This window comes from Ascaphus truei, unplaced genomic scaffold, assembly GCF_040206685.1.
Source record: "Ascaphus truei isolate aAscTru1 unplaced genomic scaffold, aAscTru1.hap1 HAP1_SCAFFOLD_475, whole genome shotgun sequence".
Lineage (NCBI taxonomy): Eukaryota > Metazoa > Chordata > Amphibia > Anura > Ascaphidae > Ascaphus > Ascaphus truei.
In genome coordinates, this window is record NW_027456806.1 from 134181 (window position 1) to 206269 (window position 72089).

Here is a 72089-nt window from a genome sequence, read left to right on the forward strand (position 1 = left end):
CAAACACCTTCATTACTGGTTTATTTGCTGTAATATTCAGTGTGTGCAGAAGTACAAACACCTTCATTTCTGGTTTATTTGTTGTAATATTCAGTGTGTGCAGAAGTATAAACACCATTACTGGTTTATTTGTTGTAATATTCAGCGTGTGCAGAAGTATAAACACCTTCATTACTGGTTTATTTGTTGTAATATTCAGTGTGTGCAGAAGTACAAACACCTTCATTACTGGTTTATTTGCTGTAATATTCAGTGTGTGCAGAAGTACAAACACCTTCATTTCTGGTTTATTTGTTGTAATATTCAGTGTGTGCAGAAGTATAAACACCATTACTGGTTTATTTGTTGTAATATTCAGCGTGTGCAGAAGTACAAACACCTTCATTACAGGTTTATTTGCTGTAATATTCAGTGTGTGCAGAAGTACAAACACCTTCATTTCTGGTTTATATGTTGTAATATTCAGTGTGTGCAGAAGTACAAACACCTTCATTACTGGTTTATATGTTGTAATATTCAGTGTGTGCAGAAGTACAAACACCTTCATTACTGGTTTATTTGCTGTAATATTCAGTGTGTGCAGAAGTATAAACACCATTACTGATTTATTTGCTGTAATATTCAGCGTGTGCAGAAGTATAAACATCTTCATTACTGGTTTATATGTTGTAATATTCAGTGTGTGCAGAAGTACAAACACCTTCATTACTGGTTTATTTGTTGTAATATTCAGTGTGTGCAGAAGTACAAACACCTTCATTTCTGGTTTATATGTTGTAATATTCAGTGTGTGCAGAAGTACAAACACCTTCATTACTGGTTTATTTGTTGTAATATTCAGTGTGTGCAGAAGTACAAACACCTTCATTACTGGTTTATTTGTTGTAATATTCAGTGTGTGCAGAAGTACAAACACCTTCATTACTGGTTTATTTGTTGTAATATTCAGTGTGTGCAGAAGTACAAACACCTTCATTACTGGTTTATTTGTTGTAATATTCAGTGTGTGCAGAAGTACAAACACCTTCATTACTGGTTTATTTGCTGTAATATTCAGTGTGTGCAGAAGTATAAACACCATTACTGATTTATTTGCTGTAATATTCAGTGTGTGCAGAAGTACAAACACCTTCATTTCTGGTTTATATGTTGTAATATTCAGTGTGTGCAGAAGTACAAACACCTTCATTACTGGTTTATATGTTGTAATATTCAGTGTGTGCAGAAGTACAAACACCTTCATTACTGGTTTATTTGTTGTAATATTCAGTGTGTGCAGAAGTACTAAAACCTTCATTACTGGTTTATTTGTTGTAATATTCAGTGTGTGCAGAAGTACAAACACCTTCATTACTGGTTTATTTGTTGTAATATTCAGTGTGTGCAGAAGTACAAACACCTTCATTACTGGTTTATTTGTTGTAATATTCAGTGTGTGCAGAAGTATAAACACCTTCATTACTGGTTTATTTGTTGTAATATTCAGTGTGCAGAAGTACAAACACCTTCATTACTGGTTTATTTGTTGTAATATTCAGTGTGTGCAGAAGTACAAACACCTTCATTACTGGTTTATTTGTTGTAATATTCAGTGTGTGCAGAAGTACAAACACCTTCATTACTGGTTTATTTGTTGTAATATTCAGTGTGTGCAGAAGTACAAACACCTTCATTACTGGTTTATTTGTTGTAATATTCAGTGTGTGCAGAAGTTCACTTCATTACTGGTTTATTTGTTGTAATATTCGGCGTGTGCAGAAGTACAAACTCCTTCATTACTGGTTTATTTGTTGTAATATTCGGCGTGTGCAGAAGTACAAACACCTTCATTACTGGTTTATTTGTTGTAATATTCGGCGTGTGCAAAAGTACAAACACCTTCATTACTGGTTTATTTGTTGTAATATTCGGTGTGCGCAGAAGTACAAACTCCTTCATTACTGGTTTATTTGCTGTAATATTCGGTGTGCGCAGAAGAACAAACACCTTCATTACTGGTTTATTTGCTGTAATATTCAGTGTGCGCAGAAGTACAAACACCTTCATTACTGGTTTATTTGTTGTACTATTCAGTGTGCGCAGAAGTATAAACACCTTCATTACTGGTTTATTTGTTGTAATATTCAGTGTGCGCAGAAGTATAAACACCTTCATTACTGGTTTATTTGTTGTAATATTCAGTTTGTGCAGAAGTACAAGCACCTTCATTACTGGTTTATATGTTGTAATATTCAGTGTGTGCAGAAGTACAAACACCTTCATTACTGGTTTATTTGTTGTAATATTCTGCGTGTGCAGAAGTACAAACACCTTCATTACTGGTTTATTTGTTGTAATATTCAGTGTGTGCAGAAGTACAAACACCTTCATTACTGGTTTATTTGCTGTAATATTCAGCGTGTGCAGAAGTACAAACACCTTCATTTCTGGTTTATTTGCTGTAATATTCAGCGTGTGCAGAAGTACAAACACCTTCATTACTGGTTTATTTGCTGTAATATTCAGCGTGTCCAGAAGTACAAACACCTTCATTACTGGTTTATTTGCTGTAATATTCAGCGTGTGCAGAAGTACAAACACCTTCATTTCTGGTTTATATGTTGTAATATTCAGTGTGTGCAGAAGTACAAACACCTTCATTACTGGTTTATTTGTTGTAATATTCAGCGTGTGCAGAAGTACAAACACCTTCATTACTGGTTTATTTGTTGTAATATTCAGTGTGTGCAGAAGTACAAACACCTTCATTTCTGGTTTATATGTTGTAATATTCAGTGTGTGCAGAAATATAAACACCATTACTGGTTTATTTGTTGTAATATTCAGCGTGTGCAGAAGTACAAACACCTTCATTTCTGGTTTATTTGTTGTAATATTCAGTGTGTGCAGAAATATAAACACCATTACTGGTTTATTTGCTGTAATATTCAGCGTGTGCAGAAGTACAAACACCTTCATTTCTGGTTTATATGTTGTAATATTCAGTGTGTGCAGAAGTACAAACACCTTCATTACTGGTTTATTTGTTGTAATATTCAGTGTGTGCAGAAGTACAAACACCTTCATTACTGGTTTATTTGTTGTAATATTCAGCGTGTGCAGAAGTATAAACACCTTCATTACTGGTTTATTTGCTGTAATATTCAGTGTGCGCAGAAGTACAAACACCTTCATTACTGGTTTATATGTTGTAATATTCAGTGTGTGAAGAAGTACAAACACCTTCATTACTGGTTTATTTGCTGTAATATTCAGTGTGTGCAGAAGTATAAACACCATTACTGATTTATTTGCTGTAATATTCAGTGTGTGCAGAAGTATAAACACCATTACTGGTTTATTTGTTGTAATATTCAGCGTGTGCAGAAGTATAAACACCTTCATTACTGGTTTATTTGTTGTAATATTCAGTGTGTGCAGAAGTACAAACACCTTCATTACTGGTTTATTTGCTGTAATATTCAGTGTGTGCAGAAGTACAAACACCTTCATTTCTGGTTTATTTGTTGTAATATTCAGTGTGTGCAGAAGTATAAACACCATTACTGGTTTATTTGTTGTAATATTCAGCGTGTGCAGAAGTACAAACACCTTCATTACAGGTTTATTTGCTGTAATGTTCAGTGTGTGCAGAAGTACAAACACCTTCATTTCTGGTTTATATGTTGTAATATTCAGTGTGTGCAGAAGTACAAACACCTTCATTACTGGTTTATATGTTGTAATATTCAGTGTGTGCAGAAGTACAAACACCTTCATTACTGGTTTATTTGCTGTAATATTCAGTGTGTGCAGAAGTATAAACACCATTACTGATTTATTTGCTGTAATATTCAGCGTGTGCAGAAGTATAAACATCTTCATTACTGGTTTATATGTTGTAATATTCAGTGTGTGCAGAAGTATAAACACCTTCATTACTGGTTTATTTGTTGTAATATTCAGTGTGTGCAGAAGTACAAACACCTTCATTACTGGTTTATTTGTTGTAATATTCAGTGTGTGCAGAAGTACAAACACCTTCATTTCTGGTTTATATGTTGTAATATTCAGTGTGTGCAGAAGTACAAACACCTTCATTACTGGTTTATATGTTGTAATATTCAGTGTGTGCAGAAGTACAAACACCTTCATTACTGGTTTATTTGCTGTAATATTCAGTGTGTGCAGAAGTATAAACACCATTACTGATTTATTTGCTGTAATATTCAGCGTGTGCAGAAGTATAAACACCTTCATTTCTGGTTTATATGTTGTAATATTCAGTGTGTGCAGAAGTACAAACACCTTCATTACTGGTTTATTTGTTGTAATATTCAATGTGCGCAGAAGTACAAACACCTTCATTACTGGTTTATTTGTTGTAATATTCAGTGTGTGCAGAAGTACAAACACCTTCATTTCTGGTTTATTCAGACCGGGCCTGACGCTCGATGGGAAGTCACCTGTCGGGGTCCTGGTGTGGTTGGATCTGATCCGTGATGATATACGGTACATACATTATATATATCAGTCTGTATTAGATTACTCTACTTGGGTGGATATTAAAAAACAAAGTATATCTGGATGTAACAATCATTGAACCACAGTGGGGCCTGTCGTCTGTTTTGGCACCCACAAATGTGACATTGCTCGTGTTCACCCGATGTATTAACATACTATATTATCCCCAACCCCCCCCCCCCCACCCACCCACCCCAATTTGGCACACACACAACCCTCCCGGTCACACGGGGTCAAGAGTCATATGCGAGGGGACAAGGAGACAAGGAGACGGTGTCATAACCCTGATCAAATATTGACCGGTTTGCTCCAGGCCCATTACCAACCCTCCCACGCTTAACCCCTTGCAGGGCGAGGTGCTGTGGAAGGAGGGGTGGGGGTGTGGGAGGGGGGGGGGAAGGGGGTGGCACAGAGGCGGTTAATGAGATAGCGACGCTCTGCCGGTCTCTGGGAGAGAAGGGGTTAACTATTGTGCAGATGGATCTGCTCCCTCGTTATCCCCCTTCTCTGCAGAGCGTCGCTCCCTCGTTATCCCCTTCCCCGCAGAGTGTCGCATCCTCATTAACCCCATTCCCCGCAGAGCATCGCTCCCTCGTTGTCCCCTTCCCCGCAGAGTGTTGCTCCCTTGTTCTCCCCTACCCCGCAGAGTGTCGCACCCTCATTAACCCCATTCACCGCAGAGCGTCGCTCCCTCGTTTTCCCCATTCACCGCAGAGCGTCGCTCCCTCATTAACCCCATTCCCCGCAGAGCGTCGCTCCCTCATTAACCCCATTCCCGCATAGCGTTGCTCCCTCGTTATCCCCTCCCCCGCAGTGTCGCACCCTCATTAACCCCATTCACCGCAAAGCGTCGCTCCCTCGTTTTCCCCATTCACCGCAGAGCGTCGCTCCCTCGTTAACCCCATTCTTTGCAGAGCGTCGCATCCTCATTAACCCCATTCACCGCAGAGTGTCGCTCCCTCATTAACCCCATTCACCGCAGAGCGTTGCTCCCTCGTTAACCCCATTCACTGCAGAGCGTTGCATCCTCATTAACCCCATTCACCGCAGAGCGTCGCATCCTCATTAACCCCACTCACCGCAGACCGTAGCTCCCTGATTAACCCCATTCACCGCAGAGCGTCGCTCCCTCATTAACCCCATTCACCGCAGAGCGTCGCTCCCTCATTAACCCCATTCACCGCAGAGCGTCGCTCCCTCATTAACTCCTTCCCCGCCACAGTTCTGCAGAGCGTCGCTCCTGCGTTATCCCCCTTTCCCACCAGAGACCTGCAGAGCATCGCTCCCCCTTTAACCCCTTCCCCGCCCGGAGACCCGCAGAGCGTCACTCCCTCGTTATCATGTCCCTCCCCCCCCCCCCCCCCATCATTGCCTTGTTCATCTCCCGCTTCCTCTCAGGAAAGGGTTAAACATGGGGACGATCGAGGAGGCGCAGTGTCACTGACGAATGAATGTTTAATTACCCAAAGACCCCCCCTAACCCCCTCTCCGGGACCTTAATTATTAATCCCCCCCCCTCCCCCCCCCTCGTGCTGTCTATTCTCTGTCCCCGCAGGTATATATATCAGTGGCAGAGGGGGACAGGGGACAGGTCTCTCTTGTCACAGTGTCTGGGGGACATGGGGTCCCGCTGTCTCTGGCTGTCCCTGTCCTGCTACCTCCTGGCTGCCAGCGGCGGGAGCCCTGTTGGTTGCAATAGAAACCTGCACGGGCAACCTCCTAACTTTACACAAGTGAGAGGGGGGGGGGGGATAGGGGGAGAGGAAGAGAGAAAGAGGGGGATAGGAAGAGAAGGGGGAAAGAGGGGGGATAAGAATAGATGGGGAGAGAGTGAGAGGGCAGGAATGGAGGAGTGGGATAGGCAGAGGGGGAGAGTGAGAGAGCAGGAATGGAGGAGTGGGATAGGCAGAGGGTGAGAGAGTGAGAGGGCAGGAATGGAGGAGTTGGATAGGCAGAGGGAGGGAGAGTGAGGGCAGAAATGGAGGAGTGGGATAGGCAGAGGGGGAGAGAGTGAGAGGGCAGGAATGGAGGAGTGGGATAGGCAGAGGGGGAGAGAGTGAGAGGGCAGGAATGGGGGAGTGGGATAGGCAGAGGGGGGAGAATGAGGGCAGGAATGGAGGAGTGGGATAGGCAGAGGGGGAGAGAGTGAGAGGGCAGGAATGGAGTAGTGGGATAGGCAGAGGGGGAGAGTGAGAGGGCAGGAATGGAGTAGTGAGATAGGCAGAGGGGGAGAGAGTGAGAGGGCAGGAATGGAGGAGTGGGATAGGCAGAGGGGAGAGTGAGAGGGCAGGAATGGAGGAGTGGGATAGGCAGAGGGAGAGAGTGAGAGAGCAGGAATGGAGGAGTGGGATAGGCAGAGGGGGAGAGTGAGAGGGCAGGAATGGAGTAGTGAGATAGGCAGAGGGGGAGAGAGTGAGAGGGCAGGAATGGAGGAGTGGGATAGGCAGAGGGGAGAGAGTGAGGGCAGGAATGGAGGAGGGGGATAGGCAGAGGGGGAGAGAGTGAGAGGGCAGGAATGGAGGAGTGGGATAGGCAGAGGGGGGAGAGTGAGAGGGCAGGAATGGAGGAGTGGGAAAGGCAGAGGGGGGAGAGAGTGAGAGGGCAGGAATGGAGGAGGGGGATAGGCAGAGGGGGAGAGAGTGAGATAGCAGGAATGCATGAGTGGGATAGGCAGAGGGGGAGAGTGAGAGAGCAGGAATGGAGGAGTGGGATAGGCAGAGGGGGAGAGTGAGAGAGCAGGAATGGAGGAGTGGGATAGGCAGAGGGTGAGAGAGTGAGAGGGCAGGAATGGAGGAGTTGGATAGGCAGAGGGAGGGAGAGTGAGGGCAGAAATGGAGGTGTGGGATAGGCAGAGGGGGAGAGAGTGAGAGGGCAGGAATGGAGGAGTGGGATAGGCAGAGGGGGAGAGAGTGAGAGGGCAGGAATGGGGGAGTGGGATAGGCAGAGGGGGGAGAATGAGGGCAGGAATGGAGGAGTGGGAAAGGCAGAGGGGGAGAGAGTGAGAGGGCAGGAATGGAGTAGTGGGATAGGCAGAGGGGGAGAGTGAGAGGGCAGGAATGGAGGAGTGGGATAGGCAGAGGGGAGAGAGTGAGGGCAGGAATGGAGGAGAGGGATAGGCAGAGGGGAGAGAGAGTGAGAGGGCAGGAATGGAGGAGTGGGATAGGCAGAGTGGGGAGAGTGATAGGGCAGGAATGGAGGAGTGGGATAGGCAGAGGGGGGAGAGTGAGAGGGCAGGAATGCATGAGTGGGATAGGCAGAGGGGGAGAGTGAGAGGGCAGGAATGCATGAGTGGGATAGGCAGAGGGGGAGAGAGTGAGAGAGCAGGAATGGGGGAGTGGGATAAGCAGAGGGGAGAGAGTGAGAGGGCAGGAATGGAGGAGTGGGATAGGCAGAGGGGAGAGTGAGAGGGCAGGAATGGAGGAGTGGGATAGGCAGAGGGAGAGAGTGAGAGAGCAGGAATGGAGGAGTGGGATAGGCAGAGGGGGAGAGTGAGAGGGCAGGAATGGAGTAGTGAGATAGGCAGAGGGGGAGAGAGTGAGAGGGCAGGAATGGAGGAGTGGGATAGGCAGAGGGGAGAGAGTGAGGGCAGGAATGGAGGAGGGGGATAGGCAGAGGGGGAGAGAGTGAGAGGGCAGGAATGGAGGAGTGGGATAGGCAGAGGGGGGAGAGTGAGAGGGCAGGAATGGAGGAGTGGGAAAGGCAGAGGGGGGAGAGAGTGAGAGGGCAGGAATGGAGGAGGGGGATAGGCAGAGGGGGAGAGAGTGAGATAGCAGGAATGCATGAGTGGGATAGGCAGAGGGGGAGAGTGAGAGAGCAGGAATGGAGGAGTGGGATAGGCAGAGGGGGAGAGTGAGAGAGCAGGAATGGAGGAGTGGGATAGGCAGAGGGGGAGAGAGTGAGAGAGCAGGAATGGGGGAGTGGGATAGGCAGAGGGGAGAGTGAGAGGGCAGGAATGGAGTAGTGAGATAGGCAGAGGGGGAGAGAGTGAGAGGGCAGGAATGGAGGAGTGGGATAGGCAGAGGGGAGAGAGTGAGGGCAGGAATGGAGGAGGGGGATAGGCAGAGGGGGAGAGAGTGAGAGGGCAGGAATGGAGGAGTGGGATAGGCAGAGGGGGAGAGAGTGAGAGGGCAGGAATGGAGGAGTGGGATAGGCAGAGGGGAGAGAGTGAGGGCAGGAATGGAGGAGGGGGATAGGCAGAGGGGGAGAGAGTGAGAGGGCAGGAATGGAGGAGTGGGATAGGCAGAGGGGGAGAGTGAGAGGGCAGGAATGGAGGAGTGGGAAAGGCAGAGGGGGGAGAGAGTGAGAGGGCAGGAATGGAGGAGGAGGATAGGCAGAGGGGGAGAGAGTGAGATAGCAGGAATGAAGGAGTGGGATAGGCAGAGGGGGAGAGTGAGAGCTGGAATGGAGGGGTGGGATAGGCAGAGGGGGGGAGAGTGAGAGGGCAGGACTGGAGGAGGGGGATAGGCAGAGGGGGAGAGAGTGAGATAGCAGGAATGAAGGAGTGGGATAGGCAGAGGGGGAGAGTGAGAGCTGGAATGGAGGAGTGGGATAGGTAGAAGGAGAGAGTGAGAAGGCAGGAATGGAGGAGGGGGATAGGCAGAGGGGGAGAGAGTGAGATAGCAAGAATGAAGGAGGGGGATAGGCAGAGTGGAGAGAGTGAGAGGGCAGGAATGGAGGAGTGGGATAGGCAGAGGGGGAGAGTGAGAGGGCAGGAATGGAGGAGTGGGATAGGCAGAGGGGGAGAGAGTGAGATAGCAGGAATGAAGGAGGGGGATAGGCAGAGTGGAGAGAGTGAGAGGGCAGGAATGGAGGAGTGGGATAGGCAGAGGGGGAGAGAGTTAGAGGGCAGGAATGGAGGAGTGGGATAGGCAGAGGGGGGAGAGTGAGAGGGCAGGAATGGAGGAGTGGGATAGGTAGAGGGGGGAGAGTGAGAGGGCAGGAATGGAGGAGTGGGATAGGTAGAGGGGGGAGAGTAAGAGAGCAGGAATGGAGGAGTGAGATAGGCAGAGGGGGGGAGAGTGAGAGGGCAGGAATGGAGGAGTGGGATAGGCAGAGGGGGGAGAGTGAGAGGGCAGGAATGGACGAGTGGGATAGGCAGAGGGGGAGAGAGTGAGAGGGCAGGAATGGAGGAGTGGGATAGGTAGAGGGGGGAGAGTGAGAGGGCAGGAATGGAGGAGTGGGATAGGTAGAGGGGGGAGAGTGAGAGGGCAGGAATGGAGGAGTGGGATAGGCAGAGGGGGAGAGAGTGAGAGAGCAGGAATGGAGGAGTGAGATAGGCAGAGGGGGGAGAGCAGGAATGGAGGAGTGGGAAAGGCAGAGGTGGGAAAGCAGGAATGGAGGAGTGGGATAGGCACAGGGCAGGAATGGAGGAGTGGGATAGGCAGAGGGGAGAGAGTGAGAGACCAGGAATGGAGGAGTGGGATAGGCAGAGGGGGGAGAGCAGGAATGGAGGAGTGGGATAGGCAGAGGGGAGAGAGTGAAGAGGCAGGAATGGAGGAGTGGGATAGGCAGAGGGGAGAGAGTGAGAGAGCAGGAATGGAGGAGTGGGATCGGCAGAGGGGGAGAGAGTGAGAGGGCAGGAATGGAGGAGTGGGATAGGCAGAGGGGGAGAGAGTGAGAGGGCAGGAATGGAGGAGTGGGATAGGCAGAGGGGGAGAGTGAGAGGGCAGGAATGGAGGAGTGGGATAGGCAGAGGGGAGAGAGTGAGGAGGCAGGAATGGAGGAGTGGGATGGGCAGAGGGGGGGAGAGTGAGAGGGCAGGAATGGAGGAGTGGGATAGGCAGAGGGGGGAGAGTGAGAGGGCAGGAATGGAGGAGTGGGATAGACAGAGGGGGAGAGTGAAAGGGCAGGAATGGAGGAGTGGGATAATCAGAGGGGGAGAGTGAGAGGGCAGGAATGGAGGAGTGGGATAGGCAGATGGGGAGAGTGAGGGCAGGAATGGAGGAGTGGGATAGGCAGAGGGGGAGAGTGAGAGGGCAGGAATGGAGGAGTGGGATGGGCAGAGGGGGAGAGCAGGAATGGAGGAGTGGAATATGCAGAGGGGGAGAGCAGGAATGGAGGAGTGGGATAGGCAGAGGGGAGAGAGAGAGAGAGAGAGAGGGGGGGCAGGAATGGAGGAGTGGGATAGGCAGAGGGGGGAGAATGAGATGGCAGGAATTGAGGAGTGGGCTAGGCAGAGGGGGAGAGTGAGAGGGCAGGAATGTAGGAGTGGGATAGGCAGAGGGAGAGAGTGAGAGGGCAGGAATGGGGGAGTGGGATAGGCAGAGGGGAGAGTAAGAGAGGGCAGGAATGGAGGAGTGGGATAGGCAGAGGGGGAGGGAGTGAGAGGGCAGGAATGGAGGAGTGGGATAGGCAGAGGTGGGAGAGAGAGAGAGGGCAGGAATGGAGGAGTGGGATAGGCGGAGGGAGAGAGTGAGAGGGCAGGAATGGAGGAGTGGGAGGATAACATGTTACTATGTGATGTTGGCAGATTGATGGACTTTGGAACCTGATTGGATTTTCTGCTCTCTCTGAGCAAGAACTTCTGCTGGAAATTGTCAAACAAGTGAAGCTTGCGATTACAAAGGTTTCCATAAATGAGAGAGAATTGAATATTACAAGTTTCTACAGACCGTGAGTATCTATACGTCATTCAGCAGCGGCAGCTTTTATTCTTACTAATAACTGGCATGTACCTGGCATGTTCCTGGCATGTTCCTGGAAAGTGACTCTTCACCCGGAGCATGCCGGGCTCCTTTTGCCTTCCCAGCCAGGCGCATTACACGGCTGACGCGCGGTTGATGTGTTAATTAATAATGGTTCAGGATTTACTAGGCTGCAATGTTTCGCGTGACCGCCAGATGGCATAAATTCATGAATTGTAATGCAGTATATATATGTATATGTATATATATATATATATATATATACTGTATAACAACAACCCCTATAAACCCTAACATACACATACAGTACTGTATATGCACATCAATGATACTATAGGCCGTCCCCTGGCGAGATGTGTTTGCAGCCGAGAGAGAACCGCTGCTCTCTCTGCGCAAACATCGGCACATTAAAAATTATTTAAAAAACATTTTTATTGATAGTGTAGATGTGCAGGGGGTCTCCGGAGCTGAACCGCGTTGGTTTCAGGTCTGGGGACCCCCTGCTTCCCGAGATACAGCCCCTTTATGAGGTGCCGGTATCCCTCTGCGTTTAAAGGTCCCGATCACGTGATCGCGGCCTGTAAACAAAGCAGAGGGATGCCGGCACCCCCTAAAGGGGCCTGTATCTCGGGGAGCAGGGGGTCCCCGGACCTAAAACCAAAACGTTTCTGCTCCGGAGACCCTCTGCACATCTACAGTATGAATAAAACACATATATAAATAAACACTTGTTCCTTACCTTAGCGGCTATGTGCTACGGTAATGAAGCAGCATTTCTGTATTTTAATAATATTGTACAGTGAGCAGGGGGTTCCCTGAGCCAGAAATTAATTCTCAGGGACCCCCCCTGCTCTGCACAATATTATTAAAATACAGAAATGCTGCTTCATTACCATAGCGGATAGCCGCTAAGGCAATAAAGGGATTAACTCACCGTGCCCGCTTTATTGTGGGTAGCGGGGGTGGGTGAAGGGGGTATTTGGCCCTTGGTGTGAGTTTAGGACTTGCGGGGGGGTTGCGGGTGCACTTAACCCCTTCACGACCGTAGCAGTTAATACCGCTACGGTCATGAAGGGGTTAAGCCCTCCCGCTACCCCCCCGCAAGCCCTAAACAAGCACCGTTGGGGCTAATACCCCCTTCACCCACCCCCGCTACCCACAATAAAAAAAAACTCACACACAGCAGCCGCCAAAAAAAATAAAAAAATCTAAATAAATAAATAAATGACTATAAATAAATACATTTGAAATACATTTTTATTTATAGTGTAGATGTGCAGGGGGTCTCCGGAGCTGAACCGCGTTGTTTTCAGGTCGGGGGACCCCCTGCTCCCCGAGATACAGCCCCCTTTATGAGGTGCTGGTATCCCTCTGCGTTTAAGGGCCCGATCACGTGATCGCGGCCTGTAAACCAAGCAGAGCAGAGGGATACCGGCACCCCCTAAAGGGGCCTGTATCTCGGGGAGCAGGGGGTCCCCAGACCTAAAACCACGGTTCAGCTCCGGAGACCCTCTGCACATCTACACTATCAATAAAAATGTATTTTAAATGTATTTATTTATATTCATTTATTTATTTATTTATTTAGATTTATTTATTAATTGTGCTGCTGCTGCTGTGTGTGAATTTTTTTTATTGTGGGTAGTGGGGGTGGGTGAAGGGGGTATTAGCCCCATCGGTGGTTGTTTAGGGCTTGCGGGGGGGTAGCGGGTGCACTTAACCCCTTCACGACCGTAGCGGTACTAACTGCTACGGCCGTGAAGGGGTTAAGTGCACCCGCAACCCCCCCGCAAGTCCTAAACTCACACCAAGGGCCAAACACCCCCTTCACCCATCCCCGCTACCCACAATAAAAAAAATTCACGCACAGCAGTGACCCCCTGCTCCCCGAGATACAGGCCCCTTTAGGGGGTGCCGGTATCCCTCTGCTCTGCTTGGTTTACAGGCCTCGATCACGTGATCACGTACCTAAAAATGTATTTCAAATGTATTTATTTATAGTCATTTATTTATTTAGATTTATTTATTTATTTTTTGGCGGCTGCTGTGTGTGAGTTTTTTTATTGTGGGTAGCGGGGGTGGGTGAAGGGGGTATTAGCCCCAACGGTGCTTGTTTAGGGCTTGTGGGTGAGTAGCGGGAGGGCTTAACCCCTTCCTGACCGTAGCGGTATTAACTGCTACGGTCGTGAAGGGGTTAAGTGCACCCGCAACCCCCCCGCAAGTCCTAAACTCACACCAAGGGCCAAATACCCCCTTCACCCACCCCCGCTACCCACAATAAAGCGGGCACGGTGAGTTAACCCCTTCATTGCCTTAGCGGCTATCCGCTATGGTAATGAAGCAGCATTTCTGTATTTTAATAATATTGTGCAGGAGCAGGGGGGGTCCCTGAGCAATAATTTCTGGCTCAGGGAACCCCCTGCTCACTGTACAATATTATTAAAATACAGAAATGCTGCTCCATTACCGTAGCACATAGCCGCTAAGGTAAGGAACGAGTGTTTATTTATATATGTGTTTTATTCATACTGTAGATGTGCAGAGGGTCTCCGGAGCAGAAACGTTTTGGTTTTAGGTCTGGGGACCCCCTGCTCCCCGAGATAGAGGCCCCTTTAGGGGGTGCCGGTATCCCTCTGGTTTGTTTACAGGCCGCGATCACGTGATCGGGACCTTTAAACGCAGAGGGATACCGGCACCTCATAAAGGGGGCTGTATCTCGGGAAGCAGGGGGTCCCCAGACCTGAAACCAACGCGGTTCAGCTCCGGAGACCCCCTGCACATCTACACTATCAATAAAAATGTATTTTAAATCATTTTTAATGTGCCGATGTTTGCGCAGAGAGAGCAGCGGTTCTCTCTCTGCTGCAAACACATCTCGCCAGGGGACGGCCTATAGTATCATTGATGTGCATATACAGTACTGTATGTGTATGTTAGGGGTTATAGGGGTTGTTGTTATACAGTATATACTGTATATATACAGTATATACTGCATTACAATTCATGAATTTCTCGGCTTCAAAGACAACAGATCGCAAATGCCCCCATGCGTTTTTACACGGCATTGCAGTATTGCAGCCAGCCGGAATATAATGCTTAAATCACTGCCGCGGAAATAACGCTATACACCCCGGGAGAAAATGACACAAAACCGCACATCATCGGGATACTCTGAAATTCGCGGAGCTAGCCAAGTGAGAATAAAGTTGGTCGCTACTGTACATAGTGACCACAGGGTGTCACCGTCACTGTGCTGTACCCATAGGACTATACCTCCTGTAATACACATAGGGACCACAGGGTGTCACTGTGCTGTACCCATAGGGATATACCTCCTGTAATACACACAGTGACCACAGGGTGTCACTGTGCCGTACCCATAGGGATATACCTCCTGTAATACACACAGTGACCACAGGGTGTCACTGTGCCGTACCCATAGGAATATTTCTCCTGTAATACACACAGTGACCACAGGGTGTCACCGTGCCGTACCCATAGGGATATACCTCCTGTAAAACACACAGTGACCGCAGGGTGTCACCGTCACTGTGCCGTACCCATAGGGATATACCTCCTGTAAAACACACAGTGACCGCAGGGTGTCACTGTCACTGTGCCGTACCCTTAGGGATATACCTCCTGTAATACACACAGTGACCGCAGGGTGTCACCGTCACTGTGCTGTACCCATAGGACTATACCTCCTGTAATACACATAGGGACCACAGGGTGTCACTGTGCTGTACCCATAGGGATATACCTCCTGTAATACACACAGTGACCACAGGGTGTCACTGTGCCGTACCCATAGGGATATACCTCCTGTAATACACACAGTGACCACAGGGTGTCACTGTGCCGTACCCATAGGAATATTTCTCCTGTAATACACACAGTGACCACAGGGTGTCACCGTGCCGTACCCATAGGGATATACCTCCTGTAAAACACACAGTGACCGCAGGGTGTCACCGTCACTGTGCCGTACCCATAGGGATATACCTCCTGTAAAACACACAGTGACCGCAGGGTGTCACCGTCACTGTGCCGTACCCATAGGGATATACCTCCTGTAATACACACAGTGACCGCAGGGTGTCACCGTCACTGTGCCGTATCCATAGGGATACACCTCCTGTAATACACACAGTGACCGCAGGGTGTCACCGTCACTGTGCCGTACCCATAGGGGTATACCTCCTGTAATACACACAGTGACCGCAGGGTGTCACCGTCACTGTGCCATACCCATAGGGATATACCTCCTGTAATACACACATTTACCACAGGGTGTCACCGTGCCGTACCCATAGGGATATACCTCCTGTAAAACACACAGTGACCGCAGGGTGTCACTGTCACTGTGCCGTACCCATAGGGATATACCTCCTGTAATACACACAGTGACCGCAGGGTGTCACCGTGCCGTACCCATAGGGATATACCTCCTAAGATACACGCAGTGACCACAGGGTGTCACCGTCACTGTGCCGTACCCATAGGGATATAGCTCCTGTAATACACACAGTGACCACAGGGTGTCACCGTCACTGTGCCGTACCCATAGGGATATACCTCCTGTAATACACACAGTGACCACAGGGTGTCACCGTCACTGTGCCGTACCCATAGGGATATACCTCCTGTAATACCCACAGTGACCGCAGGGTGTCACCGTCACTGTGCAGTACCCATAGGGATATACCTCCTGTAATACGCACAGTGACCGCAGGGTGTCACCGTCACTGTGCTGTACCCATAGGGATATACCTACTCTAATACACACAGTGACCACAGGGATATATACCCTTAGGGATATACGTCCTGTAATACACACAGTGACCGCAGGGTGTCACCGTGCCGTACCCATAGGGATATACCTCCTGTAATACACATAGTGACCGCAGGGTGTCACCGTCACTGTGCCGTACCCATAGGGATATACCTCCTGTAATACACACAGTGACCACAGGGTGTCACCGTGCCGTACCCATAGGGATATACCTCCTGTAATACACACAGTGACCGCAGGGTGTCACCGTGCCGTACCCATAGGGATATACCTCCTGTAATACACACAGTGACCGCAGGGTGTCACCGTCACAGTGCCGTACCCATAGTGATATACCTCCTGTAATACACACAGTAACCGCAGGGTGTCACCGTGCCGTTCCCATAGGGATATACCTCCTGTAATACACACAGTGACCACAGGGTGTCACCGTGCCGTATCCATAGGGATATACCTCCTGTAATACACACAGTGACCGCAGGTTGTCACTGTCACCGTGCCGTACCCATAGGGATATACCTCCTGTAATACACACAGTGACCGCAGGGTGTTACCGTCACTGTGCCGTACCCATAGGGATATACCTCCTGTAATACACACAGTGACCGCAGGGTGTCACCGTCACCGTGCCGTACCCATAGGTATATACCTCCTGTAATACACACATTAACCACAGGGTGTCACCGTCACTGTGCCGTACCCATAGGGATATACCTCCTGTAATACACCCAGTGACCGCAGGGTGTCACCGTCACTGTGCCGTACCCATAGGGATATACCTCCTGTAATACACACAGTGACCGCAGGGTGTCACCGACACTGTGCCGTACCCATAGGGATATACCTCCTGTAATACACACAGTGACCGCAGGGTGTCACCGTCACTGTGCCGTACCCATAGGGATATACCTCCTGTAATACACACATTTACCACAGAGTGCTACCGTGCCGTACCCATAGGGATATACCTCCTGTAATACACACAGTGACCGCAGGGTGTCACTGTGCCGTACCCATAGGGATATACCTCCTGTAATACACACAGTGACCGCAGGGTTTCACCGTCACTGTCCCGTACCCATACGGATATACCTCCTGTAATATACACAGTGACCGCAGGGTGTCACCGTCACTGTGCCGTACCCATAGGGATATACCTCCTGTAATACACACATTTACCACAGAGTGCTACCGTGCCGTACCCATAGGGATATACCTTCTGTAATACACACAGTGACCGCAGGGTGTCACTGTGCCGTACCCATAGGGATATACCTCCTGTAATACACACAGTGACCGCAGGGTTTCACCGTCACTGTGCCGTACCCATACGGATATACCTCCTGTAATATACACAGTGACCGCAGGGTGTCACCGTCACTGTGCCATACCCATATGGATATACCTCCTAATACACACAGTGACCGCAGGGTGTCACCGTGCCGTACCCATAGGGATATACCTCCTGTAATACACACAGTGACCGCAGGGTGTCACTGTCACTGTGCCGTACCCATAGGGATATACCTCCTGTAATACCCACAGTGATCGCAGGGTGTCACCGTCACTGTGCCGTACCCATAGGGATATACCTCCTGTAATACACACAGTGACCACAGGGTGTCACCGTCACTGTGCCGTACCCATAGGGATATACCTCCTGTAATACACACAGTGACCACAGGGTGTCACCGTCACTGTGCCATACCCATAGGGATATACCTCCTGTAATACACACAGTGACCGCAGGGTGTCACCGTGCCGCACCCATAAGGATATACCTCCTGTAATACACACAGTGACCGCAGGGTGTCACTGTCACTGTGCCGTACCCATAGGGATATACCTCCTGTAATACACACAGTGACTGCAGGGTGTCACCGTCACTGTGCCGTACCCATAGAGATATACCTCCTGTAATACACACAGTGACCGCAGGGTGTCACCGTCACTGTGCCGTACCCATAGGGATATACCTCCTGTAATACACACAGTGACCGCAGGGTGTCACCGTCACTGTGCCGTACCCATAGGGATATACCTCCTGTAATACACACAGTGACCGCAGGGTGTCACCGTCACTGTGCCGTACCCATAGGGATATACCAACTGTAATACACACATTTACCACAGGGTGCCACCGTGCCGTACCCATAGGGATATACCTCCTGTAATACACACAGTGACCACAGGGTGTAACCGTCACTGTGCCGTACCCATAGGGATATACCTCCTGTAATACACACAGTGACAGCAGGGTGTCACCGTCACTGTGCCGTACCCATAGGGATATACCTCCTGAAATACACACATTTACCACAGGGTGCCACCGTGCCGTACCCATAGGGATATACCTCCTGTAATACACACAGTGACCGCAGGGTGTCACTGTGCCGTACCCATAGGGATATACCTCCTGTAATACACACAGTGACCGCAGGGTTTCACCGTCACTGTGCCGCACCCATAGGGATATACCTCCTGTAATACACACAGTGACCGCAGGGTGTCACTGTCATTGTGCCGTACCCATAGGGATATACCTCCTGTAATACAAACAGTGACCACAGGGTGTCACCGTCACTGTGCCGTACCCATAGGGATATACCTCCTGTAATACACACAGTGACCGCAGGGTGTCACCGTCACTGTGCAGTACCCATTGGGATATACCTCCTATAATACGCACAGTTACCGCAGGGTGTCACCGTCACTGTGCCGTACCCATAGGGATATACCTCCTCTAATACACACAGTGACCACAGGGTGTCACCGTCACTGTGCCGTACCCATAGGGATATACCTCCTGTAATACACACAGTGACCGCAGGGTGTCACCGTGTCGTACCCATAGGGATATACCTCCTGTAATACACACAGTGACCGCAGGGTGTCACCGTGCCGTATCCATAGGGAAATACCTCCTGTAATACACACAGTGACCGCAGGGTGTCACCGTCACTGTGCCGTACCCATAGGGGTATACCTCCTGTAATACACACAGTGACCGCAGGGTGTCACCGTCACTGTGCCGTACCCATAGGGATATACCTCCTGTAATACACACAGTGACCGCAGGGTGTCACTATGCCATACCCATAGGGATATACCTCCTGTAATACACACAGTGACTGCAGGGTGTCACCGTCACTGTGCCGTACCCATAGGGATATACCTCCTATAATACGCACAGTGACCACAGGGTGTCACCGTCACCGTGCCGTACCCATAGGGATTTACCTCCTGTAATAGACACAGTGACCACAGGGTGTCACTGTGCCGTACCCATAGGGATATACCTCCTGTAATACACACAGTGACCGCAGGGTGTCACTGTGCCGTACCTATAGGGATATACCTCCTGAAATACACACAGTGACCGCAGGGTGTCACCGTCACTGTGCCGTACCCATAGGGATATACCTTCTGTAATACACACAGTGACCACAGGGTGTCACTGTGCCGTAGCCATAGGGATATACCTCCTATAATACACACAGTGACCGCAGGGTGTCACCGTCACTGTGCCGTACCCATAGGGGTATACCTCCTGTAATACACACAGTGACCACAGGGTGTCACCGTGCCGTACCCATAGGGATATACCTCCTGTAATACACACAGTGACCACAGGGTGTCACCGTGCCGTACCCATAGGGATATACCTCCTGTAATACACACAGTGACCGCAGGGTGTCACCGTCACCGTGCCGTACCCATAGTGATATACCTCCTGTAATACACACAGTAAACGCAGGGTGTCACCGTGCCGTTCCCATAGGGATATACCTCCTGTAATACACACAGTGACCACAGGGTGTCACCGTGCCGTATCCATAGGGATATACCTCCTGTAATACACACAGTGACCGCAGGGTGTCACTGTGCCGTACCCATAGGGATATACCTCCTGTAATACACACATTTACCACAGGGTGTCACCGTCACTGTGCCGTACCCATAGGGATATAACTTCTGTAATATACACAGTGACCACATGGTGTCACCGTCACTGTGCCGTACCCATAGGGATATACCTCCTGTAATACACACAGTGACCGCAGGGTGTCACCGTCACTGTGCCGTACCCATAGGGATATACCTCCTGTAATACACACAGTGACCGCAGGGTGTCACCGACACTGTGCCGTACCCATAGGGATATACCTCCTGTAATACACACAGTGACCGCAGGGTGTCACTGTGCCATACTCATAGGGATATACCTCCTGTAATACACACAGTGACCGCAGGGTGTCACCGTCACTGTGCCGTACCCATAGGGATATACCTCCTCTAATACACACAGTGACCACAGGGTGTCACCGTCACTGTGCCGTACCCATAGGGATATACCTCCTGTAATACACACAGTGACCGCAGGGTGTCACCATGCCGTATCCATAGGGAAATACCTCCTGTAATACACACAGTGACCGCAGGGTGTCACCGTCACTGTGCCGTACCCATAGGGGTATACCTCCTGTAATACACACAGTGACCGCAGGGTGTCACCGTCACTGTGCCGTACCCATAGGGATATACCTCCTGTAATACACACAGTGACCGCAGGGTGTCACTGTGCCATACCCATAGGGATATACCTCCTGTAATACACACAGTGACCGCAGGGTGTCACCGTCACTGTGCCGTACCCATAGGGATATACCTCCTATAATACGCACAGTGACCACAGGGTGTCACCGTCACCGTGCCGTACCCATAGGGATTTACCTCCTGTAATAGACACAGTGACCACAGGGTGTCACTGTGCCGTACCCATAGGGATATACCTCCTGTAATACACACAGTGACCGCAGGGTGTCACTGTGCCGTACCTATAGGGATATACCTCCTGAAATACACACAGTGACCGCAGGGTGTCACCGTCACTGTGCCGTACCCATAGGGATATACCTTCTGTAATACACACAGTGACCACAGGGTGTCACTGTGCCGTAGCCATAGGGATTTACCTCCTGTAATACACACAGTGACCGCAGGGTGTCACCGTCACTGTGCCGTACCCTTAGGGATATACGTCCTGTAATACACACAGTGACCGCAGGGTGTCACCGTGCCGTACCCATAGAGATATACCTCCTGTAATACACATAGTGACCGCAGGGTGTCACCGTCACTGTGCCGTACCCATAGGGATATACCTCCTGTAATACACACAGTGACCACAGGGTGTCACCGTGCCGTACCCATAGGGATATACCTCCTGTAATACACACAGTGACCGCAGGGTGTCACCGTGCCGTACCCATAGGGATATACCTCCTGTAATACACACAGTGACCGCAGGGTGTCACCGTCACAGTGCCGTACCCATAGTGATATACCTCCTGTAATACACACAGTAACCGCAGGGTGTCACCGTGCCGTTCCCATAGGGATATACCTCCTGTAATACACACAGTGACCACAGGGTGTCACCGTGCCGTATCCATAGGGATATACCTCCTGTAATACACACAGTGACCGCAGGTTGTCACTGTCACCGTGCCGTACCCATAGGGATATACCTCCTGTAATACACACAGTGACCGCAGGGTGTCACCGTCACTGTGCCGTACCCATAGGGATATACCTCCTGTAATACACACAGTGACCGCAGGGTGTCACCGTCACTGTGCCGTACCCATAGGGATATACCTCCTATAATACGCACAGTGACCACAGGGTGTCACCGTCACCGTGCCGTACCCATAGGGATTTACCTCCTGTAATAGACACAGTGACCACAGGGTGTCACTGTGCCGTACCCATAGGGATATACCTCCTGTAATACACACAGTGACCGCAGGGTGTCACTGTGCCGTACCTATAGGGATATACCTCCTGAAATACACACAGTGACCGCAGGGTGTCACCGTCACTGTGCCGTACCCATAGGGATATACCTTCTGTAATACACACAGTGACCACAGGGTGTCACTGTGCCGTAGCCATAGGGATATACCTCCTGTAATACACACAGTGACCGCAGGGTGTCACCGTCACTGTGCCGTACCCTTAGGGATATACGTCCTGTAATACACACAGTGACCGCAGGGTGTCACCGTGCCGTACCCATAGGGATATACCTCCTGTAATACACATAGTGACCGCAGGGTGTCACCGTCACTGTGCCGTACCCATAGGGATATACCTCCTGTAATACACACAGTGACCACAGGGTGTCACCGTGCCGTACCCATAGGGATATACCTCCTGTAATACACACAGTGACCGCAGGGTGTCACCGTGCCGTACCCATAGGGATATACCTCCTGTAATACACACAGTGACCGCAGGGTGTCACCGTCACAGTGCCGTACCCATAGTGATATACCTCCTGTAATACACACAGTAACCGCAGGGTGTCACCGTGCCGTTCCCATAGGGATATACCTCCTGTAATACACACAGTGACCACAGGGTGTCACCGTGCCGTATCCATAGGGATATACCTCCTGTAATACACACAGTGACCGCAGGTTGTCACTGTCACCGTGCCGTACCCATAGGGATATACCTCCTGTAATACACACAGTGACCGCAGGGTGTCACCGTCACTGTGCCGTACCCATAGGGATATACCTCCTGTAATACACACAGTGACCGCAGGGTGTCACCGTCACCGTGCCGTACCCATAGGGATATACCTCCTGTAATACACACATTAACCACAGGGTGTCACCGTCACTGTGCCGTACCCATAGGGATATACCTCCTGTAATACACCCAGTGACCGCAGGGTGTCACCGTCACTGTGCCGTACCCATAGGGATATACCTCCTGTAATACACACAGTGACCGCAGGGTGTCACCGACACTGTGCCGTACCCATAGGGATATACCTCCTGTAATACACACAGTGACCGCAGGGTGTCACCGTCACTGTGCCGTACCCATAGGGATATACCTCCTGTAATACACACATTTACCACAGAGTGCTACCGTGCCGTACCCATAGGGATATACCTCCTGTAATACACACAGTGACCGCAGGGTGTCACTGTGCCGTACCCATAGGGATATACCTCCTGTAATACACACAGTGACCGCAGGGTTTCACCGTCACTGTCCCGTACCCATACGGATATACCTCCTGTAATATACACAGTGACCGCAGGGTGTCACCGTCACTGTGCTGTACCCATAGGGATATACCTCCTGTAATACACACATTTACCACAGAGTGCTACCGTGCCGTACCCATAGGGATATACCTTCTGTAATACACACAGTGACCGCAGGGTGTCACTGTGCCGTACCCATAGGGATATACCTCCTGTAATACACACAGTGACCGCAGGGTGTCACTGTCACTGTGCCGTACCCATAGGGATATACCTCCTGTAATACCCACAGTGATCGCAGGGTGTCACCGTCACTGTGCCGTACCCATAGGGATATACCTCCTGTAATACACACAGTGACCACAGGGTGTCACCGTCACTGTGCCGTACCCATAGGGATATACCTCCTGTAATACACACAGTGACCACAGGGTGTCACCGTCACTGTGCCATACCCATAGGGATATACCTCCTGTAATACACACAGTGACCGCAGGGTGTCACCGTGCCGCACCCATAAGGATATACCTCCTGTAATACACACAGTGACCGCAGGGTGTCACTGTCACTGTGCCGTACCCATAGGGATATACCTCCTGTAATACACACAGTGACTGCAGGGTGTCACCGTCACTGTGCCGTACCCATAGAGATATACCTCCTGTAATACACACAGTGACCGCAGGGTGTCACCGTCACTGTGCCGTACCCATAGGGATATACCTCCTGTAATACACACAGTGACCGCAGGGTGTCACCGTCACTGTGCCGTACCCATAGGGATATACCTCCTGTAATACACACAGTGACCGCAGGGTGTCACCGTCACTGTGCCGTACCCATAGGGATATACCAACTGTAATACACACATTTACCACAGGGTGCCACCGTGCCGTACCCATAGGGATATACCTCCTGTAATACACACAGTGACCACAGGGTGTAACCGTCACTGTGCCGTACCCATAGGGATATACCTCCTGTAATACACACAGTGACAGCAGGGTGTCACCGTCACTGTGCCGTACCCATAGGGATATACCTCCTGTAATACACACATTTACCACAGAGTGCCACCGTGCCGTACCCATAGGGATATACCTCCTGTAATACACACAGTGACCGCAGGGTGTCACTGTGCCGTACCCATAGGGATATACCTCCTGTAATACACACAGTGACCGCAGGGTTTCACCGTCACTGTGCCGCACCCATAGGGATATACCTCCTGTAATACACACAGTGACCGCAGGGTGTCACTGTCATTGTGCCGTACCCATAGGGATATACCTCCTGTAATACAAACAGTGACCACAGGGTGTCACCGTCACTGTGCCGTACCCATAGGGATATACCTCCTGTAATACACACAGTGACCGCAGGGTGTCACCGTCACTGTGCAGTACCCATTGGGATATACCTCCTATAATACGCACAGTTACCGCAGGGTGTCACCGTCACTGTGCCGTACCCATAGGGATATACCTCCTCTAATACACACAGTGACCACAGGGTGTCACCGTCACTGTGCCGTACCCATAGGGATATACCTCCTGTAATACACACAGTGACCGCAGGGTGTCACCGTGTCGTACCCATAGGGATATACCTCCTGTAATACACACAGTGACCGCAGGGTGTCACCGTGCCGTATCCATAGGGAAATACCTCCTGTAATACACACAGTGACCGCAGGGTGTCACCGTCACTGTGCCGTACCCATAGGGGTATACCTCCTGTAATACACACAGTGACCGCAGGGTGTCACCGTCACTGTGCCGTACCCATAGGGATATACCTCCTGTAATACACACAGTGACCGCAGGGTGTCACTATGCCATACCCATAGGGATATACCTCCTGTAATACACACAGTGACCGCAGGGTGTCACCGTCACTGTGCCGTACCCATAGGGATATACCTCCTATAATACGCACAGTGACCACAGGGTGTCACCGTCACCGTGCCGTACCCATATGGATTTACCTCCTGTAATAGACACAGTGACCACAGGGTGTCACTGTGCCGTACCCATAGGGATATACCTCCTGTAATACACACAGTGACCGCAGGGTGTCACTGTGCCGTACCTATAGGGATATACCTCCTGAAATACACACAGTGACCGCAGGGTGTCACGGTCACTGTGCCGTACCCATAGGGATATACCTTCTGTAATACACACAGTGACCACAGGGTGTCACTGTGCCGTAGTCATAGGGATATACCTCCTGTAATACACACAGTGACCGCAGGGTGTCACCGTCACTGTGCCGTACCCTTAGGGATATACGTCCTGTAATACACACAGTGACCGCAGGGTGTCACCGTGCCGTACCCATAGGGATATACCTCCTGTAATACACATAGTGACCGCAGGGTGTCACCGTCACTGTGCCGTACCCATAGGGATATACCTCCTGTAATACACACAGTGACCACAGGGTGTCACCGTGCCGTACCCATAGGGATATACCTCCTGTAATACACACAGTGACCGCAGGGTGTCACCGTGCCGTACCCATAGGGATATACCTCCTGTAATACACACAGTGACCGCAGGGTGTCACCGTCACAGTGCCGTACCCATAGTGATATACCTCCTGTAATACACACAGTAACCGCAGGGTGTCACCGTGCCGTTCCCATAGGGATATACCTCCTGTAATACACACAGTGACCACAGGGTGTCACTGTGCCGTATCCATAGGGATATACCTCCTGTAATACACACAGTGACCGCAGGTTGTCACTGTCACCGTGCCGTACCCATAGGGATATACCTCCTGTAATGCACACAGTAACCGCAGGGTGTCACTGTGCCGTACCCATAGGGATATACCTCCTGTAATACACACAGTGACCGCAGGGTGTCACCGTCACTGTGCCGTACCCATAGGGATATACCTCCTGTAATACACACAGTGACCGCAGGGTGTCACTGTGCCGTACCCATAGGGATATACCTCCTGTAATACACACATTAACCACAGGGTGTCACCGTCACTGTGCCGTACCCATAGGGATATACCTCCTGTAATACACACATTTACCACAGAGTGCTACCGTGCCGTACCCATAGGGATATACCTCCTGTAATACACACAGTGACCGCAGGGTGTCACTGTGCCGTACCCATAGGGATATACCTCCTGTAATACACACAGTGACCGCAGGGTTTCACCGTCACTGTGCCGTACCCATACGGATATACCTCCTGTAATATACACAGTGACCGCAGGGTGTCACCGTCACTGTGCCGTACCCATAGGGATATAACTCCTGTAATACACACATTTACCACAGAGTGCTACCGTGCCGTACCCATAGGGATATACCTCCTGTAATACACACAGTGACCGCAGGGTGTCACTGTGCCGTAACCATAGGGATATACCTCCTGTAATACACACAGTGACCGCAGGGTTTCACCGTCACTGTGCCGTACCCATACGGATATACCTCCTGTAATATACACAGTGACCGCAGGGTGTCACCGTCACTGTGCCATACCCATATGGATATACCTCCTAATACACACAGTGACCGCAGGGTGTCACTGTGCCGTACCCATAGGGATATACCTCCTGTAATACACACAGTGACCGCAGGGTGTCACAGTCACTGTGCCGTACCCATAGGGATATACCTCCTGTAATACCCACAGTGATCGCAGGGTGTCACCGTCACTGTGCCGTACCCATAGGGATATACCTCCTGTAATACACACAGTGACCACAGGGTGTCACCGTCACTGTGCCGTACCCATAGGGATATACCTCCTGTAATACACACAGTGACCACAGGGTGTCACCGTCACTGTGCCATACCCATAGGGATATACCTCCTGTAATACACACAGTGACCGCAGGGTGTCACCGTGCCGCACCCATAAGGATATACCTCCTGTAATACACACAGTGACCGCAGGGTGTCACTGTCACTGTGCCGTACCCATAGGGATATACCTCCTGTAATACACACAGTGACTGCAGGGTGTCACCGTCACTGTGCCGTACCCATAGAGATATACCTCCTGTAATACACACAGTGACCGCAGGGTGTCACCGTCACTGTGCCGTACCCATAGGGATATACCTCCTGTAATACACACAGTGACCGCAGGGTGTCACCGTCACTGTGCCGTACCCATAGGGATATACCTCCTGTAATACACACAGTGACCGCAGGGTGTCACCGTCACTGTGCCGTACCCATAGGGATATACCAACTGTAATACACACATTTACCACAGGGTGCCACCGTGCCGTACCCATAGGGATATACCTCCTGTAATACACACAGTGACCACAGGGTGTCACCGTCACTGTGCCGTACCCATACGGATATACCTCCTGTAATATACACAGTGACCGCAGGGTGTCACCGTCACTGTGCCGAACCCATAGGGATAAATCCTCCTTTAATACACACAGTGACCGCAGGGTGTCACCGTCACTGTGCCATACCCATAGGGATATACCTCCTGTAATACACACAGTGACCGCAGGGTGTCACCGTGCCGCACCCATAGGGATATACCTCCTGTAATACACACAGTGACCGCAGGGTGTCACTGTCATTGTGCCGTACCCATAGGGATATACCTCCTGTAATACACACAGTGACCACAGGGTGTCACCGTCACTGTGCCGTACCCATAGGGATATACCTCCTGTAATACCCACAGTGACCGCAGGGTGTCACCGTCACTGTGCCGTACCCATAGGGATATACCTCCTGTAATATACACAGTGACCGCAGGGTGTCACCGTCACTGTGCAGTACCCATAGGGATATACCTCCTGTAATACACACAGTGACCGCAGGGTGTCACCGTGCCGTACCCATAGGGATATACCTCCTGTAATACACACAGTGACTGCAGGGTGTCACCGTCACTGTGCCGTACCCATAGGGATATACCTCCTTTAATACACACAGTGACCGCAGGGTGTCACCGTCACTGTGCCGTACCCATAGGGATATACCTCCTGTAATACACACAGTGACCGCAGGGTGTCACTGTGCCGTACCCATAGGGATATACCTCCTGTAATACACACAGTGACCGCAGGGTGTCACCGTCACTGTGCCGTACCCATAGGGATATACCTCCTGTAATACGCACAGTGACCGCAGGGTGTCACCGTGCCGTACCCATAGGGATATAACTCCTGTAATACACACAGTGACCGCAGGGTGTCACCGTCACTGTGCCGTACCCATAGGGATATACCTCCTGTAATACACACAGTGACCGCAGGGTGTCACCGTCACTGTGCCGTACCCATAGGGATATACCTCCTGTAATACACACAGTGACCGCAGGGTGTCACCGTCACTGTGCCGTACCCATAGGGATATACCTCCTGTAATACACACAGTGACCGCAGGGTGTCACCGTCACTGTGCCGTACCCATAGGGATATACCTCCTGTAATACACACATTTACCACAGGGTGCCACCGTGCCGTACCCATAGGGATATACCTCCTGTAATACACACAGTGACCACAGGGTGTAACCGTCACTGTGCCGTACCCATAGGGATATACCTCCTCTAATACACACAGTGACCACAGGGTGTCACCGTCACTGTGCCGTACCCATACGGATATACCTCCTGTAATATACACAGTGACCGCAGGGTGTCACCGTCACTGTGCCGAACCCATAGGGATAAAACCTCCTGTAATACACACAGTGACCGCAGGGTGTCACCGTCACTGTGCCATACCCATAGGGATATACCTCCTGTAATACACACAGTGACCGCAGGGTGTCACCGTGCCGCACCCATAGGGATATACCTCCTGTAATACACACAGTGACCGCAGGGTGTCACTGTCATTGTGCCGTACCCATAGGGATATACCTCCTGTAATACACACAGTGACCACAGGGTGTCACCGTCACTGTGCCGTACCCATAGGGATATACCTCCTGTAATACCCACAGTGACCGCAGGGTGTCACCGTCACTGTGCCGTACCCATAGGGATATACCTCCTGTAATACACACAGTGACCGCAGGGTGTCACCGTCACTGTGCAGTACCCATAGGGATATACCTCCGGTAATACACACAGTGACCGCAGGGTGTCACCGTTCCGTACCCATAGGGATATATCTCCTGTAATACACACAGTGACCACAGGGTGTCACCGTCACTGTGCCGTACCCATAGGGATATACCTCCTGTAATACACACAGTGACCGCAGGGTGTCACCGTCACTGTGCCGTACCCATAGGGATATACCTCCTGTAATACACGCAGTGACCGCAGGGTGTCACTGTGCCGTACCCATAGGGATATACCTCCTGTAATACACACAGTGACCGCAGGGTGTCACCGTCACTGTGCCGTACCCATAGGGATATACCTCCTGTAATACACACAGTGACCGCAGGGTGTCACCGTCACTGTGCCGTACCCATAGGGATATACCTCCTGTAATACACACAGTGACCGCAGGGTGTCACCGTCACTGTGCCGTACCCATAGGGATATACCTCCTGTAATACACACAGTGACCGCAGGGTGTCACCGTCACTGTGCCGTACCCATAGGGATATACCTCCTGTAATACACACAGTGACCGCAGGGTGTCACCGTGCCATACCCATAGGGATATACCTCCTGTAATACACACAGTGACCACAGGGTGTCACTGTCACTGTGCCGTACCCATAGGGATATACCTCCTGTAATACACACAGTGACCGCAGGGTGTCACCGTGCCGTACCCATAGGGATATACCTCCTGTAATACACACAGTGACCACAGGGTGTCACCGTCACTGTGCCGTACCCATAGGGATATACCTCCTGTAATACACACAGTGACCGCAGGGTGTCACCGTCACTGTGCCGTACCCATAGGGATATACCTCCTGTAATACACACAGTGACCGCAGGGTGTCACCGTGCCGTACCCATAGGGATATACCTCCTGTAATACACACAGTGACCACAGGGTGTCACTGTCACTGTGCCGTACCCATAGGGATATACCTCCTGTAATACACACAGTGACCGCAGGGTGTCACTGTGCCGTACCCATAGGGATATACCTCCTGTAATACACACAGTGACCGCAGGGTGTCACCGTCACTGTGCCGTACCCATAGGGATATACCTCCTGTAATACACACAGTGACCGCAGGGTGTCACCGTCACTGTGCTGTACCCATAGGGATATACCTCCTGTAATACACACAGTGACCGCAGAGTGTCACCGTCACTGTGCCGTACCCATAGGGATATACCTCCTGTAATATGCACAGTGACCGCAGGGTGTCACCGTGCCGTACCCATAGGGATATACCTCCTGTAATATGGAGGTATATCTTTCATAACACGATGTCCCTATTATTGTTCCCTTTCTCCTATGTATAGAGGATTGACAAATTTCGAGCACAAGTTTACGTATGACAGAATCCCGGCGCCCGGGGACGCGCTCTCCTATGCTTTTCGTAGCGATGGTAAATATATATTTTTTAACATTCTTTAAATGATTGTGTTTACTGTACGATTCCTAATTGTCTGTCTTCATACTATTTTTATTACCCCACTTGGTTTGGTTTTGCTTAGCGTAGCATGTTAATACTATCATTTATTTCTACTCACAAGGGCTCCTATTAATATTAGCATTATTAATAAAATAATGGGGGGGGGGATATTGTGCGTGAGGGGTTATTGTGTGTGTGTGTGAGGGAACATTGGGGGCGTATTGGGATGGGGTATTGTGTGTGTGTGCTTGAGGGGATATTGTGTATGTGTGAGAGGGTATTGGGGGTATTATGTGTGATGGGATATTGAGGGGTAGTGTGTGTGTGTGTATTGGGAGGGGGGTATTGTGTGTGTGTGTGTGTGTGTGTGTATATTGTGTGTATGTGTGTGAGAGGTTATTGAGGTATTATTTGTGATGGGATATTGAGGGGTAGTGTGTGTGTATTGGGAGGGGGTATTGTGTGTGTGTGAGGGGGGGGAGGATATTGTGTGTGTGTGTGTGTGTGTGTGTGTGTGTGTGTGTGTGTGTGTGTGTGTGTGTGTGTGTGTGTGTGTGTGTGTGTGTGTGTGTGTGTGTGTGTGTGTGTGTGGGTGTGGTTATTGGGGGTATTATGTGTGATGGGATATTGAGGGGTAGTGTGTGTATGTATTGGGAGGGAGGTACTGTGTGGGGTGGGGGGTACTGTGTGGGGAGGTACTGTGTGGGGGGAGGTACTGTGTGGGGGGGTACTGTGTGTGGGGGGGTACTGTGTGTGGGGGGGTACTGTGTGTGGGGGGTACTGTGTGGGGGGTACTGTGAGGGGGGGTACTGTGTGTGGGGGGGTACTGTGTGTGGGGGGTTACTGTGTGGGGGGGTACTGTGTGTGGGGGGTTACTGTGTGGGGGGGTACTGTGTGGGGGGTACTGTGTGGGGGGGTACTGTGTGTGGGGGGGTACTGTGTGGGGTGGTACTGTGTGTGGGGGGTACTGTGTGGGGGGTACTGTGTGTGGGGGGGTACTGTGTGTGGGGGGTTACTGTGTGGGGGGGTACTGTGTGGGGGGGTACTGTGTGGGGGGGTACTGTGTGTGGGGGTACTGTGTGGGGGGGTACTGTGTGGGGGGGGTACTGTGTGGGGGGGTACTGTGTGTGGGGGGGTACTGTGTGGGGGGGTACTGTGGGGGGGGGGTACTGTATTTGTAGCTCGGGATACTTTTCATTGATCGGATGTAGCTCCCTGTAAGCTGCAGGTGCGGACGTACACACCGGGAGACAGTTTGGGGGAAAGTAAAACATGGCTTTGTTCAGCCTGTCTATTTAAACAAGGCAAAGCATACAATAGGAAGCCTACTCCAAGTTGGAGACTAAATAAACAGTTCATGCCCCAAGCTATCTGACTGGTTAGATGGTGCCAGTTCCCAGTCCAAAACACATAACATGCTACCAGAGCATAATTGTGGCGGTGAGGGGGTAACCAGGCCATCAATAAAGGTATTACGCCCGGCTGGTTACCTCTGAGCCATAGTTAGGCGTTTAGAGTGTCAGCTCTTGGACCCAGTTGTTGTACATGAAATGTATGTGATTGTGGGACAATAAAGAATGTATGTGTGTTTTACCTTCCCAGGAGTGCTAACCAGTGGGGATTCTCAGGCTTTGAGTTTCAAGGGGGGTTTTGCGCTAAAAGTGTTGCCAGATTGTGTCTAGATAGCCGGGGTCCAGAGTTGCTGGCCACCCCAAAAATGAACCAGGTCAGATTCCCGAGGACATTTAGACACACCACCCCGGCCAAAAGTCCTCCAGTTACGCGACTCACCGCCAGGTTTCCCTGCTTCCGCACAGACCAGAAAGGTAAAAGTGGGCATAGGGATATGCGTATCCCGGGTACAGTCAGGGGTCCCTAAGTTAGTGGGGGGTCCCCCTGTATATGTCCAGATCACCAGGACCGGTATAGGGGTTCTGGGATGCTCCAGCCATCCGTAAGGTTGCAAGGCTGTTTTTAAGTCTAAGCCCAGTTTTCAATGTATTTGGAATGTAGCCCTGAAAATGAGCCTAAGCGTTATTTCGTTCTACTCAGAAACAGTTTTCACTATAGGAAGGGCTAGGAAAATTAACGTGCGCGTCTTTTTATTAGCATTGCGTGTAAGGGGAAATGCTTGTGCACAGTATATGAGCTGGGGACTTCCAGGTCCACGGTTCTGAGAGCCCATTTGGCTATCAAGCTTGGTGCCACCAAGTCTGCTCGGGTCCCAGTCATGAAAGCCTCAGAGGTGGCCAAGGTGTGAAAGCCATCATGGGATGAATGGAGGTCATTGGACCACCATTTGCCCAGCCCAGATCTTGAGGAGCCTAAGTCCGCGGGTGGCTTCTGACTGACAAGTGGCACAGGTGCCAAGTTGGCGCATGCCCTTGTCAGAATCCGAATCCGAGCTTGCCTGGCTTAGATTGACTGATTGGCTGGTAGGATTTCTCCCACGCTCGGATTGGCTAGAGTATTTCCTGAATGAAGTTGAAATACTATAATAAAGCCAGCAGCCAATCGGGTCGCGAGATTCACTCAGATTCTAAGCGCCAAGCCAGCAGCGGCAAATTTGAAATCACCAAAAGATGTCCTGGGAGAAATAGACGCGAGCCGGCTTCAATATTATTTCCACAAATCAAGGGGTCTGCTTGGTGTTTTCTCCGTTTTGTCTTGACATTTCATATTTGAGACTTTTGACCTCCCTTCCACATTGTACTACACTGCGGTATATGTTGGTGCTTTCATATAAAAGCTGATAATAGTAATTCGTGTGTTAGTATATTGCAAGCCAATTCATTACCAATCAAAAAAGTTGAAAGGAAATCTATACCCGGCCCAAAAAACATCTAATAGATAATGAATATATCGTCTATATAACGGGTTTGGCAATCATGTTGATATGTTAAAACGGTCATGGTTTTGTGCAAATTAATGACCTAATAATTGGTAAGAGATTAATAGATGGACCCAAGGCATATAGATATATGGGGAAAAAAGGGTAATCACACACTTAGATGGCAAACATCCATTTGACCGTACTGGACAACCAAAAACAAATTCTATATTACCAGGATAATTCAAAGTAATGTTGATTAATTCATTAAAAAAATCACTGCCAGTACAGTAGGTCATTTAACTCTTACATGAGACTCAAACGTTAACCCATTAAATGTGTCTCTGTCATTAGGTCCCTTGGCTAGGATGTGGTACTGACCCTTTAACCCATTATACACGTCCCTGCGTCAATATTTTGCCACAATGTAAATATGTAAGAATTTGATTTATTTCAAATAAAAGATCACTACAAACACAAAACCTTATCAACCACTTCAAAGGTTAGCACGTAACTCAAATCCGTGTCTCTTTTTCAATATAAATGTATTGAATGATTTATGTACTCTCTTTTTTTTTTTTGTTTTTTTTTTTAGTAATATCGATCACTTTAACGGTCGTTCAAAAGCAGCCAGAAAGTTTAATTCTTATCCAGAAAGGGAATAATACAATACAAACAGTGATGTTATACAGTAAGTATTGGGAAGGGGCAGACTGAGGGTATATACACAGTGACCGCAGGGTGTCACCATCACAGTCGTATACTCAAAGGACCTTTTAATTCTACATGTTAACCCTTCTATCTTTCTAGGTAAACAGATCTCCCTTCCAGAATCTGAAGTGCAGGAGTTTAAAGAATGGAGCAGATGCACAAATCTAACCTTCTATAAAGAGTTGAAATATGATATAAATTATGGTACGAAAATTGTATATTTGTAATACACTCTGTGACTATACTGTACATATACATAAAAAATCAAAAATGTATAGACAATACCGTTCTGCGGCTAACGAAATTCTTTTATTTGGACGAGCTTTCGAGATACACTGATCTCTTCTTCCGGCGCTGTTACACTGATCCCTTCTTCCGGCGATGTTACAATGGATAAAGCAAGAAAGGGTTTACTTTAAAACAGTGCATCTTGGAATGTATCTGTGACTAAAGCCTATCCCTCCCCCCTGTGCAGTATGCAATTTATGACTTGGTGTTAAATGGTCCCTGAATGTTAGTGATGTAAGAGTGTGTGTGTATGTATGTGTGTGTATGTGTGTGTCTCTGTGTATGTAAATATACATTTATAAAGCGCCCACAGTGTATACAGCGCTTTACAAAAGGTGTGTGTGGAGTGGGAGTGTATACCAATGGTGTGGGTAGGTGTGGAAATGTAAGAGCGTGTTGCATTACTATAAGTGTGTGTAGATAATATGTGATCCCTATTGGTCTATAGGGATGGAATTACATTGTGTATTTGTATGTGTAAGAGACAGCGTTGTGTGCATTCATATAGCACAGTATGTATAGACATGGCCTACAGCGCTCATGGGAAGTGAGTTCTCTTGTGTCAGTAGTGACTCATGAAACTGCGGTCTCGGTTTAGGCCACCCGCTATGTGTCCCGAACAGTTGCATACATTTGTATTCATGCAACCGTCTCTCTTTCGGTGTTCTAAGATTACATTTCAGTACGGCCACCCTCAGATCGCTCATCTTATGGCCAGAGTCAGAGAAATGGTCGCCGACAGGATTGCCTCTTGTTCCGCGTGTGATGCTGTGGCGATGTAGGTTCATTCTCCTGTTTAGCCCCTGCCCTGTCTCACCTATGTAGCAGCAGCCCCGTGGGCATTTCATGCACATGATGAGGTACACGACATTGCTGGAGGAACAGGTGAACCTTCCTCTGATTTTGTACTCCCGATTCCTGTGTGGTATTTGTATTGTGTCCACTGTGTAGAGTATTGCGCAGGTTTTGCATCTTGCGTCCTGGCATGGCATCCTCACCATCATTTTCTTGAGATTACGAGGTTGTCTGTATGATAAAAGAAAATCACCCTGAATAGGGGGGAGAAATGGCGGTGCACAGCGTGCCAACGAGTGCCTCATGTGTTCCGGAAGCAGGAAGTGAAACGGAAACTGGATGGCGATTTCAGTAGAAAAATTTAATGAACAGCAAAGACCAGTAAAAAGAAAAAATAATCTTGGGAAGGAACTCTGACGTGTTTCGTGCATCTTCTGCACTTTGTCTGTATGATAATAAGGGTGTTTCAGGGAAGACCTGTTGCAGTCTTGTATCTTTCTGGAGGATGGGTTGCAGTTTCCTGGCGATCTTGCGTAGGGCTCCTAGGTGTGGGTTATATGTGACCACTGAAGGTACCCTGTCGCTTGTCTCCTTCTGTTTGTATTCAAGGAGATCACTTCTTGGTATTCTGGTGGCTTTGTGGATTTGCTGGTCTACAATTCTGTGGTTATATTCATGGTTGATGAAATCCAATCTCAAGGCTTTAATCCGCTGGCCTCTGTCTGCTGTGTCGGAGCATATCCGGTTGTATCGTATGGCTTGACTGTAGATGGTTGCATGCTTTGTGTGTGTCGGGTGGAAGCTGTTGTCCCTCAAATAGCTGTCTCTGTCTGTAGGTTTGCGGTATACAGAAGTCTGTAGTTGGTTGTTCTTTATAGTAATGGTGGTGTCTAGGAAATATATTTAGTCCGGGGAATGGGTGAGTTTGAGGTTGATGGTCAGGTGGTTCTGTTCACCAGAGGTCCAAATCAGGGGGATGTCCTCGATGTACCGAAGGTATGTAGACATGACTAAATGCATCGAAATTATTCTGACCCATAACTACTTCACGTTTGGAAATGACACAGACATCCAGACAACCGGGACCGCTATGGGCACTCGGATGGCGCCACAGTATGCCAATCTGTTCTGCGCAAAACTGGAAAGTGACTTTCTTTCCACCTGTCACTTGAAACCCCTTACATACCTTCGCTACATCGATGACATCCTCCTGATTTGGACCTCTGGTGAACAGAACAGGACCTCCTACAGTTCCACATTACAATACATTCCACTCGACCATCAACCTCAAACTCACCCAATCCCTGGACTAAGTATATTTCCTAGACACCACCATTACTATAAAGCACAACCAGCTAAAGACTTCTGCATACTGCAAACCTACAGACAACGCTAGCTATTTGAGGGACAACAGCTTCCACCCGACAAAACCTTACTGCGCATGCGCGAGCACAAAGAAAATGGCGACGCCCTGCAACGGGGAGCCAGCGGGAGTCCTCAGCGAGCGCAATGCTGCGCCAGCACCCGCTACAACCCCATGCGCCTCCCCCTTGCAGCGGAAGGTAAGGGGCACACTCGGAGCCCAAGGGGAAGAGGGCTACATATATATATATATACGCACGCACACACACACACACACACACACACACACACACACACACACACACACACACACACACACACACACACACACACACACACACACACTTACCATACGATGTTAAGGTCATATCTCTGCTCTTTTCAGCTCAGGAATGTTTTGGCCTCTGGAAACTAATGAATTGGACAATTAATATTGAGGTTTGTACAAATACAGTATAACTTGTGACAGGCTCATATCTCCCTTCTGTCTGTGTCACTGTGTCACCCTGTCCTGTCTGTGTCACCCTGCGGGGGGAGGGACAGTCTCATAGCTCCCTTCTGTCTGTGTCACTGTGTCACCCTGCGGGGGGAGGGACAGACTCATAGCTCCCTTCTGTCTGTGTCACTGTGTCACCCTGCGGGGGGAGGGACAGACACATAGCTCCCTTCTGTCTGTGTCACTGTGTCACCCTGCGGGGGGAGGGACAGGCTCATAGCTCCCTTCTGTCTGTGTCACTGTGTCACCCTGCGGGGGAGGGACAGACTCATAGCTCCCTTCTGTCTGTGTCACTGTGTCACCCTGCGGGGGAGGGACAGTCTCATAGCTCCCTTCTGCCTGTGTCACTGTGTCACCCTGCGGGGGGAGGAACAGACTCATAGCTCCCTTCTGTCTGTGTCACTGTGTCACCCTGCGGGGGAGGGACAGGCTCATAGCTCCCTTCTGTCTGGGTCACTGTGTCACCCTGCGGGGGAAGGGACAGTCTAATAGCTCCCTTCTGTCTATGTCACTGTGTCACCCTGTGGGGGGAAGGACAGTCTCATAGCTCCCTTCTGTCTGTGTCACTGTGTCACCCTCTGGGGGGGATTGACAGACACATAGCTCCCTTCTGTCTGTGTTACTGTGTCACCCTGCGGGGGGAGGGGACAGACTCATAGCTCCCTTCTGTCTGTGTCACTGTGTCACCCTGCGGGGGGAGGGACAGACTCATAGCTCCCTTCTGTCTATGTCACTGTGTCACCCTGTCTCTGTCACCCTGTGGGGAGAGGGACAGTCTCATAGCTCCCTTCTGTCTGTGTCACCCTGTGGGGGGGGGGGGGGGACAGACTCATAGCTCCCTTCTGTCTGTGTCACTGTGTCACCCTGCGGGGGGAGGGACAGACTCATAGCTCCTTTCTGTCTGTGTCACTGTGTCACCCTGCTGGGGAGGGACAGACACATAGCTCCCTTCTGTCTGTGTCACTGTGTCACCCTGCGGGGGAGGGACAGACTCATAGCTCCCTTCTGTCTGTGTCACTGTGTCACCCTGCGGGGGAGGAACAGACTCATAGCTCCCTTCTGTCTGTGTCACTGTGTCACCCTGCGGGGGGAGGGACAGACTCATAGCTCCCTTCTGTCTGTGTCACTGTGTCACCCTGCGGGGGGAGGGACAGTCTCATAGCTCCCTTCTGCCTGTGTCACTGTGTCACCCTGCGGGGGAGGGACAGACTCATAGGTCCCTTCTGTCTGTGTCACTGTGTCACCCTGTGGGGGGAGGGACAGACTCATAGCTCCCTTCTGTCTGTGTCACTGTGTCACCCTGTGGGGGGAGGGACAGACTCATAGTTCCCTTCTGTCTGTGTCACTGTGTAACCCTGCGGGGGAGGGACAGGCTCATTGCTCCCTTCTGTTTGTGTCACTGTGTCACCCTGCGGGGGGAGGGACAGACTCATAGCTCCCTTCTGTCTGTGTCACTGTGTAACCCTGCGGGGGAGGGACAGACTCATAGCTCCCTTCTGTCTGTGTCACTGTGTCACCCTGCGGGGGGAGGGACAGGCTCATAGCTCCCTTCTGTCTGTGTCACTGTGGCACCCTGCGGGGGAGGGACAGACTCATAGCTCCCTTCAGTCTGTGTCACTGTGTCACCCTGCGGGGGAGGGACAGACTCATAGCTCCCTTCTGTCTGTGTCACTGTGTCACCCTGCGGGGGGAGGGACAGACTCATAGCTCCCTTCTGTCTCTGTCAGTGTGTCACCCTGCGGGGGGAGGGACAGACTCATAGCTCCCTTCTGTCTGTGTCACTGTGTCATCCTGCGGGGGGAGGGACAGACTCATAGCTCCCTTCTGTCTGTGTCACTGTGTCACCCTGCGGGTGGAGGGACAGACAGGACTGGTCACATTTGTCATTACAGGAAGATGAGGACTGGGTATTGATTGCAAAAGCTTCAACTGAATTGGATCGAAATTATCTGATTAGAATTTATTACACGGCAAGAGTGAAATTTTCCAAGGATGGAGAAGAATATTCTATCAGAGAGATACAGATGGCGTGAGTTGTGCGGGGAGAAATTCCTCCTCTCTCTCACACTCCCTCGCTCATTCCCTCTCACTCTTCCTCTCTCTCTCTGCCTGCCCCCTCACTCACAAACCCTCACTTCCTCTCTCCCTCTCTCCCTCTCTCCCTGCCTCTCACATCCTCCCTCTCTCCCTGCCTCTCACACACTCCCTCCCCATCTCCCTGTCTCTCACACACTCCCTCCCTCTCTCTCTGTCTCTCACACACTCCTTCCCTCTCTACCTGTCTCTCACACACACACACTCCCTTCCTCTCTCCCTGTCTCTCACACACACACCCTACCTCTCCCCTTGTCTCACACACTCCCTCCCTCCCTCTCTCACACTCTCTCTCCCTGTCTCTCACACACTCCCTGGCTCATTCTTTCCCCTCTCTCTCCTTCCCCCCTCTCTCACAAAAACTCTCTTCCTCTCTCCCTGTCTCTCACACACTCTTTCCCTCCCCCCTCTCTCTCACACACACTCTCCCCTCTCTCTCACAGACTGTCTCCCTCTCCCTCCCCCTCTCTCTTACACACTCTTTCCCTCCCCCCTCTCTCTCACACACACTCTCCCTCTCTCTCACAGACTCTCCCTCTCTCCCCTCTCTCTCACAGACTCTTTCCCTCCCCCCTCTCTCTCACAGACACACTCCCTCCCCCTCTCTCTTACTCACGCTTTCCATCCCCCTCTCTCTCACACACCCTCTCCCTCTCTCCCCCTGTCTCTCAGGCCGATGGATAAAACCCTGATGAACGTGACATGGCGGGCTGGGGGGATACTCCTGGATGAAGGTTTGTCCCCTTCTCTGTCCCTCCGTCACCTGCCAGGAAATAACTGTGGCTTTGTTGGCAGTCATTCGGACCTATATCACTTCCTGTCTGTCTCATGTCATGGCTAGATATCTCTTCGACGACATCACTTCCTGTCTGCTTAACACCTAATGTCACGCTCTTCCATTACATCCTTTGCTGTTTGTCTAATGTCATGCTTTTATATCCCTTCTATCACTTCCTCTATCTCTATTATTACTTCCTCATGTCAACTTCCTATAAGTAATATGACATCACTTCCTGTCTATGAACCACCATCCACCACCAACATTCATCTGACGACATTGCTTCCTATGTAACAACCACCGGCAGGAAACCAAAGTTCCTCGTTATGACGCCACTTCCTGTACGACGAATGCCAATTAAAACATGTCCGCCTGCTCATTTTACAGCCCTATTATACATCACTTCCTGCTTCCCTATCAAAAGCCCTTCTCGACGTCACATGACTTCTTGTCTGCTTATCAAACGACCCTACTCTTGACCACTTCCTGTCCGTTAACTAATATTCCTCCTGGAGCATCCCTTCCTTACTGTCGATGAACATGATGTCACTTCCTGCCTACCGCTCAGCATTTATCTCTCGACAACACTTAATGCAGCTCAACGTCCCTCTCTAATGACATCACTTCCTGTCTGTCTGCTGCTTAACGGTCGGCTTATGGATGTCACTTCCTGCCTACCGCTCAACATTCCTTTTTCGACAACGCTTAATGCCAATAGCTCAATATCCCTCTTATGACATCACTTCCTGTCTGCTGCTTAACTGTCGGCTTACGGATGTCACTTCCTGCCTGCCGCTCAATGTTCCTCTTCTGATGTCCCTTGGTGCTAAGACACCCCTATATCTACCTTGAACCCCTCATTTTTGTGCCCCCGTGCCTCAGGGGGAGACCGCGTGACCCTGACACGGTTCCACAGCGAGGAGGACACCTTTATCCTGGGCATCGACAAGGTTAATGGCAAACGTGGCACGTTGTATCTGATGTGTGAGTACGGCCGGTTAATTCCACGCAGGGGGGGGGGGGTGCAGCGCAGAAGTGACCGTGACGTAACCCCTTATTTCCTCTTCCCCCCCCTCAGCCAGGACTCCGAGGGTCAGCCAAGCGGTGGTGGAAGGATTTAAGAGGCAGGCCGTGTGCTACGCGGCAGACCACGTCTACGTGGTACCGGGACGCCGGGAGAAAGACCCCCGAAACGGTACTTTCATAGTGGCAGGACACAGCAGAAGAGAGAGAACATACACTCACATAGATACGTGTCTGTCCTATGTGTGTCTCTGCCGTGTGTGTGTGTGTGTCTCTGTCCTGTGTGTGTGTGTCTGTCCTGTGTGTGTCTCTGCCGTGTGCGTGTGTGTGTGTCTCTGTCCTGTGTGTGTGTGTGTCTCTGTCCTGTGTGTGTGTGTGTCTCTGTCCTGTGTGTGTGTGTGTCTGTCATGTGTGTGTGTCTCTGTCCTGTGTGTGTGTGTGTGTCTGTCATGTGTGTGTGTGTCTCTGCCGTGTGTGTGTGTGTCTCTGTCGTGTGTGTGTGTCTGTGTCCTGTGTGTGTGTCCTGTGTGTGTGTGTCTCTGTCCTGTGTGTGTGTCTCTGTCCTGTGTGTGTGTCCTGTGTGTGTGTCTCTGTCCTGTGTGTGTGTCTCTGTCGTGTCTGTGTGTGTCTGTCCTGTGTGTGTGTCTCTGTCCTGTGTGTGTCTCTATCCTGTGTGTGTGTGTCTGTCCTGAGTGTGTGTGTCTCTGTCCTGTGTGTGTCTCTGTCCTGTGTGTGTGTCTCTGTCGTGTCTGTGTGTGTCTCTGTCGTGTCTGTGTGTGTCTTTCCTGTGTGTGTGTCTGTCCTGTGTGTGTGTGTGTGTGGGTGTCTCTGTCCTGTGTGTGTGTCTCTGTCCTGTGTGTGTGTCTCTGTCCTGTGTGTGTGTGTGTGTGTCTCTCTATCCTGTGTGTGTGTGTGTCTCTCTGTCCTCTGTGTGTGTGTCTCTCTGTCCTGTCTGTGTGTGTGTCCCTGTCCTGTCTGTGTGTATGTGTCTCTGTCGTGTGTGTGTGTGTCTCTGTCCTGTGTGTGTGTGTGTGTGTGTGTGTCTCTGTTCTGTGTGTGTGTCTCTGTCCTGTGTGTGTGTCTCTGTCCTGTGTGTATCTCTGTCCTGTGTGTATCTCTCTGTCCTGTGTGTGTGTGTGTCTCTGTCCTGTGTGTGTGTGTCTCTGTCCTGTCTGTGTGTGTGTCTGTCCTGTGTGCGTATCTCTGTCCTGTGTGTGTGTGTCTCTGTCGTGTGTGTGTGTGTCTCTCTGTCCTGTGTCTGTGTTTCTGTCCTGTGTGTGTGTCTCTGTCCTGTGTGTGTGTCTCTGTCCTGTGTGTGTGTGTCTCTGTCCTGTCTGTGTGTGTGTGTCTGTCCTGTGTGCGTATCTCTGTCCTGTGTGTGTGTGTGTGTCTCTGTCCTGTGTGTGTGTGTCTCTGTCCTGTGTGTGTGTGTGTCCTGTGTGCGTATCTCTGTCCTGTGTGTGTGTGTGTGTGTGTGTGTCTCTGTCCTGTGTGTGTGTGTGTGTGTGTGTGTGTGTGTGTGTGTGTGTGTGTGTGTGTGTGTGTGTGTGTGTGTGTGTGTGTGTGTGTGTGTGTGTGTGTGTGTGTGTGTGTGTGTGTGTCTCTGTCCTGTGTGTATATTTTGTTAACGAGATAATTTTCTTATATTTTTTATTAGATGGAGAGAAGGAAAATCCGTTAGATTGATTCTCACTGTCCCTGCCTGACGTAGTCATCGTGCTTACAATAAAACTCTCATGCACATATTCTCTATGTGTCCGTGTGTGTGTCCGTGTGTGTGTGTGTGTCTACTGTGCATCAGTGGTTCCCAACATGGGGTTCGGGAGGGGACTGAGGGGTTCTGCAAAATAAAACCCACCAGCCCTGCCACGCCAAAGAGCCACCAGGTTATGTCATAGGGAAAAGATAGTCTTCCAGGGGCTGACCAGTCCAACGGTGGAAGCCGGAAATATCCCAAGAAAACATTAAAATGGCGGTGGGCCGGACCTATCCCAAGAAGAAATAACCACCATTGAACAAAGATGGAACTCGGCTGGATTCCAAGAGAGGTGAAAAGACCAAGACACCGCTGTGCCGGTGAGGGGTAACCAGGCTCACTAATAAAGGTTTCAGCCCGTTTGGTTACCTCTGATCCATGTATTGGGCTACTGGAGTGTCAGCTCTCGAGCCTAACGGTTGTCTCACCACATTGTAAAATTATGCGACAACAAAGATTTTCTGTGGTGTTACCTTTCCAGGTGTGCCAGCCAGCAGGGATCGCTGGGCTATTTCGCCCAATTCTTAAAAAGATGATGGGGGAGATGATACATAAATGTGATCTTTGGATGTGTAATATTAAGGCATTCTAATTCTTTCTTACTGAGTATCCCTACTGCAAATGCTTCGTTGAGCATTGCATGTAGGTCTATTAAGAAGTCTGATGTGGGGTCTCTCCTTAAACGCTCATAGGTATTATCCTGGAGCCAGGGTCACGTGTGATGTATGAATGGCTCCAGTTAGCTTTAACTCAGCCCCCTTTTCAAAGCACGCCAAGTCCTGCTATATTTTCTTCACTTTGTTGGGAAAGCATCAGTCATATACAGGCACTTGTGGATGGTATGGTGTGGTGAGAGAGTGCTTCTTTATAATCAGAGGCAGGTAAAAAGGAAATGGCCTTGCCAAGAGGGGTGTGTAGCATAGGAGTACTCACTCCAGTCAGTGTCAGGAAGGAAAAGGAAGTGTGTAATGGTTGTAACACAGGAATAGGGTCAGGGCTAAGCTACCTGTGAGAACAGGCAGGGGAGAATGGAAAAGTCCATTTAACTTGGAGGACTGGAGATGTTGCCAGAGCAACCAGGGGTGTGACAGACTGGAGGGAGAAAAGTAACAATGTATCCATTCCATCTGCACTAGGAGTGAAGCTGCAGGGAAAGCTTACATCCAAATAAAGCCAGCAGGCAGAGCTGCAAGAAAGGAAGGGGGCAGGGGGAACAGAGGGAGCAGAGATAGATATTCCTGTTCCAGGACAGGGTATCATTATCATTAATGAGTCTCAGACCCTCTTCTAAATAGTCAATACTATCTGGTATCACAATTCCCCCCCCCCCCCCCATCTTATTTAATTGAATGCGTACATTTTAATCCTTTTTAATCTTACATTTACATATAATCACATTAATATCAAATTTTTAGATCTGGCGATCTCAAGTAACGAATCCAATCAGATAATTACAAAAACAAACACTTTTAATGAGGTAGACTGCAACAAATATTTAGGCGCAGCCAGCAATAACCATCCTGGATGGATCGCCGACATGGTAAATAGTCAGTTTTTTTAAGAATTAGGCGAAATTGTAATCGGAAGGAGGATTTTATTAGCCAGTCGACCGCACTTAAAACTAAGCTATTAAATAAAGGACGTCAGGAGAGAAATATAGATGAGGCCTATGCTAAGGACCTTTCTACTGCAAGAGTAGACACATTAAGTCCACGCCTATAGTCCCCTATATCTAGAATATATCTTTTAGTTTCATCAGCATCCTATATAATCTTTGGGTAATTATAAATGCAACAGAGGGAGGAGTATCACCAGCTCCTTCGTTGATATTAAAAAGCATTTCATTTCTTTTGTTAGCAGAGAAACCTTCCCTGTGAAGGTATTTATTAATGGTCAAACTTCCCGTGTTATATACACGTTGTCCTGTAGTTACGGACTTCAACATGTCGGCCGCACTGCGTCAGATTCCTGGAGCACAGGAAAAACATATTGAATGGCGTCAGCAATCATTGTGTTTCTAGGCATTTTCTGCGTGTCTGTCTGTCTCCCCACTGATGGATGAGGCCTCCCCAGTGATCTCCCAGGTACTGCGGTTACAGCCTCTCTTCTCCACGTACATATAAATATATATCCCCACCTTCAGCCCATGTCTCCCCACTGCTGGATGAGGCCTCCCCAATGATCTCCCAGGTACTGCAGTTACAGCCTCTCTTCTCCACGTACATATAAATATATATATCACCACCTTCAGCCCGTGTCTCCCCACTGCTGGATGAGGCCTCCCCAATGATCTCCCAGGTACTGCGGTTACAGCCTCTCTTCTCCACGTACATATAAATATATATATCACCACCTTCAGCCCGTGTCTCCCCACTGCTGGATGAGGTCTCCCCAATGATCTCCCAGGTACTGCGGTTACAGCCTCTCTTCTCCACGTACATATAAATGTATATCACCACCTTCAGCCCGTGTCTCCCCACTGCTGGATGAGGCCTCCCCAATGATCTCCCAGGTACTGCGGTTACAGCCTCTCTTCTCCACGTACATATAAATATATATCCCACCTTCAGCCCGTGTCTCCCCACTGCTGGATGAAGCCTCCCCAATGATCTCCCAGGTACTGCGGTTACAGCCTCTCTTCCCCACGTACATATAAATATATATCCCACCTTCAGCCCGTGTCTCCCCAGTGCTGGATGAGGTCTCCCCAATGATCTCCCAAGTACTGCGGTTACAGCCTCTCTTCTCCACGTACATATAAATGTATATCACCACCTTCAGCACGTGTCTCCCCACTGCTGGATGAGGCCTCCCCAATGATCTCCCAGGTACTGCGGTTACAGCCTCTCTTCTCCACGTACATATAAATATATATCCCACCTTCAGCCCGTGTCTCCCCACTGCTTGATGAGGCCTCCCCAATGATCTCCCAGGTACTGCAGTTACAGCCTCTCTTCTCCACGTACATATAAATATATATCCCACCTTCAGCCCGTGTCTCCCCACTGCTGGATGAAGCCTCCCCAATGATCTCCCAGGTACTGCGGTTACAGCCTCTCTTCCCCACGTACATATAAATATATATCCCCACCTTCAGCCCGTGTCTCCCCACTGATGGATGAGGCCTCCCCAGTGATCTCCCAGGTACTGCGGTTACAGCCTCTCTTCTCCACGTACATATAAATATATATATCACCACCTTCAGCCCGTGTCTCCCCACTGCTGGATGAGGCCTCCCCAATGATCTCCCAGGTACTGCGGTTACAGCCTCTCTTCTCCACGTACATATAAATATATATATCACAACCTTCAGCCCGTGTCTCCCCACTGCTGGATGAGGTCTCCCCAATGATCTCCCAGGTACTGCGGTTACAGCCTCTCTTCTCCACGTACATATAAATGTATATCACCACCTTCAGCCCGTGTCTCCCCACTGCTGGATGAGGCCTCCCCAATGATCTCCCAGGTACTGCGGTTACAGCCTCTCTTCTCCACGTACATATAAATATATATCCCACCTTCAGCCCGTGTCTCCCCACTGCTGGATGAAGCCTCCCCAATGATCTCCCAGGTACTGCGGTTACAGCCTCTCTTCCCCACGTACATATAAATATATATCCCACCTTCAGCCCGTGTCTCCCCACTGCTGGATGAGGTCTCCCCAATGATCTCCCAGGTACTGCGGTTACAGCCTCTCTTCTCCACGTACATATAAATATATATCCCACCTTCAGCCCGTGTCTCCCCACTGCTGGATGAAGCCTCCCCAATGATCTCCCAGGTACTGCGGTTACAGCCTCTCTTCCCCACGTACATATAAATATATATCCCACCTTCAGCCCGTGTCTCCCCACTGCTGGATGAGGTCTCCCCAATGATCTCCCAGGTACTGCGGTTACAGCCTCTCTTCTCCACGTACATATAAATGTATATCACCACCTTCAGCACGTGTCTCCCCACTGCTGGATGAGGCCTCCCCAATGATCTCCCAGGTACTGCGGTTACAGCCTCTCTTCTCCACGTACATATAAATATATATCTCACCTTCAGCCCGTGTCTCCCCACTGCTTGATGAAGCCTCCCCAATGATCTCCCAGGTACTGCAGTTACAGCCTCTCTTCTCCGAGTACATATAAATATATATCCCCACCTTCAGCCCGTGTCTCCCCACTGATGGATGAGGCCTCCCCAATGATCTCCCAGGTACTGCGGTTACAGCCTCTCTTCCCCACGTACATATAAATATATATCACCACCTTCAGCCCGTGTCTCCCCACTGCTGGATGTGGCCTCCCCAGTGATCTCCCAGGTACTGCGGTTACAGCCTCTCTTCTCCACGTACATATAAATATATATATCACCACCTTCAGCCCGTGTCTCCCCACTGCTGGATGAGGCCTCCCCAATGATCTCCCAGGTACTGCGGTTACAGCCTCTCTTCTCCACGTACATATAAATGTATATCACCACCTTCAGCACGTGTCTCCCCACTGCTGGATGAGGCCTCCCCAATGATCTCCCAGGTACTGCGGTTACAGCCTCTCTTCTCCACGTACATATAAATGTATATCACCACCTTCAGCACGTGTCTCCCCACTGCTGGATGAGGCCTCCCCAATGATCTCCCAGGTACTGCGGTTACAGCCTCTCTTCCCCACGTACATATAAATATATATCCCACCTTCAGCCCGTGTCTCCCCACTGCTGGATGAGGCCTCCCCAATGATCTCCCAGGTACTGCGGTTACAGCCTCTCTTCTCCACGTACATATAAATATATATAACCACCTTCAGCACGTGTCTCCCCACTGCTGGATGAGGCCTCCCCAATGATCTCCCAGGTACTGCGGTTACAGCCTCTCTTCTCCACGTACATATAAATATATATCCCACCTTCAGCCCGTGTCTCCCCACTGCTGGATGAGGCCTCCCCAATGATCTCCCAGGTACTGCGGTTACAGCCTCTCTTCTCCACGTACATATAAATATATATTACCACCTTCAGTCCGTGTCTCCCCACTGCTGGATGAAGCCTCCTCAATGATCTCCCAGGTTCTGCAGTTACAGCCTCTCTTCTCCACGTACATATAAATATATATCACCACCTTCATCCCGTGTCTCCCCACTGCTGAATGAAGCCTCCCCAATGATCTCCCAGGTACTGCGGTTACAGCCTCTCTTCTCCTCGTACATATAAATATATATCCCACCTTCAGCCCGTGTCTCCCCACTGCTGGATGAGGCCTCCCCAGTGATCTCCCAGGTACTGTGGTTACAGCCTCTCTTCCCCACGTACATATAAATATATATCCCCACCTTCAGCCCGTGTCTCGCCACTGCTGGATGAGGCCTCCCCAATGATCTCCCAGGTACTGCGGTAACAGCCTCTCTTCTCCACGTACATATAAATATATATCACCACCTTCAGCCCGTGTCTCCCCACTGCTGGATGAGGCCTCCCCAATGATCTCCCAGGTACTGCGGTTACAGCCTCTCTTCTCCACGTACATATAAATATATATCACCACCTTCAGCCCGTGTCTCCCCACTGCTGGATGAGGCCTCCCCAATGATCTCCCAGGTACTGCGGTTACAGCCCCTCTTCTCCACGTACATATAAATATATATCACCACCTTCAGCACGTGTCTCCCCACTGCTGGATGAGGCCTCCCCAATGATCTCCCAGGTACTGCGGTTACAGCCTCTCTTCTCCACGTACATATAAATATATATCCCACCTTCAGCCCGTGTCTCCCCACTGCTGGATGAGGCCTCCCCAATGATCTCCCAGGTACTGCGGTTACAGCCTCTCTTCTCCACGTACATATAAATATATATCACCACCTTCATCCCGTGTCTCCCCACTGCTGAATGAAGCCTCCCCAATGATCTCCCAGGTACTGCGGTTACAGCCTCTCTTCTCCTCGTACATATAAATATATATCCCACCTTCAGCCCGTGTCTCCCCACTGATGGATGAGGCCTCCCCAGTGATCTCCCAGGTACTGCGGTTACAGCCCCTCTTCCCCACGTACATATAAATATATATCACCACCTTCAGCCCGTGTCTCCCCACTGCTGGATGTGGCCTCCCCAGTGATCTCCCAGGTACTGCGGTTACAGCCTCTCTTCTCCACGTACATATAAATATATATATCACCACCTTCAGCCCGTGTCTCCCCACTGCTGGATGAGGCCTCCCCAATGATCTCCCAGGTACTGCGGTTACAGCCTCTCTTCTCCACGTACATATAAATGTATATCACCACCTTCAGCACGTGTCTCCCCACTGCTGGATGAGGCCTCCCCAATGATCTCCCAGGTACTGCGGTTACAGCCTCTCTTCTCCACGTACATATAAATGTATATCACCACCTTCAGCACGTGTCTCCCCACTGCTGGATGAGGCCTCCCCAATGATCTCCCAGGTACTGCGGTTACAGCCTCTCTTCCCCACGTACATATAAATATATATCCCACCTTCAGCCCGTGTCTCCCCACTGCTGGATGAGGCCTCCCCAATGATCTCCCAGGTACTGCGGTTACAGCCTCTCTTCTCCACGTACATATAAATATATATAACCACCTTCAGCACGTGTCTCCCCACTGCTGGATGAGGCCTCCCCAATGATCTCCCAGGTACTGCGGTTACAGCCTCTCTTCTCCACGTACATATAAATATATATCCCACCTTCAGCCCGTGTCTCCCCACTGCTGGATGAGGCCTCCCCAATGATCTCCCAGGTACTGCGGTTACAGCCTCTCTTCTCCACGTACATATAAATATATATTACCACCTTCAGTCCGTGTCTCCCCACTGCTGGATGAAGCCTCCTCAATGATCTCCCAGGTTCTGCAGTTACAGCCTCTCTTCTCCACGTACATATAAATATATATCACCACCTTCATCCCGTGTCTCCCCACTGCTGAATGAAGCCTCCCCAATGATCTCCCAGGTACTGCGGTTACAGCCTCTCTTCTCCTCGTACATATAAATATATATCCCACCTTCAGCCCGTGTCTCCCCACTGCTGGATGAGGCCTCCCCAGTGATCTCCCAGGTACTGTGGTTACAGCCTCTCTTCCCCACGTACATATAAATATATATCCCCACCTTCAGCCCGTGTCTCGCCACTGCTGGATGAGGCCTCCCCAATGATCTCCCAGGTACTGCGGTAACAGCCTCTCTTCTCCACGTACATATAAATATATATCACCACCTTCAGCCCGTGTCTCCCCACTGCTGGATGAGGCCTCCCCAATGATCTCCCAGGTACTGCGGTTACAGCCTCTCTTCTCCACGTACATATAAATATATATCACCACCTTCAGCCCGTGTCTCCCCACTGCTGGATGAGGCCTCCCCAATGATCTCCCAGGTACTGCGGTTACAGCCCCTCTTCTCCACGTACATATAAATATATATCACCACCTTCAGCACGTGTCTCCCCACTGCTGGATGAGGCCTCCCCAATGATCTCCCAGGTACTGCGGTTACAGCCTCTCTTCTCCACGTACATATAAATATATATCCCACCTTCAGCCCGTGTCTCCCCACTGCTGGATGAGGCCTCCCCAATGATCTCCCAGGTACTGCGGTTACAGCCTCTCTTCTCCACGTACATATAAATATATATCACCACCTTCATCCCGTGTCTCCCCACTGCTGAATGAAGCCTCCCCAATGATCTCCCAGGTACTGCGGTTACAGCCTCTCTTCTCCTCGTACATATAAATATATATCCCACCTTCAGCCCGTGTCTCCCCACTGATGGATGAGGCCTCCCCAGTGATCTCCCAGGTACTGCGGTTACAGCCTCTCTTCCCCACGTACATATAAATATATATCCCCACCTTCAGCCCGTGTCTCGCCACTGCTGGATGAGGCCTCCCCAATGATCTCCCAGGTACTGCGGTAACAGCCTCTCTTCTCCACGTACATATAAATATATATCACCACCTTCAGCCCGTGTCTCCCCACTGCTGGATGAGGCCTCCCCAATGATCTCCCAGGTACTGCGGTTACAGCCTCTCTTCTCCACGTACATATAAATATATATCACCACCTTCAGCCCGTGTCTCCCCACTGCTGGATGAGGCCTCCCCAATGATCTCCCAGGTACTGCGGTAACAGCCCCTCTTCTCCACGTACATATAAATATATATCACCACCTTCAGCCCGTGTCTCCCCACTGCTGGATGAGGCCTTCCCAATGATCTCCCAGGTACTGCGGTTACAGCCTCTCTTCTCCACGTACATATAAATATATATCACCACCTTCAGCACGTGTCTCCCCACTGCTGGATGAGGCCTCCCCAATGATCTCCCAGGTACTGCGGTTACAGCCTCTCTTCTCCACGTACATATAAATATATATCCCACCTTCAGCCCGTGTCTCCCCACTGCTGGATGAGGCCTCCCCAATGATCTCCCAGGTACTGCGGTTACAGCCTCTCTTCTCCACGTACATATAAATATATATTACCACCTTCAGTCCGTGTCTCCCCACTGCTGGATGAAGCCTCCTCAATGATCTCCCAGGTACTGCAGTTACAGCCTCTCTTCTCCACGTACATATAAATATATATCACCACCTTCATCCCGTGTCTCCCCACTGCTGAATGAAGCCTCCCCAATGATCTCCCAGGTACTGCGGTTACAGCCTCTCTTCTCCTCGTACATATAAATATATATCCCACCTTCAGCCCGTGTCTCCCCACTGCTGGATGAGGCCTCCCCAGTGATCTCCCAGGTACTGTGGTTACAGCCTCTCTTCCCCACGTACATATAAATATATATCCCCACCTTCAGCCCGTGTCTCGCCACTGCTGGATGAGGCCTCCCCAATGATCTCCCAGGTACTGCGGTTACAGCCTCTCTTCTCCACGTACATATAAATATATATATCACCACCTTCAGCCCGTGTCTCCCCACTGCTGGATGAGGTCTCCCCAATGATCTCCCAGGTACTGCGGTTACAGCCTCTCTTCTCCACGTACATATAAATGTATATCACCACCTTCAGCCCGTGTCTCCCCACTGCTGGATGAGGCCTCCCCAATGATCTCCCAGGTACTGCGGTTACAGCCTCTCTTCTCCACGTACATATAAATATATATCCCACCTTCAGCCCGTGTCTCCCCACTGCTGGATGAAGCCTCCCCAATGATCTCCCAGGTACTGCGGTTACAGCCTCTCTTCCCCACGTACATATAAATATATATCCCACCTTCAGCCCGTGTCTCCCCACTGCTGGATGAGGTCTCCCCAATGATCTCCCAGGTACTGCGGTTACAGCCTCTCTTCTCCACGTACATATAAATGTATATCACCACCTTCAGCACGTGTCTCCCCACTGCTGGATGAGGCCTCCCCAATGATCTCCCAGGTACTGCGGTTACAGCCTCTCTTCTCCACGTACATATAAATATATATCTCACCTTCAGCCCGTGTCTCCCCACTGCTTGATGAAGCCTCCCCAATGATCTCCCAGGTACTGCAGTTACAGCCTCTCTTCTCCACGTACATATAAATATATATCCCCACCTTCAGCCCGTGTCTCCCCACTGATGGATGAGGCCTTCCCAATGATCTCCCAGGTACTGCGGTTACAGCCTCTCTTCCCCACGTACATATAAATATATATCACCACCTTCAGCCCGTGTCTCCCCACTGCTGGATGTGGCCTCCCCAGTGATCTCCCAGGTACTGCGGTTACAGCCTCTCTTCTCCACGTACATATAAATATATATATCACCACCTTCAGCCCGTGTCTCCCCACTGCTGGATGAGGCCTCCCCAATGATCTCCCAGGTACTGCGGTTACAGCCTCTCTTCTCCACGTACATATAAATATATATATCACCACCTTCAGCCCGTGTCTCCCCACTGCTGGATGAGGTCTCCCCAATGATCTCCCAGGTACTGCGGTTACAGCCTCTCTTCTCCACGTACATATAAATGTATATCACCACCTTCAGCCCGTGTCTCACCACTGCTGGATGAGGCCTCCCCAATGATCTCCCAGGTACTGCGGTTACAGCCTCTCTTCTCCACGTACATATAAATATATATCCCACCTTCAGCCCGTGTCTCCCCACTGCTGGATGAAGCCTCCCCAATGATCTCCCAGGTACTGCGGTTACAGCCTCTCTTCCCCACGTACATATAAATATATATCCCACCTTCAGCCCGTGTCTCCCCACTGCTGGATGAGGTCTCCCCAATGATCTCCCAGGTACTGCGGATACAGCCTCTCTTCTCCACGTACATATAAATGTATATCACCACCTTCAGCACGTGTCTCCCCACTGCTGGATGAGGCCTCCCCAATGATCTCCCAGGTACTGCGGTTACAGCCTCTCTTCTCCACGTACATATAAATGTATATCACCACCTTCAGCACGTGTCTCCCCACTGCTGGATGAGGCCTCCCCAATGATCTCCCAGGTACTGCGGTTACAGCCTCTCTTCCCCACGTACATATAAATATATATCCCACCTTCAGCCCGTGTCTCCCCACTGCTGGATGAGGCCTCCCCAATGATCTCCCAGGTACTGCGGTTACAGCCTCTCTTCTCCACGTACATATAAATATATATAACCACCTTCAGCACGTGTCTCCCCACTGCTGGATGAGGCCTCCCCAATGATCTCCCAGGTACTGCGGTTACAGCCTCTCTTCTCCACGTACATATAAATATATATCCCACCTTCAGCCTGTGTCTCCCCACTGCTGGATGAGGCCTCCCCAATGATCTCCCAGGTACTGCGGTTACAGCCTCTCTTCTCCACGTACATATAAATATATATTACCACCTTCAGTCCGTGTCTCCCCACTGCTGGATGAAGCCTCCTCAATGATCTCCCAGGTACTGTGGTTACAGCCTCTCTTCCCCACGTACATATAAATATATATCCCCACCTTCAGCCCGTGTCTCGCCACTGCTGGATGAGGCCTCCCCAATGATCTCCCAGGTACTGCGGTAACAGCCTCTCTTCTCCACGTACATATAAATATATATCACCACCTTCAGCCCGTGTCTCCCCACTGCTGGATGAGGCCTCCCCAATGATCTCCCAGGTACTGCGGTTACAGCCTCTCTTCTCCACGTACATATAAATATATATCACCACCTTCAGCCCGTGTCTCCCCACTGCTGGATGAGGCCTCCCCAATGATCTCCCAGGTACTGCGGTTACAGCCCCTCTTCTCCACGTACATATAAATATATATCACCACCTTCAGCACGTGTCTCCCCACTGCTGGATGAGGCCTCCCCAATGATCTCCCAGGTACTGCGGTTACAGCCTCTCTTCTCCACGTACATATAAATATATATCCCACCTTCAGCCCGTGTCTCCCCACTGCTGGATGAGGCCTCCCCAATGATCTCCCAGGTACTGCGGTTACAGCCTCTCTTCTCCACGTACATATAAATATATATCACCACCTTCATCCCGTGTCTCCCCACTGCTGAATGAAGCCTCCCCAATGATCTCCCAGGTACTGCGGTTACAGCCTCTCTTCTCCTCGTACATATAAATATATATCCCACCTTCAGCCCGTGTCTCCCCACTGATGGATGAGGCCTCCCCAGTGATCTCCCAGGTACTGCGGTTACAGCCCCTCTTCTCCACGTACATATAAATATATATCCCCACCTTCAGCCCGTGTCTCCCCACTGCTGGATGAGGCCTCCCCAATGATCTCCCAGGTACTGCGGTAACAGCCTCTCTTCTCCACGTACATATAAATATATATCACCACCTTCAGCCCGTGTCTCCCCACTGCTGGATGAGGTCTCCCCAATGATCTCCCAGGTACTGCGGTAACAGCCTCTCTTCTCCACGTACATATAAATATATATCACCACCTTCAGCCCGTGTCTCCCCACTGCTGGATGAGGCCTCCCCAATGATCTCCCAGGTACTGCGGTTACAGCTTCTCTTCCCCACGTACATATAAATATATATCCCCACCTTCAGCCCGTGTCTCGCCACTGCTGGATGAGGCCTCCCCAATGATCTCCCAGGTACTGCGGTTACAGCCCCTCTTCTCCACGTACATATAAATATATATCACCACCTTCAGCCCGTGTCTCCCCACTGCTGGATGAGGCCTCCCCAATGATCTCCCAGGTACTGCGGTTACAGCCTCTCTTCTCCACGTACATATAAATATATATCACCACCTTCAGCACGTGTCTCCCCACTGCTGGATGAGGCCTCCCCAATGATCTCCCAGGTACTGCGGTTACAGCCTCTCTTCTCCACGTACATATAAATATATATCCCACCTTCAGCCCGTGTCTCCCCACTGCTGGATGAGGCCTCCCCAATGATCTCCCAGGTACTGCGGTTACAGCCTCTCTTCTCCACGTACATATAAATATATATTACCACCTTCAGTCCGTGTCTCCCCACTGCTGGATGAATCCTCCTCAATGATCTCCCAGGTACTGCAGTTACAGCCTCTCTTCTCCACGTACATATAAATATATATCACCACCTTCATCCCGTGTCTCCCCACTGCTGAATGAAGCCTCCCCAATGATCTCCCAGGTACTGCGGTTACAGCCTCTCTTCTCCTCGTACATATAAATATATATCCCACCTTCAGCCCGTGTCTCCCCACTGCTGGATGAGGCCTCCCCAGTGATCTCCCAGGTACTGTGGTTACAGCCTCTCTTCCCCACGTACATATAAATATATATCCCCACCTTCAGCCCGTGTCTCGCCACTGCTGGATGAGGCCTCCCCAATGATCTCCCAGGTACTGCGGTAACAGCCTCTCTTCTCCACGTACATATAAATATATATCACCACCTTCAGCCCGTGTCTCCCCACTGCTGGATGAGGCCTCCCCAATGATCTCCCAGGTACTGCGGTTACAGCCCCTCTTCTCCACGTACATATAAAAATATATCACCACCTTCAGCCCGTGTCTCCCCACTGCTGGATGAGGCCTCCCCAATGATCTCCCAGGTACTGTGGTTACAGCGTCTCTTCTACACGTACATATAAATATATATCACCACCTTCAGCCCATGTCTCCCCACTGCTGGATGAGATCTCCCAATTATCTCCCAGGTACTGCGGTTACAGCCCCTCTTCTCCACGTACATATAAATATATATCACCACCTTCAGCCCGTGTCTCCCCACTGATGGATGAGGCCTCCCCAATGATCTCCCAGGTACTGCGGTTACAGCCTCTCTTCTCCACGTACATATAAATGTATATCACCACCTTCAGCACGTGTCTCCCCACTGCTGGATGAGGCCTCCCCAATGATCTCCCAGGTACTGCGGTTACAGCCTCTCTTCTCCACGTACATATAAATATATATCCCACCTTCAGCCCGTGTCTCCCCACTGCTTGATGAGGCCTCCCCAATGATCTCCCAGGTACTGCAGTTACAGCCTCTCTTCTCCACGTACATATAAATATATATCCCACCTTCAGCCCGTGTCTCCCCACTGCTTGATGAAGCCTCTCCAATGATCTCCCAGGTACTGCAGTTACAGCCTCTCTTCTCCACGTACATATAAATATATATCCCCACCTTCAGCCCGTGTCTCCCCACTGATGGATGAGGCCTCCCCAATGATCTCCCAGGTACTGCGGTTACAGCCTCTCTTCTCCACGTACATATAAATATATATCCCACCTTCAGCCCGTGTCTCCCCACTGCTTGATGAGGCCTCCCCAATGATCTCCCAGGTACTGCAGTTACAGCCTCTCTTCTCCACGTACATATAAATATATATCCCACCTTCAGCCCGTGTCTCCCCACTGCTTGATGAAGCCTCTCCAATGATCTCCCAGGTACTGCAGTTACAGCCTCTCTTCTCCACGTACATATAAATATATATCCCCACCTTCAGCCCGTGTCTCCCCACTGATGGATGAGGCCTCCCCAATGATCTCCCAGGTACTGCGGTTACAGCCTCTCTTCTCCACGTACATATAAATGTATATCACCACCTTCAGCACGTGTCTCCCCACTGCTGGATGAGGCCTCCCCAATGATCTCCCAGGTACTGCGGTTACAGCCTCTCTTCTCCACGTACATATAAATATATATCCCACCTTCAGCCCGTGTCTCCCCACTGCTTGATGAGGCCTCCCCAATGATCTCCCAGGTACTGCAGTTACAGCCTCTCTTCTCCACGTACATATAAATATATATCCCACCTTCAGCCCGTGTCTCCCCACTGCTCGATGAAGCCTCTCCAATGATCTCCCAGGTACTGCAGTTACAGCCTCTCTTCTCCACGTACATATAAATATATATCCCACCTTCAGCCCGTGTCTCCCCACTGCTGGATGAGGCCTCCCCAATGATCTCCCAGGTACTGCGGTTACAGCCTCTCTTCTCCACGTACATATAAATATATATTACCACCTTCAGTCCGTGTCTCCCCACTGCTGGATGAAGCCTCCTCAATGATCTCCCAGGTTCTGCAGTTACAGCCTCTCTTCTCCACGTACATATAAATATATATCACCACCTTCATCCCGTGTCTCCCCACTGCTGAATGAAGCCTCCCCAATGATCTCCCAGGTACTGCGGTTACAGCCTCTCTTCTCCTCGTACATATAAATATATATCCCACCTTCAGCCCGTGTCTCCCCACTGCTGGATGAGGCCTCCCCAGTGATCTCCCAGGTACTGTGGTTACAGCCTCTCTTCCCCACGTACATATAAATATATATCCCCACCTTCGGCCCGTGTCTCGCCACTGCTGGATGAGGCCTCCCCAATGATCTCCCAGGTACTGCGGTAACAGCCTCTCTTCTCCACGTACATATAAATATATATCACCACCTTCAGCCCGTGTCTCCCCACTGCTGGATGAGGCCTCCCCAATGATCTCCCAGGTACTGCGGTTACAGCCTCTCTTCTCCACGTACATATAAATATATATCACCACCTTCAGCCCGTGTCTCCCCACTGCTGGATGAGGCCTCCCCAATGATCTCCCAGGTACTGCGGTTACAGCCCCTCTTCTCCACGTACATATAAATATATATCACCACCTTCAGCACGTGTCTCCCCACTGCTGGATGAGGCCTCCCCAATGATCTCCCAGGTACTGCGGTTACAGCCTCTCTTCTCCACGTACATATAAATATATATCCCACCTTCAGCCCGTGTCTCCCCACTGCTGGATGAGGCCTCCCCAATGATCTCCCAGGTACTGCGGTTACAGCCTCTCTTCTCCACGTACATATAAATATATATCACCACCTTCATCCCGTGTCTCCCCACTGCTGAATGAAGCCTCCCCAATGATCTCCCAGGTACTGCGGTTACAGCCTCTCTTCTCCTCGTACATATAAATATATATCCCACCTTCAGCCCGTGTCTCCCCATTGATGGATGAGGCCTCCCCAGTGATCTCCCAGGTACTGTGGTTACAGCCTCTCTTCCCCACGTACATATAAATATATATCCCCACCTTCAGCCCGTGTCTCCCCACTGCTGGATGAGGCCTCCCCAATGATCTCCCAGGTACTGCGGTAACAGCCTCTCTTCTCCACGTACATATAAATATATATCACCACCTTCAGCCCGTGTCTCCCCACTGCTGGATGAGGTCTCCCCAATGATCTCCCAGGTACTGCGGTAACAGCCTCTCTTCTCCACGTACATATAAATATATATCACCACCTTCAGCCCGTGTCTCCCCACTGCTGGATGAGGCCTCCCCAATGATCTCCCAGGTACTGCGGTTACAGCCTCTCTTCCCCACGTACATATAAATATATATCCCCACCTTCAGCCCGTGTCTCGCCACTGCTGGATGAGGCCTCCCCAATGATCTCCCAGGTACTGCGGTTACAGCCCCTCTTCTCCACGTACATATAAATATATATCACCACCTTCAGCCCGTGTCTCCCCACTGCTGGATGAGGCCTCCCCAATGATCTCCCAGGTACTGCGGTTACAGCCTCTCTTCTCCACGTACATATAAATATATATCACCACCTTCAGCACGTGTCTCCCCACTGCTGGATGAGGCCTCCCCAATGATCTCCCAGGTACTGCGGTTACAGCCTCTCTTCTCCACGTACATATAAATATATATCCCACCTTCAGCCCGTGTCTCCCCACTGCTGGATGAGGCCTCCCCAATGATCTCCCAGGTACTGCGGTTACAGCCTCTCTTCTCCACGTACATATAAATATATATTACCACCTTCAGTCCGTGTCTCCCCACTGCTGGATGAAGCCTCCTCAATGATCTCCCAGGTACTGCAGTTACAGCCTCTCTTCTCCACGTACATATAAATATATATCACCACCTTCATCCCGTGTCTCCCCACTGCTGAATGAAGCCTCCCCAATGATCTCCCAGGTACTGCGGTTACAGCCTCTCTTCTCCTCGTACATATAAATATATATCCCACCTTCAGCCCGTGTCTCCCCACTGCTGGATGAGGCCTCCCCAGTGATCTCCCAGGTACTGTGGTTACAGCCTCTCTTCCCCACGTACATATAAATATATATCCCCACCTTCAGCCCGTGTCTCGCCACTGCTGGATGAGGCCTCCCCAATGATCTCCCAGGTACTGCGGTAACAGCCTCTCTTCTCCACGTACATATAAATATATATCACCACCTTCAGCCCGTGTCTCCCCACTGCTGGATGAGGCCTCCCCAATGATCTCCCAGGTACTGCGGTTACAGCCCCTCTTCTCCACGTACATATAAAAATATATCACCACCTTCAGCCCGTGTCTCCCCACTGCTGGATGAGGCCTCCCCAATGATCTCCCAGGTACTGTGGTTACAGCGTCTCTTCTACACGTACATATAAATATATATCACCACCTTCAGCCCATGTCTCCCCACTGCTGGATGAGATCTCCCAATGATCTCCCAGGTACTGCGGTTACAGCCTCTCTTCCCCACGTACATATAAATATATATCCCACCTTCAGCCCGTGTCTCCCCACTGCTGGATGAGGCCTCCCCAATGATCTCCCAGGTACTGCGGTTACAGCCTCTCTTCTCCACGTACATATAAATATATATCCCACCTTCAGCCCGTGTCTCCCCACTGCTGGATGAGGCCTCCCCAATGATCTCCCAGGTACTGCGGTTACAGCCTCTCTTCTCCACGTACATATAAATATATATCACCACCTTCAGCCCGTGTCTCCCCACTGCTGGATGAAGCCTCCCCAATGATCTCCCAGGTACTGCGGTTACAGCCTCTCTTCTCCACGTACATATAAATGTATATCACCACCTTCAGCACGTGTCTCCCCACTGCTGGATGAGGCCTCCCCAATGATCTCCCAGGTACTGCGGTTACAGCCTCTCTTCTCCACGTACATATAAATATATATCCCACCTTCAGCCCGTGTCTCCCCACTGCTTGATGAGGCCTCCCCAATGATCTCCCAGGTACTGCAGTTACAGCCTCTCTTCTCCACGTACATATAAATATATATCCCACCTTCAGCCCGTGTCTCCCCACTGCTTGATGAAGCCTCTCCAATGATCTCCCAGGTACTGCAGTTACAGCCTCTCTTCTCCACGTACATATAAATATATATCCCCACCTTCAGCCCGTGTCTCCCCACTGATGGATGAGGCCTCCCCAATGATCTCCCAGGTACTGCGGTTACAGCCTCTCTTCTCCACGTACATATAAATATATATCCCACCTTCAGCCCGTGTCTCCCCACTGCTTGATGAAGCCTCTCCAATGATCTCCCAGGAACTGCAGTTACAGCCTCTCTTCTCCACGTACATATAAATATATATCCCCACCTTCAGCCCGTGTCTCCCCACTGCTTGATGAGGCCTCCCCAATGATCTCCCAGGTACTGCAGTTACAGACTCTCTTCTCCACGTACATATAAATATATATCACCACCTTCAGCCCGTGTCTCCCCACTGCTTGATGAAGCCTCTCCAATGATCTCCCAGGAACTGCAGTTACAGCCTCTCTTCTCCACGTACATATAAATATATATCCCCACCTTCAGCCCGTGTCTCCCCACTGATGGATGAGGCCTCCCCAATGATCTCCCAGGTACTGCGGTTACAGCCTCTCTTCTCCACGTACATATAAATGTATATCACCACCTTCAGCACGTGTCTCCCCACTGCTGGATGAGGCCTCCCCAATGATCTCCCAGGTACTGCGGTTACAGCCTCTCTTCTCCACGTACATATAAATATATATCCCACCTTCAGCCCGTGTCTCCCCACTGCTTGATGAGGCCTCCCCAATGATCTCCCAGGTACTGCAGTTACAGCCTCTCTTCTCCACGTACATATAAATATATATCCCACCTTCAGCCCGTGTCTCCCCACTGCTTGATGAAGCCTCTCCAATGATCTCCCAGGTACTGCAGTTACAGCCTCTCTTCTCCACGTACATATAAATATATATCCCCACCTTCAGCCCGTGTCTCCCCACTGATGGATGAGGCCTCCCCAATGATCTCCCAGGTACTGCGGTTACAGCCTCTCTTCTCCACGTACATATAAATATATATCCCACCTTCAGCCCGTGTCTCCCCACTGCTTGATGAGGCCTCCCCAATGATCTCCCAGGTACTGCAGTTACAGCCTCTCTTCTCCACGTACATATAAATATATATCCCACCTTCAGCCCGTGTCTCCCCACTGCTTGATGAAGCCTCTCCAATGATCTCCCAGGTACTGCAGTTACAGCCTCTCTTCTCCACGTACATATAAATATATATCCCCACCTTCAGCCCGTGTCTCCCCACTGATGGATGAGGCCTCCCCAATGATCTCCCAGGTACTGCGGTTACAGCCTCTCTTCTCCACGTACATATAAATATATATCCCACCTTCAGCCCGTGTCTCCCCACTGCTGGATGAGGCCCCCCCAATGATCTCCCAGGTACTGCAGTTACAGCCTCTCTTCTCCACGTACATATAAATATATATCCCACCTTCAGCCCGTGTCTCCCCACTGCTTGATGAAGCCTCTCCAATGATCTCCCAGGTACTGCAGTTACAGCCTCTCTTCTCCACGTACATATAAATATATATCCCCACCTTCAGCCCGTGTCTCCCCACTGATGGATGAGGCCTCCCCAATGATCTCCCAGGTACTGCGGTTACAGCCTCTCTTCTCCACGTACATATAAATATATATCCCACCTTCAGCCCGTGTCTCCCCACTGCTGGATGAGGCCTCCCCAATGATCTCCCAGGTACTGCGGTTACAGCCTCTCTTCTCCACGTACATATAAATATATATCCCACCTTCAGCCCGTGTCTCCCCACTGCTGGATGAGGCCTCCCCAATGATCTCCCAGGTACTGCGGTTACAGCCTCTCTTCTCCACGTACATATAAATATATATTACCACCTTCAGTCCGTGTCTCCCCACTGCTGGATGAAGCCTCCTCAATGATCTCCCAGGTACTGCAGTTACAGCCTCTCTTCTCCACGTACATATAAATATATATCACCACCTTCATCCCGTGTCTCCCCACTGCTGAATGAAGCCTCCCCAATGATCTCCCAGGTACTGCGGTTACAGCCTCTCTTCTCCTCGTACATATAAATATATATCCCACCTTCAGCCCGTGTCTCCCCACTGCTGGATGAGGCCTCCCCAGTGATCTCCCAGGTACTGTGGTTACAGCCTCTCTTCCCCACGTACATATAAATATATATCCCCACCTTCAGCCCGTGTCTCGCCACTGCTGGATGAGGCCTCCCCAATGATCTCCCAGGTACTGCGGTAACAGCCTCTCTTCTCCACGTACATATAAATATATATCACCACCTTCAGCCCGTGTCTCCCCACTGCTGGATGAGGCCTCCCCAATGATCTCCCAGGTACTGCGGTTACAGCCTCTCTTCTCCACGTACATATAAATATATATCACCACCTTCAGCCCGTGTCTCCCCACTGCTGGATGAGGCCTCCCCAATGATCTCCCAGGTACTGCGGTTACAGCCCCTCTTCTCCACGTACATATAAAAATATATCACCACCTTCAGCCCGTGTCTCCCCACTGCTGGATGAGGCCTCCCCAATGATCTCCCAGGTACTGTGGTTACAGCGTCTCTTCTACACGTACATATAAATATATATCACCACCTTCAGCCCATGTCTCCCCACTGCTGGATGAGATCTCCCAATGATCTCCCAGGTACTGCGGTTACAGCCCCTCTTCTCCACGTACATATAAATATATATCACCACCTTCAGCCCGTGTCTCCCCACTGCTGGATGAGGCCTCCCCAATGATCTCCCAGGTACTGCGGTTACAGCCTCTCTTCTCCACGTACATATAAATGTATATCACCACCTTCAGCACGTGTCTCCCCACTGCTGGATGAGGCCTCCCCAATGATCTCCCAGGTACTGCGGTTACAGCCTCTCTTCTCCACGTACATATAAATATATATCCCACCTTCAGCCCGTGTCTCCCCACTGCTTGATGAGGCCTCCCCAATGATCTCCCAGGTACTGCAGTTACAGCCTCTCTTCTCCACGTACATATAAATATATATCCCACCTTCAGCCCGTGTCTCCCCACTGCTTGATGAAGCCTCTCCAATGATCTCCCAGGTACTGCAGTTACAGCCTCTCTTCTCCACGTACATATAAATATATATCCCCACCTTCAGCCCGTGTCTCCCCACTGATGGATGAGGCCTCCCCAATGATCTCCCAGGTACTGCGGTTACAGCCTCTCTTCTCCACGTACATATAAATATATATCCCACCTTCAGCCCGTGTCTCCCCACTGCTTGATGAGGCCTCCCCAATGATCTCCCAGGTACTGCAGTTACAGCCTCTCTTCTCCACGTACATATAAATATATATCCCACCTTCAGCCCGTGTCTCCCCACTGCTTGATGAAGCCTCTCCAATGATCTCCCAGGTACTGCAGTTACAGCCTCTCTTCTCCACGTACATATAAATATATATCCCCACCTTCAGCCCGTGACTCCCCACTGATGGATGAGGCCTCCCCAATGATCTCCCAGGTACTGCGGTTACAGCCTCTCTTCTCCACGTACATATAAATGTATATCACCACCTTCAGCACGTGTCTCCCCACTGCTGGATGAGGCCTCCCCAATGATCTCCCAGGTACTGCGGTTACAGCCTCTCTTCTCCACGTACATATAAATATATATCCCACCTTCAGCCCGTGTCTCCCCACTGCTTGATGAGGCCTCCCCAATGATCTCCCAGGTACTGCAGTTACAGCCTCTCTTCTCCACGTACATATAAATATATATCCCACCTTCAGCCCGTGTCTCCCCACTGCTTGATGAAGCCTCTCCAATGATCTCCCAGGTACTGCAGTTACAGCCTCTCTTCTCCACGTACATATAAATATATATCCCCACCTTCAGCCCGTGTCTCCCCACTGATGGATGAGGCCTCCCCAATGATCTCCCAGGTACTGCGGTTACAGCCTCTCTTCTCCACGTACATATAAATATATATCCCACCTTCAGCCCGTGTCTCCCCACTGCTTGATGAGGCCTCCCCAATGATCTCCCAGGTACTGCAGTTACAGCCTCTCTTCTCCACGTACATATAAATATATATCCCACCTTCAGCCCGTGTCTCCCCACTGCTTGATGAAGCCTCTCCAATGATCTCCCAGGTACTGCAGTTACAGCCTCTCTTCTCCACGTACATATAAATATATATCCCCACCTTCAGCCCGTGTCTCCCCACTGATGGATGAGGCCTCCCCAATGATCTCCCAGGTACTGCGGTTACAGCCTCTCTTCTCCACGTACATATAAATATATATCCCACCTTCAGCCCGTGTCTCCCCACTGCTGGATGAGGCCTCCCCAATGATCTCCCAGGTACTGCGGTTACAGCCTCTCTTCCCCACGTACATATAAATATATATCCCACCTTCAGCCCGTGTCTCCCCACTGCTTGATGAGGCCTCCCCAATGATCTCCCAGGTACTGCAGTTACAGCCTCTCTTCTCCACGTACATATAAATATATATCCCACCTTCAGCCCGTGTCTCCCCACTGCTTGATGAAGCCTCTCCAATGATCTCCCAGGTACTGCAGTTACAGCCTCTCTTCTCCACGTACATATAAATATATATCCCCACCTTCAGCCCGTGTCTCCCCACTGATGGATGAGGCCTCCCCAATGATCTCCCAGGTACTGCGGTTACAGCCTCTCTTCTCCACGTACATATGAATATATATCCCACCTTCAGCCCGTGTCTCCCCACTGCTGGATGAGGCCTCCCAATGATCTCCCAGGTACTGCGGTTACAGCCTCTCTTCTCCACGTACATATAAATATATATCCCACCTTCAGCCCGTGTCTCCCCACTGCTGGATGAGGCCTCCCCAATGATCTCCCAGGTACTGCGGTTACAGCCTCTCTTCTCCACGTACATATAAATATATATTACCACCTTCAGTCCGTGTCTCCCCACTGCTGGATGAAGCCTCCTCAATGATCTCCCAGGTACTGCAGTTACAGCCTCTCTTCTCCACGTACATATAAATATATATCACCACCTTCATCCCGTGTCTCCCCACTGCTGAATGAAGCCTCCCCAATGATCTCCCAGGTACTGCGGTTACAGCCTCTCTTCTCCACGTACATATAAATATATATCACCACCTTCAGCCCGTGTCTCCCCACTGCTGGATGAGGCCTCCCCAATGATCTCCCAGGTACTGCGGTTACAGCCCCTCTTCTCCACGTACATATAAAAATATATCACCACCTTCAGCCCGTGTCTCCCCACTGCTGGATGAGGCCTCCCCAATGATCTCCCAGGTACTGTGGTTACAGCGTCTCTTCTACACGTACATATAAATATATATCACCACCTTCAGCCCATGTCTCCCCACTGCTGGATGAGATCTCCCAATGATCTCCCAGGTACTGCGGTTACAGCCCCTCTTCTCCACGTACATATAAATATATATCACCACCTTCAGCCCGTGTCTCCCCACTGCTGGATGAGGCCTCCCCAATGATCTCCCAGGTACTGCGGTTACAGCCTCTCTTCTCCACGTACATATAAATGTATATCACCACCTTCAGCACGTGTCTCCCCACTGCTGGATGAGGCCTCCCCAATGATCTCCCAGGTACTGCGGTTACAGCCTCTCTTCTCCACGTACATATAAATATATATCCCACCTTCAGCCCGTGTCTCCCCACTGCTTGATGAGGCCTCCCCAATGATCTCCCAGGTACTGCAGTTACAGCCTCTCTTCTCCACGTACATATAAATATATATCCCACCTTCAGCCCGTGTCTCCCCACTGCTTGATGAAGCCTCTCCAATGATCTCCCAGGTACTGCAGTTACAGCCTCTCTTCTCCACGTACATATAAATATATATCCCCACCTTCAGCCCGTGTCTCCCCACTGATGGATGAGGCCTCCCCAATGATCTCCCAGGTACTGCGGTTACAGCCTCTCTTCTCCACGTACATATAAATATATATCCCACCTTCAGCCCGTGTCTCCCCACTGCTTGATGAGGCCTCCCCAATGATCTCCCAGGTACTGCAGTTACAGCCTCTCTTCTCCACGTACATATAAATATATATCCCACCTTCAGCCCGTGTCTCCCCACTGCTTGATGAAGCCTCTCCAATGATCTCCCAGGTACTGCAGTTACAGCCTCTCTTCTCCACGTACATATAAATATATATCCCCACCTTCAGCCCGTGACTCCCCACTGATGGATGAGGCCTCCCCAATGATCTCCCAGGTACTGCGGTTACAGCCTCTCTTCTCCACGTACATATAAATGTATATCACCACCTTCAGCACGTGTCTCCCCACTGCTGGATGAGGCCTCCCCAATGATCTCCCAGGTACTGCGGTTACAGCCTCTCTTCTCCACGTACATATAAATATATATCCCACCTTCAGCCCGTGTCTCCCCACTGCTTGATGAGGCCTCCCCAATGATCTCCCAGGTACTGCAGTTACAGCCTCTCTTCTCCACGTACATATAAATATATATCCCACCTTCAGCCCGTGTCTCCCCACTGCTTGATGAAGCCTCTCCAATGATCTCCCAGGTACTGCAGTTACAGCCTCTCTTCTCCACGTACATATAAATATATATCCCCACCTTCAGCCCGTGTCTCCCCACTGATGGATGAGGCCTCCCCAATGATCTCCCAGGTACTGCGGTTACAGCCTCTCTTCTCCACGTACATATAAATATATATCCCACCTTCAGCCCGTGTCTCCCCACTGCTTGATGAGGCCTCCCCAATGATCTCCCAGGTACTGCAGTTACAGCCTCTCTTCTCCACGTACATATAAATATATATCCCACCTTCAGCCCGTGTCTCCCCACTGCTTGATGAAGCCTCTCCAATGATCTCCCAGGTACTGCAGTTACAGCCTCTCTTCTCCACGTACATATAAATATATATCCCCACCTTCAGCCCGTGTCTCCCCACTGATGGATGAGGCCTCCCCAATGATCTCCCAGGTACTGCGGTTACAGCCTCTCTTCTCCACGTACATATAAATATATATCCCACCTTCAGCCCGTGTCTCCCCACTGCTGGATGAGGCCTCCCCAATGATCTCCCAGGTACTGCGGTTACAGCCTCTCTTCCCCACGTACATATAAATATATATCCCACCTTCAGCCCGTGTCTCCCCACTGCTTGATGAGGCCTCCCCAATGATCTCCCAGGTACTGCAGTTACAGCCTCTCTTCTCCACGTACATATAAATATATATCCCACCTTCAGCCCGTGTCTCCCCACTGCTTGATGAAGCCTCTCCAATGATCTCCCAGGTACTGCAGTTACAGCCTCTCTTCTCCACGTACATATAAATATATATCCCCACCTTCAGCCCGTGTCTCCCCACTGATGGATGAGGCCTCCCCAATGATCTCCCAGGTACTGCGGTTACAGCCTCTCTTCTCCACGTACATATGAATATATATCCCACCTTCAGCCCGTGTCTCCCCACTGCTGGATGAGGCCTCCCAATGATCTCCCAGGTACTGCGGTTACAGCCTCTCTTCTCCACGTACATATAAATATATATCCCACCTTCAGCCCGTGTCTCCCCACTGCTGGATGAGGCCTCCCCAATGATCTCCCAGGTACTGCGGTTACAGCCTCTCTTCTCCACGTACATATAAATATATATTAACACCTTCAGTCCGTGTCTCCCCACTGCTGGATGAAGCCTCCTCAATGATCTCCCAGGTACTGCAGTTACAGCCTCTCTTCTCCACGTACATATAAATATATATCACCACCTTCATCCCGTGTCTCCCCACTGCTGAATGAAGCCTCCCCAATGATCTCCCAGGTACTGCGGTTACAGCCTCTCTTCTCCTCGTACATATAAATATATATCCCACCTTCAGCCCGTGTCTCCCCACTGCTGGATGAGGCCTCCCCAGTGATCTCCCAGGTACTGTGGTTACAGCCTCTCTTCCCCACGTACATATAAATATATATCCCCACCTTCAGCCCGTGTCTCGCCACTGCTGGATGAGGCCTCCCCAATGATCTCCCAGGTACTGCGGTAACAGCCTCTCTTCTCCACGTACATATAAATATATATCACCACCTTCAGCCCGTGTCTCCCCACTGCTGGATGAGGCCTCCCCAATGATCTCCCAGGTACTGCGGTTACAGCCTCTCTTCTCCACGTACATATAAATATATATCACCACCTTCAGCCCGTGTCTCCCCACTGCTGGATGAGGCCTCCCCAATGATCTCCCAGGTACTGCGGTTACAGCCCCTCTTCTCCACGTACATATAAAAATATATCACCACCTTCAGCCCGTGTCTCCCCACTGCTGGATGAGGCCTCCCCAATGATCTCCCAGGTACTGTGGTTACAGCGTCTCTTCTACACGTACATATAAATATATATCACCACCTTCAGCCCATGTCTCCCCACTGCTGGATGAGATCTCCCAATGATCTCCCAGGTACTGCGGTTACAGCCCCTCTTCTCCACGTACATATAAATATATATCACCACCTTCAGCCCGTGTCTCCCCACTGCTGGATGAGGCCTCCCCAATGATCTCCCAGGTACTGCGGTTACAGCCTCTCTTCTCCACGTACATATAAATATATATATCACCACCTTCAGCCCGTGTCTCCCCACTGCTTGATGAGGCCTCCCCAATGATCTCCCAGGTACTGCAGTTACAGCCTCTCTTCTCCACGTACATATAAATATATATCCCACCTTCAGCCCGTGTCTCCCCACTGCTTGATGAAGCCTCTCCAATGATCTCCCAGGTACTGCAGTTACAGCCTCTCTTCTCCACGTACATATAAATATATATCCCCACCTTCAGCCCGTGTCTCCCCACTGATGGATGAGGCCTCCCCAATGATCTCCCAGGTACTGCGGTTACAGCCTCTCTTCTCCACGTACATATAAATATATATCCCACCTTCAGCCCGTGTCTCCCCACTGCTTGATGAGGCCTCCCCAATGATCTCCCAGGTACTGCAGTTACAGCCTCTCTTCTCCACGTACATATAAATATATATCCCACCTTCAGCCCGTGTCTCCCCACTGCTTGATGAAGCCTCTCCAATGATCTCCCAGGTACTGCAGTTACAGCCTCTCTTCTCCACGTACATATAAATATATATCCCCACCTTCAGCCCGTGACTCCCCACTGAAGGATGAGGCCTCCCCAATGATCTCCCAGGTACTGCGGTTACAGCCTCTCTTCTCCACGTACATATAAATGTATATCACCACCTTCAGCACGTGTCTCCCCACTGCTGGATGAGGCCTCCCCAATGATCTCCCAGGTACTGCGGTTACAGCCTCTCTTCTCCACGTACATATAAATATATATCCCACCTTCAGCCCGTGTCTCCCCACTGCTTGATGAGGCCTCCCCAATGATCTCCCAGGTACTGCAGTTACAGCCTCTCTTCTCCACGTACATATAAATATATATCCCACCTTCAGCCCGTGTCTCCCCACTGCTTGATGAAGCCTCTCCAATGATCTCCCAGGTACTGCAGTTACAGCCTCTCTTCTCCACGTACATATAAATATATATCCCCACCTTCAGCCCGTGTCTCCCCACTGATGGATGAGGCCTCCCCAATGATCTCCCAGGTACTGCGGTTACAGCCTCTCTTCTCCACGTACATATAAATATATATCCCACCTTCAGCCCGTGTCTCCCCACTGCTTGATGAGGCCTCCCCAATGATCTCCCAGGTACTGCAGTTACAGCCTCTCTTCTCCACGTACATATAAATATATATCCCACCTTCAGCCCGTGTCTCCCCACTGCTTGATGAAGCCTCTCCAATGATCTCCCAGGTACTGCAGTTACAGCCTCTCTTCTCCACGTACATATAAATATATATCCCCACCTTCAGCCCGTGTCTCCCCACTGATGGATGAGGCCTCCCCAATGATCTCCCAGGTACTGCGGTTACAGCCTCTCTTCTCCTCGTACATATAAATATATATCCCACCTTCAGCCCGTGTCTCCCCACTGCTGGATGAGGCCTCCCCAGTGATCTCCCAGGTACTGTGGTTACAGCCTCTCTTCCCCACGTACATATAAATATATATCCCCACCTTCAGCCCGTGTCTCGCCACTGCTGGATGAGGCCTCCCCAATGATCTCCCAGGTACTGCGGTAACAGCCTCTCTTCTCCACGTACATATAAATATATATCACCACCTTCAGCCCGTGTCTCCCCACTGCTGGATGAGGCCTCCCCAATGATCTCCCAGGTACTGCGGTTACAGCCTCTCTTCTCCACGTACATATAAATATATATCACCACCTTCAGCCCGTGTCTCCCCACTGCTGGATGAGGCCTCCCCAATGATCTCCCAGGTACTGCGGTTACAGCCCCTCTTCTCCACGTACATATAAAAATATATCACCACCTCCAGCCCGTGTCTCCCCACTGCTGGATGAGGCCTCCCCAATGATCTCCCAGGTACTGTGGTTACAGCGTCTCTTCTACACGTACATATAAATATATATCACCACCTTCAGCCCATGTCTCCCCACTGCTGGATGAGATCTCCCAATGATCTCCCAGGTACTGCGGTTACAGCCCCTCTTCTCCACGTACATATAAATATATATCACCACCTTCAGCCCGTGTCTCCCCACTGCTGGATGAGGCCTCCCCAATGATCTCCCAGGTACTGCGGTTACAGCCTCTCTTCTCCACGTACATATAAATGTATATCACCACCTTCAGCACGTGTCTCCCCACTGCTGGATGAGGCCTCCCCAATGATCTCCCAGGTACTGCGGTTACAGCCTCTCTTCTCCACGTACATATAAATATATATCCCACCTTCAGCCCGTGTCTCCCCACTGCTTGATGAGGCCTCCCCAATGATCTCCCAGGTACTGCAGTTACAGCCTCTCTTCTCCACGTACATATAAATATATATCCCACCTTCAGCCCGTGTCTCCCCACTGCTTGATGAAGCCTCTCCAATGATCTCCCAGGTACTGCAGTTACAGCCTCTCTTCTCCACGTACATATAAATATATATCCCCACCTTCAGCCCGTGTCTCCCCACTGATGGATGAGGCCTCCCCAATGATCTCCCAGGTACTGCGGTTACAGCCTCTCTTCTCCACGTACATATAAATATATATCCCACCTTCAGCCCGTGTCTCCCCACTGCTTGATGAGGCCTCCCCAATGATCTCCCAGGTACTGCAGTTACAGCCTCTCTTCTCCACGTACATATAAATATATATCCCACCTTCAGCCCGTGTCTCCCCACTGCTTGATGAAGCCTCTCCAATGATCTCCCAGGTACTGCAGTTACAGCCTCTCTTCTCCACGTACATATAAATATATATCCCCACCTTCAGCCCGTGTCTCCCCACTGATGGATGAGGCCTCCCCAATGATCTCCCAGGTACTGCGGTTACAGCCTCTCTTCTCCACGTACATATAAATGTATATCACCACCTTCAGCACGTGTCTCCCCACTGCTGGATGAGGCCTCCCCAATGATCTCCCAGGTACTGCGGTTACAGCCTCTCTTCTCCACGTACATATAAATATATATCCCACCTTCAGCCCGTGTCTCCCCACTGCTTGATGAGGCCTCCCCAATGATCTCCCAGGTACTGCAGTTACAGCCTCTCTTCTCCACGTACATATAAATATATATCCCACCTTCAGCCCGTGTCTCCCCACTGCTTGATGAAGCCTCTCCAATGATCTCCCAGGTACTGCAGTTACAGCCTCTCTTCTCCACGTACATATAAATATATATCCCCACCTTCAGCCCGTGTCTCCCCACTGATGGATGAGGCCTCCCCAATGATCTCCCAGGTACTGCGGTTACAGCCTCTCTTCTCCACGTACATATAAATATATATCCCACCTTCAGCCCGTGTCTCCCCACTGCTTGATGA

General features: G+C 50.3%; 1 protein-coding gene across 1 annotated transcript; it reads left to right on the forward strand.

Moving 5' to 3' along the window:
• Positions 1-6071: 6071 nt before the first annotated feature.
• LOC142484946 (uncharacterized) lies at positions 6072-42653 on the forward strand. Its single transcript, XM_075584199.1, has 11 exons — positions 6072-6236; positions 10973-11115; positions 30416-30501; positions 33954-34049; positions 34169-34273; positions 36900-36952; positions 38903-39039; positions 39777-39838; positions 40765-40866; positions 40961-41077; positions 42563-42653. The coding sequence occupies exons 1-11, from the start codon at positions 6123-6125 to the stop codon at positions 42589-42591; spliced, it is 1044 nt and encodes a 347-aa protein (XP_075440314.1). The 5' UTR covers positions 6072-6122; the 3' UTR covers positions 42592-42653.
• Positions 42654-72089: the final 29436 nt, after the last annotated feature.

Coding starts and splice junctions, on each gene's coding strand:
- LOC142484946 (XM_075584199.1), top strand. CDS start 6,123: ATGGGGTCCCGCTGTCTCTGGCTGTCCCTGTCCTGCTACCTCCTGGCT. Junction 11,116..30,415: donor ATTACAAGTTTCTACAGACC/GTGAGTATCTAT, acceptor TCCTATGTATAG/AGGATTGACAAATTTCGAGC. Junction 34,274..36,899: donor GAAATATGATATAAATTATG/GTACGAAAATTG, acceptor TGCTCTTTTCAG/CTCAGGAATGTTTTGGCCTC.